Source organism: Triplophysa dalaica, chromosome 3 (genome assembly GCF_015846415.1).
Source record: "Triplophysa dalaica isolate WHDGS20190420 chromosome 3, ASM1584641v1, whole genome shotgun sequence".
Lineage (NCBI taxonomy): Eukaryota > Metazoa > Chordata > Actinopteri > Cypriniformes > Nemacheilidae > Triplophysa > Triplophysa dalaica.
This window is the reverse complement of record NC_079544.1, coordinates 24,147,373-24,208,320: the sequence shown is the minus strand read 5'-3', so window position 1 is coordinate 24,208,320 and position 60,948 is coordinate 24,147,373. Positions and strand designations below refer to the sequence as shown.

At 43.6% G+C, this 60,948-nt stretch overlaps 2 protein-coding genes across 4 annotated transcripts; one reads left to right on the top strand and one right to left on the bottom strand.

The window, feature by feature from the left end:
* The first annotated feature begins 1,699 nt into the window (after positions 1-1,699).
* Positions 1,700-22,013, top strand: LOC130417442 (uncharacterized). Its single transcript, XM_056743005.1, has 7 exons — positions 1,700-1,797; positions 5,189-5,320; positions 5,742-6,013; positions 6,096-6,132; positions 6,226-6,279; positions 6,409-6,506; positions 21,482-22,013. Exons 1-7 carry the CDS (start codon positions 1,700-1,702, stop codon positions 21,550-21,552), a joined length of 762 nt encoding a protein of 253 aa, XP_056598983.1. The 3' UTR covers positions 21,553-22,013.
* On the bottom strand, positions 21,352-51,926 carry lrrc24 (leucine rich repeat containing 24). 3 transcript variants are annotated; one of them, XM_056742474.1, is made up of 7 exons: positions 51,590-51,926; positions 48,386-48,478; positions 35,710-35,881; positions 29,724-30,002; positions 28,874-29,042; positions 25,842-27,049; positions 21,352-21,565 (listed from the first exon to the last, which is right to left on the bottom strand). In XM_056742474.1, the coding sequence occupies exons 2-6, from the start codon at positions 48,460-48,462 to the stop codon at positions 25,866-25,868; spliced, it is 1,881 nt and encodes a 626-aa protein (XP_056598452.1). In that variant the 5' UTR covers positions 48,463-48,478; positions 51,590-51,926; the 3' UTR covers positions 21,352-21,565; positions 25,842-25,865. The 3 variants fall into 3 exon arrangements, with proteins under 3 accessions (XP_056598452.1, XP_056598449.1, XP_056598453.1); XM_056742471.1 differs by lacking the exon at positions 21,352-21,565 and having other exon boundaries at positions 23,679-27,049; XM_056742475.1 differs by lacking the exons at positions 21,352-21,565; positions 48,386-48,478 and having other exon boundaries at positions 23,679-27,049.
* Between the last annotated feature and the right edge of the window lie 9,022 nt (positions 51,927-60,948).

Below are 60,948 nucleotides of genomic sequence, written 5' to 3'. Positions count from 1 at the left end.
TCAGACGGAACAGCCCCCGGAGGGGGTGTACAGATGTCCAGTAGCACTAGGTCCGGTTAGAGCTATCTGTGATAGTTCATATGGTATAAGGGGATACCCCGGCCTAAAGGGGAAGGCTGCTCTGCCCAGCCAACCCCCAGGGGGTGCTAGCTTAGTGATGGATGGAATGCCTGTTCTTAACCAGTGTTTGGGTAAGAAGGAAGACTGGTGAGATACCTGTTCTTAGCCATATGTTTGGGTAAGAAGAGAGGTCGATAGCACACTGACCCAACCTACTGGAGGGTGGAAAGGTGCTTTTGCAGGCATACCCCCCCCCCCCCCGGATGCCAGTCCTACATGTCGCCACGCAGGACGTTGGCTCACACCAGGTTTACGCGAAGGTTTTCGCTACAGATGTCTGCTAGAGAGGCGCTTCTGGCCAGTGCCCAGGAGGTGGCTATACCCCTTGCGGAGTAAGCCCCCACTGCCAATTGGCATGTGGGCCAATGGTTAACGGCATGCACGACCCAGTGCGCCAGCCTCTGCATGGAGACAGCCGTCCCCTTCTGCTGTCCTCCAACACTGACAAGGAGCTGGTCTGAGCTCTGCGTGCGGTCCAGGTAGAGGCGCAGTGCACGTACTGGACACAACACGGATCGGGTTGGGTCTTCCTCCCCGATGGGGAGCACCTGCAAGTTCACCACTTGGCACCGGAAGGGAGTAGTGGGAAATTTTTGGGCACGCATCCGGGCCTGGGTCTCAAGATAACGTGAGAGTTTCCAGGGTCGAATTCAAGGCTATCCGGGGACAAGGAGGATGCTTGGAGGTTCCCTACCCTCTTGAAGGAAGCGAGCACCATCAGGAGGGCCATGTTACTCATTAGGGGAGGAAGATCGGAACCTCCGAGGGGCTCTTGGGACACCAGGACGAGAAGAGGCGCAGTCTAGAGGCGTGTAACCGCCTAGTAGATGGGGCCCTAGCCTGGGTGATGGTCTCCGCCATAAAGGGGGAGTAGCCAACTCAAGATCTTCTCGTCCCGTCTAGAGACCAGACATGGGTGTTCTAGAGGTCTGATCTGGGATGCCAAAACGTGTCCTTGCCCTGAGAGAGCAGGTCCTCTCTCAGGGGAATGGGTCAGGGGGAGAAGCTGTCCAACGCGTCAACTCTTAAGCCAAGTGCGGTTAGACCAGTGCGATGTAACCCATAACACTTGGTGCTCCTCTTCCCTAACCTTGCACAGCGGTATAGTGGTTGCGTAGGGAACGGGTCACCTGTTGACTCCACCGGAGGACGCGTCAAGCAAGTTGTGTTAGCTGCTGTGAGCGAATGCACGTGCTTGTCCTGCACGAGAGGCCGAAGCCTGCTCAGTGCAAGTTGCACAGTCCACAACTCTTGGCAATTGATATGCCAGCGCAGGCGGTGTTCGTCCAACGCCCCGCTAGTGCGTGCCCGTTACACACTGTCCGTCGTCACCACGACTTGCCTCGTAACCTGCCCAGAGGGACCTTGTCGGTGTCTGTGTGCCACGCTCTCCTCGGAACTCGACTCTGAAGCCATTGTTGGAGCGGTCTCATGTGCATCAACCCGAGGGGTATTACCCCCGCGAGGACGCCATCTGTCCCAGGAGTCTGTGAATGGTTTCAGGGGGACCGCGGTCTGCCTGAAGTGTTCCAGGCAGTTCAACACCGACTCAGCATGTACTGCGGACAGTTGCGCCAACATGGTGACAGAGTTGAATTCCATGCCGAGAAAGAGGATGCTCTGTACTGGGGAGAGCTTGCCCTTCTCTCAGTTGACCTGTAGTCCCAATCAATCTAGGTGCTGGAGCACAAGGTCCCTTTGTGTACATAACAGATCTCGCAAATGTGCCAAGGTAAGCCAGTCGTTGAGATAGTTAAGTACCCGCACACCTTCCTCCCCTCAGGGAGATAGGGCGGCTTCCACAATCTTCGTGAAGACAGTGGGGACAGGGACAGACCGAAAGGGAGAACAGGTCGATTGCCATGACACCAATCCTGACAGCTGATAGATGTCTGGATGTGCCTCTGCGTGAGCATCCTGAACGGCAGCTTGTGAAGGTGCTTTGTTCAGGGTACGCAGACCTATGGGGTGCGAACTGCCGTCTTTCTTGGGAAAGATGAAGTGCGAGCTGTAACCCACTGAACATCTTGGTTGAGGGACGAACTTGATCCCTATTTCGCCAGAAGGGTGGTGACCTCTACCCGAAGTACGGAGGTGTCCCGGCCTCTGACAGAGGGAGAGAGGATGCCCCGAAACTTGGGAGAGTCTCTCGCAAACTGGATCGAGTAACCAAGACGGACCGTCCTCATTAACCACCGAGACAGTGTGGGCAGCTCTCGAGCTCCCAGGGACTATGACAGGGGGACCAAGGGGACGGTCTGCTTCACCATTCCCACGGGGGATGGTTCGTCGGCTGGCGGAGCTAACCATATGTAGAGGGGGGTCCCCGGAGGGAAGGTTGGCTCCGCCTTTTTGCCTGCCTGGCGGTCCAGCTGCACGCACTGTCGGTTTGAGAGTGGTGGCAGCTGTCATGTGTGTAAGACCCTACGCCTCGCCAGGGCGTGAGGTCGGGTTGCTGGGCACAGTCCAGAGGAGTGTGCGATCGGCTGCAAGTACACCCGGGGAGAACGGAAAAACTCTGTGAGTAAGTGGGCGCCAGGCCCTGAAAAGGGTCCGGCTTTGGTGATGAGGCAGAACCGTCCCGTACCGACCGATCAGAGCCGTGGCTGTGAAGGCCGGGCCCGATGTTGTTCTCCCTGGGGTCTTCCTGTCACTTCTTGCATGAAGATTGCTTACGGGGTGGAGGTTTCCCCCTCGACCTCCACTTCCGGGGCCACCTGTGGGGGCACAGGAACCGGAGCCGATGTCCAAGTGGTCCTGTGCTGCCGGGAAGCAGACGTCACGCGAGATCTCGGAGACTTCTAGGCGGCCGAGTTGTGGCACGGTAAAGGTGGCTAATTGCCACTGTCTGCTTCTTCACTGTCTAAAACTACTGCACGCAGTCCTCGACAGTGTTACCAACAACCCACCCTGCGAGACGGGTGCATCAAGAAAGCGGACTTTCTCGGTGTCACTTATCTGCGCAAGGTACAGCCGGGGGTGTCTCTCCTGGACCACTACCATGGACATCGCCCGACCCAGGGCCCGTGCCGCCACCTTGGTCGCCTGTAGAGCGCTGTCAGTGGCGGCACGGAGATCCTGCATTATACCCGGGTCGGCCTTACCCTCGTGGAGTTCTCTCAACGCCTTGGCCTGGCAGACCTTCAGGGTGGCCATGGCATAGAGAGAGGAGGCAGCCTGGCCCGCGGCAGCGCAATCTTTCGACACCACTGATGCCGAAGTCCTACACGCTTTGGACGGTAGGCGTTACCGATTCCCCCAGGTAGTAGCCGTCTGCGGCACAGGTGCACCACAGCCGCACGTTCCAGGGGGATCTCGACGTAGCCTTTTGCTGCCCTACCATCGAGGGAAGTAAGGGAGCCGGAGCTGGTTTGACTGGAGTGGGCCGTGAGTGGAGCTTTTAACACAGCTCCTCATGCACCTCCGGGAAAAAAATGGCACCCGGGGTGCCACCGATGTCACCGATGTCACTGCCCGGGTAGCAGACGAAATGTTGGCTGGTTCCCGTAGGAAGACAGCCACCCGTGACCGCAACTTCTGAGTGACAATCTTCCCGCAGTGCGGGCAAGATGTTTCAACGAACGCTGCTTCAGCATGCTGGACGCCCAGACACCTAACGCAGCGATCGTGTCCATCCCCCTCCTCGATGAGGGTGCTGCACCCAAGAGAACAGCGGGACATGCGGCGCTGTAGAAAGCTCAGTCCTGAAAAGGACCTTTTTAGAAAAAATCTCTAACACATCCAGAACCGCGGAGACGCCCAGGGGAAGGACGCTGCTGGTAGGGACGATCCGCTGCTCTACATCGTATATCCGGCAATGTAGAAGAATTTGTTGAATTATTCTTGTTCGTAGTCATGAGCGAAGGCTTTGAAGAACAAAAGGTAAATGAATGCTGCACGCCGGCTTCCTTTTATACCGGACATCAGGGGGCGGAGACCGGCATGCAAATTTCATTCGCCAAATATCATTGGCTTTTTCTATACTAGTCAGAGTTGATTGGTTCTCAAGGGCGAACCCCATCTGTCGTTCTCGACACAACGTTGAGAGACCGACAGAAAGGGAACAGGCTGTTTTGGTGTGTGTCTCTTTAAATGCAAATGAGCTGCTGGTCTCCTCTCCCTTTCAAGCAGAAAGCGCAGGGCGGTGTGAGCTGGTGCTACTAGTAACTACAAAACTGAAGAGAATGGCCACAAAGCAAATGAGAAAGACTGTCTAATCTTTAAGAACCAAACTCATTGTTTTGTAAAAGTACATTACATTTAGTCATTTGGCAGACGCTTTTATCCAAAGCGATTTACAGTGCACTTATTACAGGGACAATCCCCCTGGAGCAACATGGAATAAAGTGTTTTGCTCAAGGACACACTGGTGGTGGATACTGGGATCGAACCAGCAACCTTTTGATTTACCAGTTCAGTGGTTTAACCTACTAGACCACCATCTCCAGAGTACATAAAACAAACACTTTATTTGTTTAAAAACGGAGCTGTTTTCTGAGTGAATGTACAAAACTCACTTTAAATCCAGCACATTGCCCCTATTAGTGAAAGTTAACACGATAAACGCAAAAACTGAAAACATGCTCTCTACGAGTGAATGCACAAACGCGCTTTGTCTTTACAGCTCGCACATAGGCTCACATGATGGGAGTAATTAAATACTTATCTTGCATCCAGCAACAAACACCTTGTTTGTTTACAAAACATTCTCGTAGCTCAAGCAGTCCAGCGTGAAAACAATAGTGGACAGTGTTCAACTTGATGATGGCGGAGACAGCAGTCTATAAGCAGTCATAGGCAGGGCTCAATGTGACGTCAGGTTACTGAGAAAATGGTAACAGCTCATTCAGGAGGACAGTTAAGGGTTTTTTGGGGATTTACAAAAAATTGATAGGTGGATTTTTATCATTCGATGGTTCTGACACACAGATTTGTTCAAACAAAATTTAAAAGTGCATTTTTGGGATTAGGGGGCATTTAAATGTATTCACAGATAATGGTGTCTATCATGTCTGAGTTAAACTGTTGAGCAATGCAATGATTGAGTATTTTGTCTGCTGTGGCTTAGAAATGTCACTAAAAGGGAAGTGTCAGTGACTGAAGTGACAGATAACAACTCACACAGGAAGACAAAGTTGCAAAATGGTCGCATAAGGAACAGCAGCTCTTTACACCCTGATCTGCTTTTGCCTCATTTTAGGTGAGATTCATGTTTATTGATCTACATTCTTTTTTTCATGTGGTTTATTTTAGGGTCTAACCAGTGCCAACCATGATAGTTGATGTGTTGTTTGTTGAATGCTATACTGGTGGATCAAGCAATACATTTACTGTCAAGCGTGGATGATCAGTCACTATCCCGTGTTATTATGACAGTAAATACACACAGCAGAGATAGTTCTGGTTCTAAGATACTGATAAATATTGAATATTCACAAACTTTACGAGTGAAACTGTGTCAGCCATTGATCATCCTGCTCACAGTCTTTTTTTTCACAGAAACCTGAATGACAGTGGAATCTACTCTTGTTATGTGGAGATAGATAAAAAGAATTAATCCATGTTTGAAGCCTACATCAATGTTCTGTGTGTTCAGCTCCTGATGTGTTTGTTGTGTCCAGCAGTGTATCTGGAGATGAAGGTGGTAATGTCAGTGTAAAGTGTTTCTATATCAGCACTAAACTTAAGAATGACAGCAAAAAGCGGAGCAGATATAAATATGAGAGGTATTTCAAAGTGAAAGGAACGCACACATCCCAGAGTTCATCAGTTGAGATCAGTGATGATGAGAGAGGATCTTTCACTGTGTTGATGTCTGGACTGATGCTGAGTGATTCTGGCTACTTCTGTTCTGTCGAGAACCTTCAAGCTCCTGTTTGTCTCACAGTCACTGGTAAAACTCATTCAATCATAAGTACGGTAACAATTTTATTTCTCGATTAGAAATGCTAAGATTGTTTTCTAACTTTTGACAGCAGCAGCCAGCCCAGACCCCAGCAGTGGGACCACCATGTTAGTATTCAGACTATTCTGGTTATATTGTGTATATTGAAATGCTTTGGGTCTTTTCAATCCCACACATGATTTGTTCTGTTTTTGCTAAAGTGAAACAAGAAGTTCTGAAGGTAGTGGAAAATCAACATTAAATAGTCAACAAAAGTATGTAAAATACTAAATCAGTAAATATGATTGTAAATGTTTTTATTACCTATTAATTTCATATGTAAATCTTAATCTGAAATATTTTATTGCTAGTGTTGTTTCTAAATGTTTCCTCCTTTCTGACAGAGAGAAAAATATGTCTCTCTGGCTTCCAGTTTCTGTTGGGCTGTTGATGATAATAATTCTGGTTGCTGTTTGCGCCTGGAAATGGAAAAATAGATCCGGTCAGTTTGCCCTACATATTTGCTACATATTCTTTTTTGTTTAAATCCACATTGTTATCTAGTCTCTTTAAGTGAATGTACATTCTTTAATACATTACATATTTTGGCATATTGACAATCACAGATCCAAGGACTGAATGCACTTATGCAGTTATTTGTTTGCTTGATTTTTACTTGCTAAAAGGTCAAAGTGCACTCTAAAAATGCTGAGATGTTTTCACTCATTGTTGTGTCAGATGAAAAATCATTTTCTTAAATGAATCCAGTGGTTTGTTTTATCCTTTTCAGACCCAACACAGTTTTTTTTTTAACATGTATATGTCCATATTCTTGTGTTAAGTACTTTTAATGTTTAGTTTCTTTGTTTGGAAACTGTCAAGGTTTCTTGTTGAAATCATCCGGTGGATTTTACGCAGTTAAAAGATAAAGGTGCTAATCCATAGCAACACCATTTATGGTCCTCCAAAGAACCTTTTAGTCAAAGATTCTCTAAAGAACCATTTCTTTCTTATTTTTTTGCAGTGCCAAGAGCCTTTTTTCCACAACAAAGAACCTTTTGTGGAACTGAAAAGTGTGTGAAAGGGTCTTGAAATAAAAGCCTAATAATAGAAGCTTTTAGCAACATTTATTTTTAGTATAAGTCCTCAGTCTGTATATATAACAACATTATATTATGTTTGTTTATTATTTTTGTATTATATTTCCGGTATATTTAGATGAATTCTTTTGAATGTGTAGCCTAATTTATACTGCTATTTACACTATCTACATTTATTAAACTCTATTTCTCTGACGTCAAACATGAAAGTCACGTCTAACATGAAAATTATTGTCATTTTAAAACTATTGAAACACATTAACGTCTTGGTTACGTATGTAACATCAGTTCCCTGATGGAGGGAACGAGACGTTGTGTCGAGAACGACAGACGGGGTTCGCCCTTGAGAACCTATCAACTCTGACTACTAAGAAAAGGCCAATGAAATTTGGCGATTGAAATTTGCATGCCGTCCTCCGCCCCCGGATATCCGGTATAAAAGGAAGCCGGCGTGCAGCATTCATTTACCTCTTGTTCTGAAGAGCCTGAGAGCCTCTCAAAACTGCAACAGAAACGATACGGGTTTGTGGCATAAGGGACACAACGTCTCGTTCTCTCCATCAGGGAACTGAGGTTACATACGTAACCAAGACGTTCCCTTTCTGTCGACTCTCGACGTTGTGTCGAGAACGACAGACGGGGTTATCTATGGACAACGCCACAAACGCTGTATCGCGTCACAATCTCAGCGAAGCGACGGTAACAAACCTGGGCGTGTCAGCTCGAAGCTTTCGTGAAACTTGTAACCTTCCAGTGTGGTGGTCGGGGGGTTCCAGAGCTTTCCGAAGAAAGATTGGAACAGCCCTGACCGGTACCTGTCACGGACGGGGCCTTAGCTCTCTAGGCGAGAGGCCGTACGGCTGGATTACACCGGGAAAGCGCAACTCTTAATCAGAGAAGCGCTGCAGAGGCCACCTCCTACCCGTGGGGAGGAAAATGGTGGGGATTTAAGTATGGTCTTGTCCTTGGAGGAGAACACATGGAACGTGCGGACTGGATAGTTAACCGCGAGGTGGAGGTCCACCTGGGGAAGCTCATGGGTTACCAAGTGTGGGAACCATAGTCATCAGGGTATGGCAGACGGAACAGCCCACGTGGGGGTGTTACTGCGTCTGATAGCACAGGTCCGGTTTAGAACTATGTGTGATAGGTTATAAGGTATCCCGGCCTAAGGGGGAAGGCTGCTCTGCCCAGCCAACCCCCCAGGAGGTGCTTGCTTAGTGATGGATGGAATGCCTGTTCTTAACCAGAGTCTGGGAAAGAAGGAAGGTTGGTGAGGTACCAATTTTCTTAGCCATGTGTTTGGGTAAGAAGAAAAGGTGGGAAGGTGCTTTCGCAGGCATACGCCCTCCCGGATGCCAATCCTACATGTCGCAACGTAGGACGTGGGCTGACACCGGGTTTACGCGAAGGTTGTAAAACCTTGCGAAGGTGGTGGGCGTAGCCCAACACGCAGCTCTACAAATGTCTGCTAGAGACGCGCCTCTGGCCAGTGCCCATGAGGTGGCTATACCCCGAGTGGAGTGAGCTGTAACCGACAATGGACATGGTAGATTCTGTGACCGGTATGCCGTGGTAACGGCATCTACGATCCAGTGCGCTAATCTCTGCTTGGAGACAGCCTTCCCCTTCTGCAGTCCTCCAAAACAGACAAAGAGCTGATCAGAACTGCGGAAGCTCTGTATGCGGTCTAAGTAGAGGCGCAGTGCGCGTACTGGACACAACATGGACCGGGTTGGGTCTTCCTCCCCGACGGGGAGCGCCTGCAAGTTCACCACTTGGTCCTGAAAGGGAGTAGTGGGAACTTCGGGCACGTATCCGGGCCTGGGTCTCCGGGAAACGTGAGAGTCGCCAGGGCCGAAATCAAGGCAATCCGCTTCAAGGAAGCTTCAAGGGGCTCGAAGGGGGGACTCGGAAAGGCCCCTCAGGACCACGTTCAGGTCCCAAGAGGGTATGGAGCGGAGACGAGGCGGGTTGCGTCGTCTCGCGCCCTTTAGAAACCTAGTGACCAGGTCGTGCTGCCCTAGAGACCTTCCGTCCACCGAGTCGTGATGAGAGGCAATTGCGGCAACATGCACTTTCAGTGTGGAAGGGGAGATGTTAGTCTCCAATCTCTGTTGTAGAAAGGACAGCACGATCCCGACCGAGCATCTCTGTGGGTCTTCTCTTTGGGAGAGACACCAGGATGAGAAGAGCATCATTGGTAGGCGTATAACCGTCTAGTGGATGGCGCTCTGGCCTGTATGATGGTTTCAGCCACAGCGGGGTGTAACCTACTCAGGATCTCCTCGTCCCGTCCAGAGACCAGACATGGAGGTTCCAGAGGTCTTGCCTGGGATGCCAGGACGTGCCCATCCCCTGAGAGAGCAGGTCCTCTGTCAGGGGAATGGGCCAGGGGGGAGTTGTTGTCAAGAGCATCAGCTCTGAGAACCAAGTGCGGTTGGGCCAGTACGGTGCAACCAGTAACACCTGTTGCTCCTCTTCCCTGACCTTGCACAGCGTCTGTGCAAGGAGGCTCACTGGGGGGGAAGGCGTACTTCTGCTTGTCTCGTGGCCAGCTGTGTGCCAGGGCATCCATGCCGATGGGGGCCGCGGTCAGGGCGTACCAAAGCGGACAATGGGTGGTGTCGCGGGAGGAAAAGAGGTCTATCTGTGCCTGGCCGAACCGCACCCAAATAAGCTGGACTGCACGAGGGTGGAGTCGCCACTCTCCACAGGGTGTGTACTGGCGAGAGAGCACGTCGGCTGTCTCGTTCAGTACGCCTGGGATGTGGGTGGCCCGCAGGGAACGGATCACCTGCTGACTCCACAGGAGGAGGCGTCGGGCAAGTTGTGTTAGTTGCCGTGAGCGCACGCCACCCTTGCGATTGATGTACGCTACGGCTGTGGTACTGTCTAGGCGGACCAGTACGTGCTGATCTTGCACTAGGGGCGGGAGCCTTCTCAGTGCAAGCAGTACAGCCCACAACTCTAGGCAATTGATATGCCAGCGCAGCTGGGGGCCCGTCCAGCGCCCGGCCACTGCGTGCCGTTGCACACTGCACCCCACCCCTGCAGCGAGGCGTCCCTCGTCACCACGACGTGCCTCGTATTCTGTCTGAGGGGCACTCCAGCTTGGAGAAAGGTCATGGAAGACCATGTGGTTAAGGTACGTCGGCAAGCAGGAGTTACCACCATACGCCTGCTGCCGGTGTGCCACGCCGTCCTCGGAACTCGACTCTGTAGCCAGTGTTGAAGCGGTCTCATGTGCATCAATCCGAGGGGTGTTACTGCCGCGGAAGATGCCATGTGTCCCAGGAGCCTCTGAAATTGTTTCAGGGCGACCGCCGACTGCCTGAAATGTTCCAGGCAACCCAATACTGACTGGGCGCGTGCTGTGGACAGCTGCGCCATCATGTAGACAGAGTTGAGTTCCATACCGAGAAAGAGGATTCTCTTCGCTGGGGAGAGTTTGCTCTTTTCTTGGTTGACCTGAAAACCCAATCGATCTAGGTGCCGGAGCACCATGTCCCTCTGTGTACACAATAAATCTCGCGAGTGTGCCAAGATAAGCCAGTCGTCGAGATAGTTGAGTATTCGCACACCTCTCTCCCGGAGAGGAGAGAGGGCGGCCTCCACGATCTTCGTGAAGACATGTGGAGACAGGGACAGACCGAAGGGGAGGACTCTGTACTGATATGCCCGACCCTCGAAAGTGAACCGTAGGAACGGTCGGTGTCGAGGGAGAATCGAGACATGAAAGTAAGCGTCCTTCAGGTCGATTGCCACGAACCAATCCTGACACCTGATAGATGTCAGGATGCGCCTCTGGGTTAGCATCTTGAAAGGCAGCTTGTGAAGGTGCCTGTTCAGGGTACGCAAGTCCAGAATGGGGCGCAACCCTCCGTCTTTTTTTGGAACGATGAAGACCGGGCTGTAAAACCCGCTGTACATCTCGGCTTGTGGGACGGCCTCGATCGCCTGTTTCGCCAGGAGGGTGGAGACCTCTGCCCGAAGCACGGTGGCGTCTCTGCCTCTGAGAGAAGGGGAGATGATGCCCTGAAACTTGGGAGGGGTCCTGGCGAACTGGATCGAGTAGCCGAGACGGACCGTCCACATTAGCCACCGAGACAGTGTGGGCAGCTTCTGCCAAGCTCCCAGGGACTGTGACAGGGGGATCAAGGGGACGGCCTGCTACACCATTCCCACGGAGGGTGGTTCGTTGGCAGGTGGAGCCAACCGAATGTCGCCGAGGTTTCCCCGGAGGGATGGTTGGCTCCGCCTTTTTGCCTGCCTGGCGGCTCAACGGCACCTACTGTTGGTTCGAGAGTGGTGACTGTTGTCGTATGTGTGCGGCCTCACACCTCGCCAGGGTGTGAGGTCGGTTCGCCGAGCACAGTCCGGGGGAGTGTGCGATCGGCTGGAATGAAAGCCCGGGGGAAACAATTCTCTTTGTGAGCAAGTGGGCGCCAGCCCCTGATAAGGGCCCGGCTTTGGAAACGAGGCAGGATTCGTTCCATACCGACCGGTCAGAGATGGTACTGTGATGGTCGGGCCAGATGTTGCTTTCCCCGGCGTCTTCTCGTCAGGGCCGCTTCTTTCTGGAAGGTTGCTGGCGAGGAGGGGGCCTTCCCTTCGGACTCTTGCTCCACTGCTCTTGCTTTGTAATAAATCATTGTTGTGCTTTTATCGCCCTCTGGTGAAGAAGTTTGGCTTTGCAAAGATCTTTTACAAAAGGTGAAAAATCAACAGATACTTTTACTTTTAGTTGGAAAATTACCTTACCTCACTGTAAAATAATGATGCCTGCAAGTATTACCTGGAGGATATATTTTTATCTGACCCACACATTTAGCTACTGATTGTATTTAATTGGTGAATTTAGATAGTATGGGAAAACCCAATAATTTAAAGGTTACCACATTTTTACTGAAGTGTAGTAAAAATAAAAGTATATATATTGTGTGTGTGTGTGTGTGTTTGTGTGTGTGTGCGTGCGTGCATGTGTGCGCGCATAACATTTTGAGAGAGTTTAACCTAAAAATATTGGTCAACTCAACTATAAGAATTTTACTTCCTTCTTCTTAGCTTATTTTAATCACATCAAAAGACAGTGATAATTGAAACAGGAAGAGTTGGTTTCTTTTTCATTGTGAGAAGTGCAATTGCAAGAAGTTAAATGTTCATTTGGAGTTCCTTCTTTGACCAATCCAGACCCTCACATGGCTCATCATCTGTGTTGATGCACATACAAACACATGCACATACAAACACAACTGATGACCCATCGCAGAACATTTTCACAGTGGAACTAAAAAATCTGACAACATCAGACTCTGGAATTTACTGGTGTGCTGTGGACATGAGCAAGAAACTAGATCATGGAGAAAGTCTGTATTTAACAGTTAAAGCAGGTAAGAAAGGATTTCTGTGTTGATCCAAAACATATTTACATTTACATAGTTCATCTGAGGTATGTGGTTTTCTGCTATAAAACATGTAAAGTTGTTGCTCTCTGTGTTCAGTTCCTGATGTGTCTGTGGTGTCCAGCAGTGTATATGGACATGAAGGTGGTAATGTCAGCATTCAGTGTCTCTACAGCTCTAAATTAAAAAAATAAACACAAACAGTGGTGCAGAATTATAGACACAAGGTGTTATCAAGTGGGGAAAAGCGGCACATTGCAGTATTCGGTTCAGATCATTGATGATAAGAGAGAATCTTTCACTGTGTTGATGTCTGGACTGATTAGTGATTCTGGCTGGTACTACTGTTCTGTTGGAGATCTACAGGCTCCTGTTCAACTTTTTAGTCAAAGGACAAACACATCTAAAAATTCAAGTAAGCAAGGATTTCCAAAAGGTTTTTATTCAAATAACTTATTCAGAGGCACCTCAAGGTGAAGTCTGACACAAGCAGCACCAAATAGAAGTGCAATATGCAATTGCACAGTGCCTGTTTAAGAATTCTGCTTTCAACTTTCCTGTAGCTCAGTGGTAAGAGCATGGCATTAACAATGCCATGGTCAGGGGTTGGATAAATATGGATTGCATTATACTGTACATTTGTATATGAGTATGTGCAATGTAAGTCGTTTTGGATAAAAGCGTCTACCAAATGCATACATGTTAATGCAATTCAGAATTTCTCTGAATTTCCAGAAACAGGCTATTGTCATTTTATTTTGTATTTGATGGGAACAACTAGAAACATAAGGTCAATTTGACTGTAAGATGATTGACACACTCTTAAAAATAAAGGTGCTTAAAAGCAGAGCCGATTTTTTTCTGACTAGACAGGTGCGTCGTGGGACCTCTACACCACCAGAGGTCACCCTGAGTACCGAATCAAAAACACTATGATGTTACCAACGACACGTTATTATTCAACTTGCGGATTTAACTTTACAGGAATCATTTGGAAATTTCCTTTTAATTGTTAATTTATTAAATTACTTTACGTGATCTCGGACCACATCATGTAGTGCGCGACAGGTGATGACATGCGCGGTATGTGATGCGTCTTAAAATATATAGGCTACAATCGATGGCCATCAGAAAATGTGTGTGTAACCCTGACCTGAGACATATGTACACTATACAAAACAGCTGCACAACTTAATGGCATTAATTTAATTCTGAATGTATTTGGATTAAATACATTATAAAATATAAATAATGAAAATGTTGAAAAAATAGTTTAACCCTGATAACTTGCTTAATTTAAACAGGAGCAAAGCAGCACCAGAGGTGTCTTTTAAGTGATGTGGATCAGAGCATCTTACATGTTTGATAAAACATATACTCATTCTATGGGACTGCAAGATTATAACAAAATCATTGCTGCGGATTATTGCCCCTTGATGTTTCTTGATCTAGATTATTACTTTCAGATAGTATTATATTGTTCATGATTAGAAGCTACAAAACAAGCTGAGAAGCGTTTATGAATTATTGAATTGCTGTTTTATTGCTGTTTTAATTCTCTAAATCTAAGGAACATAAACATCAGTTATTCAAACGGGAAATATATAGAAAACAAACAAAGAACATTAAGCATCATAAAGCCAACCGCCTTGCTATACATTATCCCGCTTATTACATGGCTACCTACCAAATAAATAAATCATTTGACACAACATATTGATTTAAAAGGGAGTTTATTGATTTAAAAACTATTTATATTGCTTCCGCTAAAGAAAATAGTCCGTTCGGTCTCTACGGTTAGAATCCTGCGTCCATGGCAACGCTCTGTTTTTCATGACAACGGTCTGTTATACTAAGATTAGTGCTGCATTACACGTGCCAATAGGAATAAGCGTGATTGAATGTCTGTGATTGTTGCTGAACATTTGCCAACGACATGTTTTAAGCATATTCACGCAGGCGTGACAGTATTAGTCAGTCAGTTTCACGACTAGTAATGCTCATGAAGTATTAATGCTAAGCACTAAAGTGCAACGTCTCCCTTACCGATAAAACACTACTTCGTTTAATTGAATACCAATAAAAGGCGTACATACCAGCAAAATGCTCTTCATCTATCCCGTGTGCTGTCGGCGTTGTTTTGGAGCCGTTTGGACCCCAATTTGCCACCCCAACTAGCCCTCTGGCTCCGCCACTGCACCCCAGACGAAGTCCTTGTCACCCCTGTTGCCACCCTTCTGAAAACATTAGACTGTTAGATTTTTACGAACATTTCCCAAATCTCCCAGCGGACGTAAATGCATCCTTACGCAGCACGCACAAGCGTGAAGCCGCAGCGTGCTTGTTGCTGCTACACTTTTCATTGGTTAAGCTGACACGCAGCACTTTCGTGACGTGCTCCAAACGGCTCCAAAACAACGCCGACAGCACACGGGATAGATGAAGAGCCGTGGTCTGTGGACCCCCTGAAATTGCCTTGGCCACCCCCTTGCCACCCCATAAATTAAACTCTAGCTCCGCCACTGCTGGGGTGGCATTTGCCACCCCAACTAGACCTCTGGCTCCGCCACTGGTGTGTAGAAGGGAAAAATTAAAACAACGCGAAGCAAAAGAACAAGAATACATTTTTGTACTATTTTCAAAGTCGTATGTAGTTTTACCAAATTATGCATGTACAGATTTACAAATTAAAGGCAAATTCCAAATACAAAAGGTAAATTTGACGTTGGATGTGCGATGGTCTGAATTTAGGGACCATCTCAAAAGTTACATAGGTACACATACACGTTTCTAACTTAAATAGCATTTGAAGGGAATGACTTACAGCAGGGGTTCTCAACCTTTTGCAAGCTGGGCCCCCCAAAGCTGCTTCATTGCAGTTGGGGCCCCAGCGCCCCCCCCCCCACACCACACAACCTTGGATGGATGGAAGGATGGATGGCCGGCCGGCTATTATCTTTAGGCCCACATTATTATTATTATTATCATCAGTAGCTGTAGGTAGGCCTATTATCATTACTAGGCTATTGTTATAATTGGCAGTAGAACCAGACTTCTAATGTGAGCTTGCAGACATTATTATTATTATTATGAGTAGTAGTACGCCTATCATCATTACTAGGCTATTGCTATATAATTATATGAGGTTAAATGCTTTATTGTTGTTGTTGTTGTTATTATTATTATTATCATCAGTATAGGCCTATTATCATTACTAGGCTATTGCTATAATTGGGAATTTGCACCAGACCTCTGATATTAATGTATGCTTTATTATGGTTATTATTACTAGGCCTAATAGTAGGTATCATCTGCATTTTGTAACAGAAGCTTGCAGGTACGTGATGTTAATGCGAGACCTGAGCCTGCTTTGCCTTGCAAAGATCCCCAATTCTTGGCTCAATGTTTGATAGAATTCATACTTGTATTAAATGTGTCTCATGTACAGCTGCTTTGTAACAATGAAAATTGTAAAAAGCGCTATATAAATAAAGTTGAGTTGAGTTGAGTTGAGTTGATAAACATAGTCTCAGATCATCCTCGATTTGTGCACGATTGCGGTATTTCGTTTTGAGTGCAGTCATTTTTGAGAATCCTGCCTCACACAGATATGTCGACGCGAAAGGAAGGAGAATCTTCATGGCGACGTCACAGAGTTCAGGATATTCCTGCATCAATGCTGCCCAGAATGACGAAAGAGGGCAGGAGTTAAAGAGTTCCTTCAGTCTACTGTCACTCTTCAGCTCAATAAGCTGTTCCTGCATATCAATTGATAGCTCGTTTGCTGTGCACACAAACGGATCTCGAACCCACGCAAAAGAGCGATAATCCTCTTTAAAGTACGTCGCAAATTGTTTTCTCATTGCTGACAGGTGCTCAGACGCTGATTGAAATAGGGATGAGAAATCGTGTGACGTGCCTGCATCAGTGATAAAGTCTGCAAGGCTGGGAAACATGTCGCAGTTCCCTTGACTGATGCGGCCATGCCAGAGGTCTAGTTTTTGTGTGAAGGCGTGCACTTTGTCTGCAAGGATCAAAATATGAGTTCCGCGGCCTTGCAAAGACAGGTTGAGGCCATTCAAGCGGTCAAATATATCGACCAAATAGGACAGAGACGCAAGCCACATAGTGTCATCCAGATGCTTCGCCAGATCTCAACTCAACTCAACTCAACTTTATTTATATAGCGCTTTTTACAATTTTCATTGTTACAAAGCAGCTCTACATGAGACACATTTAATACAAGTATGAATTCTAAAGCAGCCCCCCCGGCCAGGCAGATAGTGCAAAACAATATGCAAACGGTGGTGAGGAACCCAAAACTCCCATCGAGAAAAAAAACCTCAGGGGAACCCAGGCCCAACCAGGGGATTCCAGTTCCCCTCTGGCAAAAGCTGCTGCCTCTGCACAAGCTCAACAGTGCTTGCACAACAAGGCTTAGTAAAAATATAAAAATTAAGGATTAAAGATTATCATTAACAATCTAATAGCATTTGAAATGTTGTAGGAAAAACAAAGTTGTCGCGTCCTTTATCCAGCTCTATCCTCTTAGCACTTGTCAGGTCACCGCTTTCCATTCTCAGCTCTGCCATCAGGTCTGGGCATGAACTGCATCCTGCGGTAACCTTGGAACAAAGAGACAAGACTGGCTGAGAGTAGAGTACTGTTCTGCACTCTTTGATGCAACAAGTGCATCATTTGTTGTTGGATGTGTTCCTGGTTCCGGTTGATCTAGATAATGCAGCCTAAATCCTCTGAGGATTAATATTATGGAGGTGTAGTGTATGCAAGATTAAAAAGATGAGTCTTTAGTCTAGATTTAAACTGACAGAGTGTGTCTGCCTCCCGGACCGTGCAGGGAAGAATATTCCAAAGTTTAGGCGCTAGATAAGAAAACGATCTACCACCTGCACTTGATTTTGAAATTCTAGGTATTACCAACTGACAGGACCCCTTAGAGCGTAATGTACGTGGAGGTCTGTAATACAATAGAAGTTCATCTGATCTGCTTTGATTTCTGTCAAAAACCACTTCACCTCCTCTCGAAGCTCATACAACCGCTGTAGCACCCGCCCCTGGAGAGCCAGCGAACTTCAGTGTGCAGAAGCAGCTGTTCGTGCCCTGACCCCATCTCCTGGCAGAGGACCCCAAACAAGCGAGAGTTTAACGGCCGTGATTTGATAAGATTTATCATTTTCACGGATTGGTTCAGCACGGAGTCAAAAAGAACCGGCATTTTTTTAGCAGCTAGTGCTTCGCGATGGACCATGCAATGTGTCCATTTCACAAGTGGAGCTACTTGCTGAACTCGAGCAGCTAGGCCACGCTCACGCCCCGTCATTGCTTGCGCACCATCCGTGCATAGGCCAACGCATCGGTCCCAAGCCAAACCATTTTCAAGGATAAAAATATTAAGGACATTGAAAATGGCTTCTCCTGTAGTGTGCAACTGAAGAGGCCGGCAAAACAGTACATCCTCCTCAATCGCCTTGTCCCGTAGATACCTGACATAGGTGAGGAGCTGTGCCTGCCCAGCAATATCAGTGGATTCGTCCAGCTGCAGCGCGTAGTAAGGACTCTTTTTTACAAACTCGATCAGTTGCTCTCTGATATCATTGGACATGTCTACAATTCTCCTAGCGACTGTGTCATTGGACAGTGGTACTGCACCGAGTTTGGCTGCTGCACTATCGCCTATCATTATTCTGCACATGTCTTGCGCTGCCGGCAAAATGAGAGTCTCTGCGATTGTATGCGGTTTACCCAGTTTACCGATTCTTTTGGCCACTACATACGATGCCTCCAAACACTGTTTAGACACAGTGCTGTGCACTGAAATGGTTGCCTGTTGCTGATGGAGGCCATCAAGCTTTCTTTTAAAATATTCAGCTGGCTTATTTTTAATGCCAGGATGCTTTGTTTCGAGGTGCCTTTTTAATTTGCAGGGCTTCATACTGTCGTTTGCCAGCACCTCGGCACACACGACACACTGAGGTCTCAGATCAGCCGTAACTGTAAACCCAAACTGCAGGTATGCTTCATCGTACCTTCTAAGCTTTTTTGCAGCTGGTGGTGCGTCGGTTGGCTTGTTGGTCCGCACAAGAAATTTCTCCATTTTTGTTATGTGTTTTAAATAAAGTTTAGGCAATATGTAACTGTGTGTGTGGCTGTGTTGAGAGACGTATCAGGGGCTAATCAATCGGGACTTAGGGACGATCTTTAATTAAACGAACAAAATAATTATTTTGCAGACAATTCAGATTTTATTTGAATACTTAAAGATTGTAGTGTGTGTGTGTGTGTCTTAGTCGTGTGGGTTGTTTTAGCTAAGTGTAGCTACTGCCTAGCAGTTAAAAAAAAATACTGGCAAGGGCTGAGATTTGATCTAATCTTTAACAAAAATGTTTGTGGGTTTAGTCTTTAAAAAGACTGTTGGGGTTTTGTAGTAAAGGCCTATGTAAATCGAGATTGATAACAGACTAGCGAGAGCTGGCACAAGTGAACTTGGCAAGAGACTAGACTAGAGTGAATGGAGAGCTATGTCTTGAGTCAATTTAAATCGCAGTTATTTATTTTTGTATTTTGAGTGAGTGAACATTTACATTTACAACCCGCTCTGCAAGCTAGGGCGGGAACGGCGGCGGCCATGCGCATGCGCGATTCATTTGCAGCCTGGACGCGGAGGGGTGTGTGTCTCCTCTCTGCTCTGAGTGCTGCGTGAGGCTACTGAGAGTCTGACCGCCTTGAAGTGCTTTTGGACGGGAGAGGGGCTAACGGCAGCACCCGCTGCTCGTTGTGAACAGTAGGCCTAACTGCAGAGTGACTCGTGCTTTCGAGTCTCCAAACACCACAAAAGTCTCCAAAAACAACAGTAAAATTCGCTGGATTTGTCACATTGACAAAAACATCCTCGCCAGGAGGATGATTTGTTTGTGTTATAAGCAGTGCTTGAAGTGGGGGAAAAGGTGGCGGTACTCTCTTTGCATTGGCAAATCATTACATTTTTACAGTGAAAAACAAAACTTGGAGATATTGCTGTTACAACAATTTAGTGTTTTTTATTTATTAACAACATAAATGTATTTAAAAATGTTTTTTTGTGTGCGTGGCTGCGTGTATTTCACAAAAACTAAAGGAAAGCTTTAGCTGTAGCCTATATTCTGACTAGTTTATTCGTTTTATATATATATATATAGGCTATATATATATATAACTAAATAGGACCTCAGGTTTTATATGTTTGCAATCTCTGAAACTTCCGCCCGTCATAAAAATTAATTCTGATGGTTCAATTTTCTGCATTTTTCGCATCCGTAGCAATTATTTTGAGGGTTGTTTTTGACAATTGAGAGCCACCAAATGACGAATATGAAAAAACGAATAAGACAGTTTCGGACTTTTGAGGCTTGCGCAGCTTCTCGAGGAGAAATCAAACAAATGAGCGCCGTTTTCTAAAGTCTATGAGCGCAGCACACACAAATAAACTAAATTGACATAGTGCAGTTAAATGTGGTGATTTTATATTTATAACTTTTGAATGCAGTTCAGCAACATGCATCACACGACCTGACGACCAAGAGAGCTGACAATTGACCGTCACTTAATTTACCATCACCTCACGATTGAAAATGTGACATTGATTTCATATGACAGTTCAACAAACAAGTTATTAATAGTAAGTCACTTACATTTTTGACGAAATAATGACTGTTTTGGTCTATTTTAGCAGCGAAAATAGATCCGATGAATCCAAACAAAGATCACAGCATAGCGCATCTCACAGCAACAATCAATCTTGTTTTGAATGATTCAGTGTTTTGAACGAATCGATTGAGTCATGGATTCAATGACCCATGCACAAACATCTGTCTCATTCTTGATGAATCGGCCGTTTGAACGAATCGTTTGAATGAACGACTCAATGACTCGCTTAATAAAACCGCTTTTCACCTGCATTTGCGCTCACTATCCACAAACCAATCAAATTTGTTCAAAACTCTTTTTTTTAAATCATTCCAAACACATTTTAATTTTTATTCAGGAGTTATGTATATACACAACTATAACTTTTTATGAAAGTAGTTTAGTGATAAAAAAATGTTAAAAAAAATATTTTTTCAGTTTTTTTTTCTCTCCCATCCTGTAGTCTACTCGCGCCCCCCCGGGAGAGTGTCCGCGCCCCCCCGGGGGGGCGCGCCCCACCGGTTGAGAACCAGTGACTTACAGTCACAAAACCAGCAGTACTCATGTGGGTGTCAGCTATAATGCACACCTTTTAGATTTTTGATATTTATTACAATAAACTGTCAAATAATTTTTGTATAGTAAAGCTGTTTGGTGCTGCTAGAGTTGTAAGAATTGCAAATCTTTAAAGTTACATATATTGTATTTGAGCATCAGAAAATATAGTTTTTTCAAACATACCATTTTATCTCACTTTTTTTGTCTTCAAATTCCTCTAAAGAGGATCAAAGCTTGGATATTGCTACATCACCTTTGTAAGTATTTATTTTAAAACTCTATTAATCCAACAAACAGCTAATCAGTTCTCTAGATAATCATTAAACCTCAGAAAATTATCGTATCATCGTCCCTTCGAAACCTTGTATGTCCAAATTCGCTGTTTTTCAGGAAATGGAAAAATGACTGTACTTTTTAAGTGATTGCATACTGTATTTTCAGAGTTACCAAGCATTTTTAAAGTCTTTTTATTGGTTAGATATCTGCTAAACCCAGTGACAAACACAAAGGGTGACTAATAATAATAATTTATGACAAAAATACCAAAATATGTAGATATGAGGTTTCAGAAATACAGCATTGATTCTAAATTATTAGGCAATTGTTTTTGTTTAACAACATACTTACACTGTAAATTTTAACTATGTCAACATAGCATAGTAACATCTCTGAAAACCACCTAATCATTTTCATAATAAAGAAGACAATAAACCTCCCTCAACTAATGACAGGAATGAGATTGTGGTGCTGCTCTGGATTACTGGCCCATTACTGCTGCTGCTGCTGCTGCTGCTGCTGCTGATGGCTTTCTTCACCTGGAGGATTAAACGAAAACACAGTCAGTTTTCACACTTTTAAATATTGTTTTACTTAATTGTGAGTAGTACTACACTGTTCATACTTTAAATTTGCTTCTATTTGTAAATGCGAGAATTTACAATGCATGTATTATCTGCATTGCATGCTATATTTTAGTTCCCACATGATGTGATATTTCTCAAGATTGGCTATAGTATTGTTATACATTGAACAGGACCACACTTTTTTTTCTCCATCAAGATGGCGGTTTGTTTACACCAGGACCAGATCCCAGTTCTATGGTATGTGTACTTTCTGAATTGTCCATGAAATTGCATTTCAAAATAATAGTTTCCATTTACAATCCTTTAAGTTTTCTCTCTTCTTATACAGGCAGATGACTCTATGTCTCTCCAGTATTGCACAGTCGCCTTTAAGAAAGCAAAGGATGACAAAGAAGATGACCACGTCTCTATTGTAAGCATTACATTGTTGATAAGACTTTTAAAAGTATGTTAGCCAAGACAGTCTCATTAGGAGAGATGTTAGTGGATTTAACTCACAAAATAAATTTAAATCGACAAGTAGGTTTAGTAAGAAAGTTACAACAAACAACTTATAATGTCTGTAGAATATTATGCTGACTTTAGCAGTAGGGTGATGAAAAAACACTGAGGTTACTTATACTGTGGTACTATAAGAGATGCTATACAGTTTTTAACTTTTAATTGAGGTTTATGTTTTAGTGGGGTTTAAAGGGGTCATATGACACGGCTAAAACAAATATTAATCGTTTGATTTAGATGTAACTCAATGTGTAAACAAGATTTAAGGTTAAAAAACGAAGTATTTTTCACATCCTGTGGATGTTTGTATCTCCTCTTTGCCCCGCCTCTCTGAAACGCGCAGATTTTTTACAAAGCTCATCGTTCTGAAAAGCGAGGTGTGCTATGATTGGCCAGTTAACCTGTGCATAGTGATTGGTCGAACACGTGTGACCGAAATGTAACGCCTCTTACCATATTTGGAACATCAGGTTCCAAAGCAATTGTACCGACATATACACACACCTTACTTGCATTTACATTTGGGCGGAACTGGGGTAGATTTGTGTGGGTGTGGTTACAGGAGGTGTTTTAGTCAGGTCTGGGTGAGCATTCAGTTTTAAATTATGCAATTTTACATGTCTAATACATACATGGTGGGCAACCTATAACATACCAAATACACAGAAAAACACGTATTCACGCCATATTACCCCTTAATATGTTTTTGGAGTTTTCCAAGTGTCTCTTCAGTTAAACTATATACAGTAGTTCTCATTTCAACGTTTCCTATCACATTCTAAATTATGTATCTTTACATGAGAAACGTATATTTTGCTTTGGATTAAGTAATGTCGGTTAAGTAAATATTTTATCACCCTCATTCTGTCCAAAACTCCTGGTACAGTACTTGCACTATAATGATTTTTTAAACATCGAGCCCAGACTTGTCCAAAGCCCTTTTTTTAAACAGCTGTAATGTAAGATTTAAGTTTGATCATACTGAATTATTTTCAGCGCTGTGCTCCTGAAAGAGATGACGACGTGGTCTACAGTTCCATGAAACATCTTTGATAACAGGTGAGCCTTGCCAAAGTGTTCACAATTTGAATAGAGTACACTCTGTTTTTCTGATAATGTTCTTGTGGTATGAAATAGATTTCTTAGTTTTGTTATCTTCAAGATCTGAGAGTAAAACATAAGCTTGAGCATGTGTCCATAATTACAGTACAGTAGATGCAATGTTAGAAGATCAAAATGTCTGATTATTTTTATCCACAACAGCAACTAGTAGTCAGTAAATCCAAGTGTGTCATGTATAATAAGTGTCACGTATAATACAGTTTTTAGATGTGTAGAGCGTAAAAAGTAATTGCGAAACAAGGAGATTGACATGTTTCCTGTTTAACATGAACTTAAGAAATAATGTTGCTCTTCTTTTCTACTCTTTTTATTAATAATTAAGAGAACTAAAACTGGAACACTAAAGCACATCAGAAAGATGCATCTCACACAGTCATAAGCCATGCAAATGTCTTTTTTCTCAATTTTCTTATGAAATTAATTTTTCTTTGATTCACTGATACAAACACCTTCTGAATGATCAGTTCTTGTGTTTTAAATCTTTTGAGTGTTGGGCAAAGTTTCATTATCTTCACACACACATCTCAAATGAAGGCATCATTTATTTGGATAAAATAGGTTGCTGATATTTGATAGACATTTGACAGAAATACACAAACTATTGTATTGTTCAGCAGAAGCTTCACATCTGTAATGTAATGGATGCCATAGTTGTATACCCTGGTGTATTCACTACTCAGTTTCTGTATAACGCTGCTGGAAAAAGCAAATCGAAAACGTATATAGACACTGTCCAATATGAAAAACAATAGGCCTGTTGTTATACCAAATAAACGGTCATATCTAATAACTTACAAAAGCTTAGCTGTGAATCGAAACTCCAGTGTGTTTGTTCACAGTGTTTTTCCGACAGAGGTCAAGAAAATCAGGGCACACATCCTTCAAAGAGATGACAGAAGTAACTACTTCACTGGCCTGGCTGTCCAAAACATACTCCTACCCGCTTTTGGTTCTAGTTTACGCGCAGTTTCTGTCTTGCACTTATAAATAAATTCACACAGGAATGCATGTAAAAGGGAAACTTGACATATGAAGACGGCATCTGCAAGAGAGACATCAAAGCTCTTCTGACACAAGCAGAGAAAATGAAATGTTTGATACAGGGATGTCTGGACACCTCCAACTCGTATCCTTTGCTTTACGGTCCTTGCCCAAACGCACGTCAAACATTCAGATGGGCTTTAGTTGGATCTCTTAGTAAAAAGAAAAATACTCCATGTCTTTTTGGAAGTTTTGTTTGACCTCTTGGTTTGAAAGTAGGTAACAGTCAGAGAATGTAAAAAAGGTAAATATTTGATCTTTTCAAGAAGTTGTTCATCCGAAACATTTAAAATTCCAGTTTTTTTTCCGAAAACGTGTTGTTTTTTGAAGGAGATTTATGTAGTTCTTTCCCAAACAATGACTGCTTATCATCACAAAAGTTAAGGTCCTAACGGAACTATTAAAGTCATCGTTATGAGTAAAGTCATTCTGATTCTTAAAACAAATCCTTTGGAAAATGTATATCCCGGTATATTTGAACAACAAAATAATGAGTAAAGAGTAAATTATGACAAGATTTTCAGTTATCCTGTTCTTTAAGAAAACTGCAAAAAAAAACTAAAATCTAAGAAAGGTCTTTATCTGTATTTTTGTGTTGTTCTTCGGCGCAAAAGTTTAAAAGTTCAAAAAATAAAGATCGAGCAAAATAACTTAAGATATTAAGATAATTAAGTTTTGTTTTTTTATACAAATATGTAGGTTTATGCCTAAAACAAGCTAAAATTTCTGCAAATGATGTTAGCAAAATAAACTTAATTCAAGTTTATTTTGTGTACCCCAATGAGAGATATTTTGATTGTTATTTTGATTATTATTTTGATTATTATCAAGACAGAAAATGAATAGCTACTATGTGTGATTCCTACTTAATCTCCCGAGACCTGTAAATAATTAATTTAAAGGTTGAGTATAATCAATGTGGATCAGTAATGCTTTTAACATTTTGTTCTTTGTTTTGTAATTGCACTATTGTACCAATTGTGTGGGAAGGCTGTCGGTACACTGCAAAATTGAATTTTAACTAAGCATTTCGTCTTGTTTTTGGCTTGTTTTTGCCTGAGTCTTGTTTTATGAAAGAAATTTAAGAATGAAGACAGTTTATGTTTAAAACAAGTGTAACATATCTGGGTATAAAGACTTGAATTTAGGTTTATGTTATATTATGTTAATATTATGTAAATACAAAGTTTAATTCTGGATGCGATTAATCGCTTTGACAGCCCTTCTTGAATTGAATTTCAACTATCTCTTAAGTACCTAATTTAGGTTGATTTTTTTATACCCCACTGGCATCAACGTATCTTGATTTAAGACGTTTTAGATACCAGAAAACAAGACAGAAATGCTTAGTAAGAAATTCATTTTGTTGCCGTGTATTATTGTTGCTGGCACTATCAGTATTTATATTGCACATTTTAGCTTTAAAGTATGTGTGATGTGATATATATATAGTTATAAAACATCACAAAAAAGCATTTTTGCTCTCTGAACATAAAATAAAGATCAGCAGGACTATGTGAGATGGTAAGAACCTCACTGATCTGGGTCAAGTCTTTTCTTGTACCGAGCAGAAGCACAGTGATTTCCCTCAGCAGTGGATTTCATAAGCGATTTGTGTGTCGAACAGCAAGCTTTGGTTCATAAAAAGCCCCTCGGGATCGGGTGGAGGACCTTCTCCTCCCTCTGCCGGAGCCCTGCAGGGACCCATGCCGATCGACCTGCCCGGTGTTAGCACACCCTGACCCTGAAGCATCTCTGTGGTTTTGAGCGCCACCGGCTGTTGGTTAGGAACCGGAGGAGGAGGCAGCACCGGTTTGGCACGGTTCAGCACGTACATCTCGTGGCCACGTTCGTCTCTGTACTCCTCCAGCTGAGCGAATGTGGTGGGACCGTCAGAATAGTCGTTGACGTAGAGGATGCTCTCCTCCTTGCTGACTTCGTAACCACCGTCTTCCTTTAGTCGTTGTTGGTGACGGCTGTAAATCATGCAGAGAAGCAACAGTGCCGTGAGGGCCAGAAGAGAAATGCCCACAGCTATGGCGGTCTGTATGGCCGTGCCCAAAGCGTTGAAGTCCATGCTTTCCAGTTCATACAGTGGCTCTTGGCTCACGTCAACTGAGGACGGATGATAGTACGACGACGATGAAGAAGAGTGCAACCGAGGCCAAATCAAAGAGGGGGATGAAGACGACGACATGTTCACTGAAAGGTGAAAAGTCACGCGAGCCACCCCTCCAGGGTTCCAGGCCTCGCATTCGTAGCGTCCGGCGTGGGCCACCGTGACGTTACTGAGAAACAGCATCCCGCTTCCAGTGTCCGGATTGAAGCTTTCTCGGTCGCCTCCACCTTCCGCTCCAAGCACCGGACCTCGACTCGACGCCCCTTTTCCAACGGGTCTGGCGGTCACCACCCTACCTCTTGTTCTCGTATCTCCTTCCATGCCAACTTCCTGCACCAGACCCCTCGGGGACAGCTGGGCTTTACCATGAGAGGCTTTTCTCCAGGTGACCTGGGGTTGCGGGTATCCGGACGCTTGACAGGACACGCGCAGACTCTCCCCCAGACGTACGGTCAGGTGGCTGGGCTCCAGCTGGACGATGGGAGGGATGCAAATCAGACTGTTTGCAGGAACCTCCACCAGACTGAGGTGGGAAAGCCGGGGTGGTTCCGCGCACAACATCCGGCGCTCCGCCGAGCTCAACAGCCTCTGGCCCTCTTCATTTATCCAGCCGCGAAGCCAATGCAAAGCGCAGTCACAACGCCACGGGTTATCTGTGAGAGTAAGACAGGTTAGCAATAAAAATCAATGCCTTTTAAACCTCTTACAACTGATCTGCTTTGACTTCAACATGACTCCCCTTTCTACTTTCATCTTCTCTGATATCTTTCTTTAATCTCTCTTTCTTTCATCCTTCATCTGTTTAGCAATTTTCAATTTCCTACATGTTGACCTTGCTTTTAGTTACTCTCTATCTCCACCCTCTCTCTCTCTCTCTCTCTCTCCTTTAGTAATGTTTTATATCCTTTTTTTCATATCTTATGAGTTTAATTACTGCTGCTTGTATGTAGGACAAATCCCCTACGCTGAAATTAATACAATTTGGGGTGTAACACCCTAGCAACCTCACAGCAATGCCTTGGCAACCACCCACAAAACTGCATAGTGTCAGCTAATTGATTTACACTATATGAGCAGGCACCACTTGCATTTCATTTTTCACAGAAAATGTAAAAGTGTATTTTTACTTTGTCTAATATGGTGCTCATTCTTAAGTAATTAAAACATAAATCAAACAAAAAAATTTTTTGACGTTGTAAGAATAGAATAATTACATTAAAGCTCATCAGAAAAAAGTAGCATAGTTACTTTTGTCTTAATTTGGGTTTGAATTTGATCTTAAAAGACATTTATAAAACAAGTTCATATGTATCTCTAAAACTCTAGACGACACTCAAAAATAATATACATATCCCTTCAACAAATGTTCATTTAGATTTAAGCATAATTTATCCATATCATTGTACTAGTAGTATACTTGTTAGTGTGTACTATTTCTATTCTTTGCAACTATATTCTTAATTTGTACATCAAAGTTTATAAAAGTACACTTTGAAGTGCACTCTCTTGTACAAGTAAAAACTGTGAAAAAAGTATTTAAACGACTACTTGAACAAAGGAGTGAACAAGACTGACTGGCGTGATGCGAGACGAAAAAAGACATTAGAAACGCATTAGAAACCATTATAATTTTTTATTTTGTCCACACCGGATGCGGCACGAATGGACAAACCCATTAAGAACAAGCGGGTTGCCACGTCGCGTCTGTCTCGTCCGGTGTTAGAATACTTTCTCTTTTGATTTTAAAGCTTAGTACAAGTAGCAATATACTTTATAGTTATATACAGCTGCTAAACAAAATGAAGATACCATTTCTCTTATTTTCGGATTATCAGAATGTACTATTTATAGGTACAGCACGTGTTTAGGTAAAATTATTATTTTTATTTTGTTCAGTGAAATACTAACAATACTTCTCCCAAATGTCAAATAAAAAGATTGTATTTATTGCAGAAAATGAAAACTGGAGAAACAAGTTAAAATAACAAAAGATGATCTGCATTTCTCAAACCTCAAATACTGCAAAGAAACCAAGTTCAGATTCACTTTTAAGTAATACAAACATAAATATTTGTAATTTTGTCTTTTCATGCTGTCAGTCTTTCACATTGCTTTAGATGACTTTATGTCACTTCTGAGGTTTGATTTCGTTGAAATTCAACAGACATTGGACTGGAATGAACACAATACATCTAAAAATGCTGAACAAATGAAAACTTGGAATGCTACCTTCATTTTTCCACGGCTGTTTTTTTTTATATATTTGTAAATATATATATATATATATTTAAGAGTATTTTTGAGAAGTACATAAAACTTGACTGAAAGTATACTTCCTTAGTTTTAATTTAAAAGTATACTAATAGCGCACTTAAATGACCACATTTTTTTTGTAAGGCAGGACTCCATTGATTCTATTTGATCTCATTCCTGTTCAAGAGAAACAAGTGAGAAACAGTCTCATGTCAAGTACTCACCTGTGACTCTCAGCACCTGCAGGCTCACGAGAGGTTTGAGTGAAGCAGGACTCAGAGTTCTCAGGTTATTTCTGCTGAGGTCCAGAAGAGCCAGAGAGGACAGACCCACCAACGCTTCATCTCCAAGAACCTCCAACACGTTTTCCTGCAGATGAAGCTCCTGCAGACGCTGGGAATAATCCATCAACCTTTAAATATTTTCATCATTATAACCATCATCATTCCTAGCTGATTCATGAATATAAAGATGCAATGTAAAGCTGTCTAGAATACTGCGGCATCATATTTTTCATTGCAGTCCCTGCATCCAATTATCATGTTGTTCAGAATAAAGTGCCTATTAAATTTGCTTTTTGTTATTCACACAAAACAGAGTTCAAATAAGGTCACTGAAGGTTAAGTTGTTCATACAAATTATGTATGAGAAGAAGTATTAATTAAGTGGTCAGTTTATATTATTTTTGTCATCGAATTTTAGTCCGATTTTTTCTGCAAAACAAGTTTTTATTTTCTCTTTCTCTGACCTTCAATAATCGTCGCATTTCATCATTTGGGCCTAGTCCAAAATTAAAAAAAATATATTATAAAGAAAGAAATTAAAATATTGGCACAGTAATATTTTTATCTACAGAACTAATGTTAAGGTTGTTAAGATCATGAGAAAAGTTTCAGAAAACTGACCCTAAACCGTTATTCCAAGTTGATAATTAATTTTCTCTTTCATAATATGACACAAACAACTTTCTATTCACAATGATACCTATCAAAGGAAAGTTAATTAATTGTTTTTATTATAATATTGTTTGTAGGTATGCAGGCAGATATACAATATACCCACATGGTCCTTTACCTGTAGTCCACGGAAAGTGTAGTCCTCCAATCGCGTGATCTGGTTTCCCGCGAGATAGAGAATCCGCAGGTGATCCAAGCCACGAAACACGTCAGCTGTGACCGTGTGGATGCGGTTTCCGTTAAGAGCGAGCTCTAGAAGCAGGCCCAGGTTTCTGAACGCTCCGATTTCGAGGGTGGAGATGCTGTTGTTCTGTAGGTAGAGGTGGTGAAGTTGGCCGAGGTCTGATAGATCTCGTTGACGGATCTGTGCGATGGCGTTGTCCTGTAGAAATATAGTCTGAGCAGAACACATATTCCATCAACAACACAAGTTAAAAGAGAAAAGAAAAACATTATCTTAAAGAGGAAGGATGAAGGATGTTTGTTCTGATTTAAAAAAAAAAATGCTTTGAATAAGTGCTGTCAAATTTTTATCCCTCAAAATGTTCTCTTCTCCTGTCATCAAAACTACCAAATCCTTCTTTCTCTGGGTTTTCTGAGTTGAGCCTGCACATCATCCAAGCCCTAACAACTCACATGAATTGGATCAAAGTTTTGGGTGCGTCAAACAAACCTTGGTCTGTTATCTTGGAGAAAACACGTAAACAAATCAATTCACCAGCACCAGCATTAGCCTGCTTTTACAAGAGCGGCAGAACTGTCTTCACTCATTTAACTATAATAATACTACATTTCACACTTCATTTATTTTCAGATTGATAATACTATCAAATTTCTGTCTGTGATCAAACACGCTGCAAATTTCTGCTAAAGCGTAGGTTTGCATCGGTCAATTGAGCAATTTATGCAAGTCAGCTCGTGAATATTAACAAGTGTGAACGGGTAAATATATTGAGATGAGTAACTTCTCTGTTTTGATTATTTAGTATTTTGTAATATGTTGTAATGTCTGGTTTACTTTTAATTTTGGTTTGAGGATATATTTTAGGCGGTATCTTATAGGGGTGACTATAATTTAAAAATGATAGAGCAGGAACACTCTAAAAAATGGACTTAAGCAACAGTTTGCATCAATATTTTTGAGTTGTGACAACTTCTAACAAAATTAAGCTCATCCAACAAACCACATTAGGTCAGACAGATTATATTTCTCTCTTAGATGAAATGTTTTTTTTAAGGAACAACAATTTAAAAATTATTGCTCGTTATTGAAATTATTAAATTGTTCCAACGTTTTTTAATACTGATATACATTACATTTACATTAACATTTATGCATTTGGCAGACGCTTAAAAGCGACTTATATTGTATTATTCTATACATTTGTTTATAGGTATGTGCAATCCCCTGGGATCGTGCCCACGACCTTGCATTGATAAAGCAATGTTCTTACGACTGAGCTACAGGAAAGCTAATGATTTAATCAAAGACACTGGTTGCAAATACACTTTATTATTCTATATATCAATTTATAAAATTCTCAATAACAATTAAAAGCAAGAGCTGATTGGGCCTGTAGCATCTCCAATATTATGCCTTATAATATAATATGCTGCTTGTAAGCACGGCCAGGAATGCAGTACTCGTTCCCGTATCTCTGGGAACCGAGGTTACGTTAGTAACCGAGTACGTTCCCTATCAATACTTCTCTCGTACTGTGTAGCAGGACGCTATGGGGAACCAGTATAATCCCGCCGTGCTACAAGTGGAACGAAAAACACCATATAATCCCAGAGCCGTGGCTCGAGGATAGTTATAAGGCAGGGAAGCCCTGCAGAAGACGGAAAAGCCAGGCTAATAGGTGGCTTAATCCGGTTAATCCCAAAATGTGCCAGGTGCCTGTGTGGTTGAGGGCAACCACGGTCCAGCAGTCTTGTTTTAAGCAGAAAGGACCCGGGCCTGTAAAGCCGGAAGGTCCAGACTGTAGAATCTGGTAAATGTGGATGGCGAAGCCCAGCAGGCCGCCGCACAAATATCCACTATGGAGACTCTGCTAGACCATGCCCATGAAGAGGCGACACCTCTAGTAGAATGGGCCCTTACTCCCGTGGGGCATTGAAGGCCCAATGAAGAACATGCCAGCGCGAAAGCCTCTACTATCCATTTAGATAGTCTATGCTTCGTGACCGGGGACCCTTTGGTGCGGTCACCGAAGCAGACAAAAAGCTGTTTCGACCACCTGAAGGTGGCGGAATGCTCAATGTAAATTTTAAGCGCTCTGACTGGACAGAGCAGATTAAGCTCCGGGTCCTGCTCAGAGGAGGGGAGCGCAGATAATGTCACTACCTGTGCTCTAAACGGAGTAGAGAGCACATTAGGTACGTAACCATATCTTGGTTTGAGGACTACCCTAGAGTCATCAGGCCCAAATTCAAGACACGAGGGGCTCACAGAGAGTGCCCGCAGATCACCCACACGTTTTTCCGATGCTAATGCTAGAAGCAGTGCGGTTTTAAGTGTTAGGGGACGGAGGTCCACGGACTGCAGAGGCTCGAAGGAAGAACCCTTCAGAGTTCTCAACACAGTAGGTAGATCCCATATGGGAATGGTGAGGGGGAAGGAAGGCGTAGCCTCCTGGAACCCCTCAAGAAACGAACAATCAAGTCGTTCTTTCCCACTCCTTGGTCCACTATGGGGGCATGGGAGGCTGCGATTGCTGCCACATAAAACTTGAGTGTGGAAGGGGAGCGGCCCTTATCCAACAGATCTTGCAGGAAGGACAGAATTAGTAATATGTCACAGGATTCTGGGTCTGTGCTGCGAGTTGCGCACCAGGCGGAGAAGACAGACCACTTAAGGGTATAGAGTCGTCTCGTAGACGGAGCTCTAGCCTGTGATATCGTGTTCATGACACTCTCGTGGAGGATCGTAGGCTCCCGTCGAGAGGCCAAAGGTGTAGAGCCCACAGCTCTGGCTGGGGGTGCTAAATGGTGTTGCCTGCCTGAGAGAGGCGGTCCCGTCTCAGGGGAATAGGCCACTGGCTGCTACAAGCAGCTGAGACAGTTCCGAAACCGAAGGCTGGTTGGGTGTGTGCACCTGTTCTTTGATTCTCCTGATCTTCTGTGGTATAAGAGCGATCGGGGGGAAAGGCATAGAGGAGCCGGTTGGGCCAGCTGTGGGCCAAGGCGTCCTTGTCCTTCGAAAAATAGGTTGGGCAATGAGTGTTGTCTTCTGAGGCAAAAAGGTTGACTTCTGGCTTGCCGAAGACTTCCCAGATTTTCTGAACCGACCTGGGGTGGAGCGTCCATTCCTCTGAAGGGACGTTGCTCCGAGATAGCATATCTGCTTCCTGGTTCAGTCTGCCTGGCACATGAGTTGCCCTCAGTGAGCGCAGATTGCACTGCACTGGGCCCATTCCAAGAGGCGTAGTACCAGGGAAAAAAGGCGTCTTGAGGAGAGGCCTCCCTAGTGATTTATGTAGGACACCACTGTCATGGTGGCCCGTATGGCAAGGGGTTGAATGCACTGGGGAGGTAAATTGCCTATTGGGGGCTTGACTTCCGCCGAGAGTGGAAGAGGAAGGTTGCTCTTTTTCTGAAAAAGTTTGTGTTTTATTAAAGTGCCCGCTATAACAGCGGTGGGTTGTGCGGGTGTTAGAACAGACCCGGTATTCACATTGTGGAACAAAAACACATTTCCGCCGGCATCTGGAACAGAACGGGATGCTTGGGCGCACACAAGAGCCCTCTTTGAGGGAGGTCCAGCCAGAGCGAGTCACGATCCCTTCCTCTTCCTCACCTTGGTCTCAGTGATCTTTGGCCGGGATCCCTGACGCTGAGGGAGAGCGTTGATGCATCTCAGCACCTACTGCCTTCTGTGCAGCTGGGGGCGTGGCTCTGTTTTGGTCTGGATCCGGGTCTCTTGGGCAGCAAGTGCTTCATGGCCTGCGAAGATTTCTGCGCCGCCATGAAACGTTCTGCAAAGGAAGGGGGACCTTGTCAGCCTCCTTAATCTCCGTGAGCGTCAGCCACAGATGGCGCTCGAGACCCACGTCACTGGCCATCGATCTGCCTATCGCCTGCGCCGTGGCCTTGGTGGCGCGTAGAGCCAGATCCGTCGCGCTCCTCAGCTCTTTAAAGGCCGTACTGTCAGTACCGGACTCATCCATTCCCTGGAGGACTTTGGCCTGGTATACCTGGAGTACTGCCATGGAATGCAGAGCGGAAGCCGCTTGACCGGCGGACGAGAATGTCCGTCCAGCGAGGGCCGAGGTGGTCTTACACGGTTTGGAGGGATGAGACGCTTTTGCCTTCCAACCGATAGCCGAGGGCGGACACAGATGTGCGGCCACTAACTCATCAAGGGGAGGCAGCTTCTCATATGCTTTTTCCTCTGCGCCATCAACGGAGGTGAGAGCTGAGGAAGAAGAGGGTCGTAAACGGGCCGAATAGAGGGGGCACCATGACTTTGTGAGTTCATCATGAACTTCCGGGAAGAACGGCGAAGTCAGCTGCCGAGGGGCTAGGCGGCGCCCCGGCAGAAACCATTCATCTGGGCGGCTGCGAGTAGGTTTCCCTGGACAGGACCACTCTAAGCCCAGCTCTAAGCCCAGCTCGGACCCCACACAAGTGACAGGGACGGCGCGGCATTTGCAACAATGCCGCAGGAACATTTGCTCTGAAAATAGCCTTTTAGAGCTTTGCCGGATAGCGGCAGGGAAAAGGATACAGGGCTGCTGAAGCCAGCGGAATCGCTGAGCAGAGAGGTCCAGTCCGCTGCAAGGCTCTTTCGACGGCGAAGCTATCAGTCCGGGTAGCGAAGTAGAAGTCGTCGCTGACGGAGAAGAGATCTGAGGACCCTACGGCGATGTGTCTGCTTGTATAGCCATTAGCCCCACCCCTTTTGGCGGGCGCCATCGCCATGGGTCCGTTCAGCTTCACTGCCATTGGCGTAAAGTTTTACTTTACACGCACCAATGGCCGTGCAGTATTCACTGCGTTATTGTAAAGCTTCAGTCATCGGAGAAAAAGGAGTTTTCCCCATAGCGTCCTGCTACGCAGTACGAGTGAAGTATCGATAGGGAACTCTGTATTTCTACATTAACTCTCATTATCCAGTACCATGCAAAGCATGATGGGAAATGGAGATCCTCACCAATGCTATTTGATGCATCAGTCATGTACCCTCAATTGTAATAGATTAAGTTTAATGATTAAACATGAACAATTCTTTTTACGCCTTTCAAACACTTGACACATATAGTTTGAACTTGTTTACGTTTGTTACATGGCTTGGGAGGAGTCTTGAACCGGAACTCAGTTGGTGTTGAAAGGTTAAGTTATCTAGCCAATTACTTTGAGTTCCTGCAACTCACATATTGCTGTAAACACATAAACACCGATTTTTAGGTTCAAATATTATAATATACAATATTAAGCTTAAGTAATTATCAACAATATTAAGTAAGTAAGAGTTGTTCGATTTTTGACTTGCACCAATTCATTGAATTTAGTTGTGCCAACAGAGGCCATTAATCATTTTTTAGAGTAAAGAAGACATAATTTGGACATGAGGTATGACTAGGATTGTAATTCACAATATTATACAAGAGTTTGTAGAGAAGAAAGGAAATTACAAAAACATTGTTTATGGTAAATGGCGTTGATGGATACGATCTGTTTAGACACACTGCATTGAAGAAACAAAAACTATTTAAAGCTATTTGTAATAGTAATGTTGATTACATCATCAATGTGAAGTAATAAAATACCAGCATATGTTTATATGGAAATATGGAAACAAATGAAAGTAAAAAAAAACATTTGTGCAACCTTTTTAAAGATCCCTTCATTAGTTTACAGTCTTTATTTTGTTAAAATGTTCTTATTGAAACAGGAATGTTATGCCAAACATTTAGATTAATAGAAATTAACCTTCGTAAATGTGTAATCTGCCAAAAGTGCATTAATGTTTAGCATTACAATAGCACATTCGAAAAGCTAACAGACTTGAAACAAAAACTTTAAAACAGACCTTTTCATTTCATGATTTACAAAAAACCCATCACCAAAGCCAGAAATAAAGTTAACCAACAGCCACTTACCCGTGTGCCGTGACCAATGCCCTGTGGGATCTCCTTCAGTCCAATTGATCCACATTCAACTGTCAAACTATAGCAGCGACATCCCGTAGGACAAGCCTGAGAAAACACGCACAGCTGGGCTAACGTCAGCGCCCACACCACAGAGAGCTGAAGAGGATTCATGTCAGGATAACTGAGTAAAAGAGAATACGACAGGAAAGAGAAGGGAAGAAAGATGGATTACAGTTAAATAAGAACCGTCTGAGCGAGAAGTGAGAGACAGAATGAGACGTTTTGTCATCGGGGTGCACACATGCACGTGTGAGCTAATAGGATCTGTAACGCACGAGTTTCACGCTTAAGTGGATCGGAAAATTGAATCCTGCGGTGCAGAAGAGGGAAATAAGTGGAAGGTTGAAATAAGGAGAATAAAATGGATGGATGGCACTCGCTCCATCCTGTCTGGTCTGTACAGAAGAGTCTCTTAGGAGGAGTTTTTGGTGGGCTCCCAATAATTAAACATGAGCCGAGACTCAAACCCTCAGGCTTCCTGTGTCTGTTTTTAGAGAATACACAATGAAGAATCACATCACACACCAACCGACGCACTACAGTTCTTCCCAGGAGAGAAGATCAAAACCTGGACTTGCTTTTTTGCCCCTCATTCAACATCTCTAGATTTTCATCAAGACATGGATTAGGTTGAACATGAACAAAGATACGATGTGTCTTGGACCTCTGGCTTTTCATTTATGAGTATGTAGACCTGTCTTAAAAAACCTGCTGGGGTGCATTTTAGAATATAGAATGGTTAACTGAGATTGTTAAATTCATGTGCTTCCATACCTATATGGCTATCTCTGAATTGTTATGTCCATATTTTTGGAATATGGACATTTTGTACTCATTTATGTGCCTCGAATACAACATGCAATAAAATAAGATTAGATATATTCCCTTGAAAAGCAAAAGCATTCATGCCTTGATTTGTCTTGAAATCTAGTACAAGTTTTTCAAAGTTAATGCTTAAATCAAGAAAAAAGTTGCCAGTGGTGCATAAATAATAATCTTGCTTTTCATTTTTTAATTAGATAATTTTTCTCACCCCAAGTTTTAAATTTGGTTTAAGCAAAAAATCTCTGAGGATAGGAAATGAGGGGCTATAACATTTGCTAAGTTATTTTTTTGCTTTTGTGCAAAAATAATTAGCTTTATATGCACTTTTTTATTGCTGCACGTTTCACAATCTTAAGTAAAAAACTAAATTCTCTATAGATCCTGGACATTGCAACTATATACAGATCCCCTTTGTCACGGATTGTATCTATATGTACTACATCTACATATCCAGGTAAGGCACAATAAGACACTATTTGGTACAAAACCTTCCCTCATATTAAGCAAAAAGCAAAATGTGTTTATATGAAAACAAGATATTTAATCTTCATCAATATCATTATAATATGTGCAATTTGCTTCTTGTTTTAATTGTACTCGAAAACAAGACTAGTAAAATGTTTATGTGTGTGTGTGTTGTGCGTGTGTGGGTTGTAATTTTTTTCACAATCTCATGCCTGGCAAGGCATCTCACTAGCATTTTAAACCGAGTGTGTGAACAAGATTAGCTCCGAGAACACAGAAAAGGCTCCAAACCACAGAGATCAAAACAGAGAGCATGAGAACATATGATTTGTATATCTGAGGTCTGAGTTCAGGAATAAAAATATCCGAAGGGGTCATGAAAAAGGTGTGAAGAATTTACAGCTCCACTGATGAGATTTCTCCACATGAATAGCCTTCAGAACTTTATATAACAAATGGCATCTCATCGCTCACTGCAAAAGGCGGAGCTACACAATAGAAAAATGATCATCTTGACAATGCGCCTTTGTGAGGGCAGATAAAAACGAATTCATTTCAGCTTGCCGCAGCTCTCACTTAAACATGTCATCAAGTAGCGAATGTGAATATTTTATGCCCGTTGCTTAATTTAGAGAGCATTTGAGTGGACACCGTGCTCGATTAATGCAACATGACCCACATAAGCCTTTTAATCCGAGGCCATGGAAAGAGAAAAGACTTGATAAACATCAGCCGAGAAATGGCAGCCCATTCACGAACCCACGGTCTTGCATTCAGACGCCATTCTGCTCGCCGTTGGGAGAAAGAGAATGGAAATCAAAATGGACCAGAATATGAGAGGGGGAATGGAACATTTTGAATGAGTTTTGCTTTTTTTGTGCTACGTGTGTTGCCTCATAATCATTTGGTAGTGGAAAAGAAAAACGCGTAGAAAAGCTGATGTTCTCTCAGGTATGGCACTCTCTTACATGAACGCTTGGGTTCTGGGGTTATTTCAACAGAATGAGATCCTTAAAGCTTACGAGAACATCCACAGAATTGAATATTTAACTTCTTCTCAGTGTGATATCATTGTGGGGCCTCCTGCTTTGAATTCACAGCAGTTTCTCGACAAGAACTGCACAGATGAAATTACACTGAGATAGATAGAAGACATACAGAAAGAGAGAGAGATATGGATTTGCACTGTAGGTTAGATGTTTATCTTTAGTTTAGTGTCTTTACTTAATTGTCTGTTACTTGAACAGAAATTGTTCAGTAGTTACTTTGACACTGGTAAAACATACAGTAAAACAACATATCAAATCATAAAAACACATAACACACATGTTCCTACCCAACACATAACTGACCTTCACAACACATTCAAACACTTTAAAACAATTGGTTTAAAATGGTTACCACTTTGGTGGGATAAATGATCTTTTGTATGCATTCCTTTTAGCTATCCGCATGTGCAGTCTACGGCCTGAAGGAGAATGGTGGAGTGGGTGGGTTCGATCTGAGTAGACTGTGATTTCCTTTGCCTCCATAACATCTAAAACTCTTGCTTTGTACTCTGTCTCTGGCCAATTATCTTATTTACTTCATCCTAAATATACATTCCAAGCTATAATGTTCCATGTTAAAATGCTTTCTATCATCGAACTATATAATAGTGAGAATCCTCTTATCAATAAACTTCTTAATTGTCTGAGTAGACCTATAGTCTTTGCCTGGCTTCCTTGTGTATGTAGTCCACATTTCCCTGGAATGAGAATTTTTCATCAATTGCTTGCTGTGCCTAAATACTTTAAGTCCCAAGGAAATTAAAAATAGCATGCCTATTTTTTCATGAAATATTGCAGCGTTTATTGTAAATATTTTATCAATGTGGGTCATTCTCTTTTTTAAATTCTTGTGTCCTTATAAAAAAATGTACTTCCGTCCAGTAATTGCAATCCCTCTTAAATGACGCATGTTATACGGCTTGGGTGGAGCATCCGTAAACTCCTCCCCTTCAACTGTCAGTCTGCTGCCAGTTCTATTTCAGAATGCAACGCCTGTTTTCATACATCCAATCAAATCCCAGAGAAAGACGAAAGCCACTCCCACTATTTTTCTAATTGGGAATTCCATTCCACCAAAATACAGAATTGAAAACGATCGCAACTTCCGGTTTACAGGAACTTTAAATTAAATTTTGAGACTTGCTCCACCTTTACTCCTTTTATGATAACTTGTTCAGATAAAGTGCCTGCTGTTCCTTTCCTTCTTTGCTTCTCACAACACAATTCCTTTGACTTCTCGATATTCAATTATAAGTGACAACACTATCAAAGACTACAAAAAATATGGGGGCCTTGGCTTTTGATATGTTTTAAGGGCCCTTAATTTTCTGAACTTTGGAAGCTCTGAGATGATGGTTGGCATATTTCTGTCATTTTTGTGTTATTATCAGAATAAATAATTCTTCTCAACCTGTTCACTGTCGGAGACCTTTTTGAGCCTACACATGAAAACGCATGTTGGGACTAAAATATCGGTAACTCATGAATTCTTTGGAATACAGACTCACGGTTGGTCTCGTTTGAAAAATGAAAAATAGCTAATTATTGCTAAAAAAAAATCACACATTCAAGTATGTTGTTAGCTTTATTGTAAAAAGTTAATTTAAAAAGTTTATGTTTATAATGTATTTAAAAAATACATTATAAACATACGGGTTGCAAAAGGATAACAAAAATCTAAAAACACTCTTTGTATAAAAGAATCAATTACTCTCCCTACATAAATTATAAAAAAACACCAAAGTAATCTGTATTCTAGAGTTTTAGCCCTTTCCAATAATATATAGTTTGTCATGATTTGATTAGAAATGACATGCACAATATTGATGCAAACGTAAGGGTCCCGTATACGGTACGGGCGACAGTTAACAGCTACAAGTTGCAACATATAAAAAAACAAATCACAGTCTTAGACCTTTCTTAGACTGACAACATGACATAAATGACACTATAAATGTCATATCGCTTCAGTGGCATTTCTGCTGTCTGCTTTGAATGAGCTATACACAGTCTACACTACATTCCATTCGCGAGCTGATCCGCTCTTTTTTTATTGGTTGTAGAAGTTGTGAATGCGCTGCAGGATGAATACATGGACAGGCAGGGCTTTGTGTGCTCTGCCGAAAAGAAGCTTGCAGGATTTAATGTCAACCGTGCGATATGTAACTCAGAGATTCTTCTTCATTCACTATTATGCCCCCAGGCAAGATTGTATAGACGGCAGTTTGCTTTGTAGGAAAGGTACTTAAAACGCATTACGTGTTGCATTGGATAAGAAAGGTTCTGCTTAACGGTGGATTTTGTAATATAAACTGTGGATATAACATCTGTTTACATTCTCATCTGGCTCCCAAATGGTGAAGCTTTCTGCTTAGAGCCCTGTCATAAATTTAGCAGCTAATGAGACTAAATCTGTAGCCTGAAAGGAAAGAAATGTTAATAGGCATGCAAAATCAATAAGTGACCATATCCGCAGCGGCGGATATACGTTTTTTAATCAGATCAGTCTCATTAGGCTTTTATTGATGAGAAATAACATTGAGAGTGTATATTTATTGTGTTTAAAAAGTATAGTCTTCTAAAACAGGCAGAATATTATTGGTTATTACATGTGACTGGTTGCATTTTGTAGTGAGACACCATGATTTAAAGTTATTGACCTGCAAAATATTTGAATTTAGTGCCCTGATGTTTGTTTACATGGATCTATTACATACAGAATGCTAAATAAGCTGAAAAGACGTATAGTAGTTTTTATATATATATATATATATATATATATATATATATATATATATATATATATATATATATAAACAAATTGAATATATAACAATATTTTGCCTTTTGCCGTGAGGGTCTGTTGGGAACGTTTGGCCGAATCGCCTGTCAGAGAGATCTTTAACTTCCACCTCCGGCAGAGCTTCGACCAGATCCCGAGGGAGTCTGGAGATATTGAGTCCGAGTGGACCATGTTCTCCACCTCCATTGTCAACGCAGCCACTCGGAGCTGTGGCCGTAAGGTCTCCGGTACCTGTCGAGGCGGCAATCCCCGAACCCGGTGGTGGACACCGGAAGTAAGGGATGCCGTAAAGCTGAAGAAGGAGTGCTATCGGGCCTGGCTGGCTTGTGGGACTCCCGAGGCAGCTGACAGGTACCGACATGCCAAGCGGACTGCAGCGCGGATGGTTGGGGAGGCAAAAACTCGGGCCTGGGAGGAGTTCGGTGAGGCCATGGAGAAAGACTATCGGTCGGCCTCGAAGAGATTCTGGCAAACCGTCGGGCGCCTCAGGAGGGGGAAGCAGTGCCCTACCAACGCTGTTTACAGTGGAGGGGGGCAGCTGTTGACCTCGACCGGGGATTTCACCGGGCGTTGGAAGGAATACTTCGAGGATCTCCTCAATCCCGCCGTCACGTCTTCCATTGAGGAAGCAGAGGCTGAGGGCTCGGAGGCGGACTCGCCCATCACCCGGGCTGGAGTCACCGAGGTTGTCAAGAAACTCCTCGGTGGCAGGGCACCGGGGGTGGATGAGATCCGCCCTGAGTACCTCAAGTCCATGGATGTTGTGGGGCTGTCTTGGCTGACACGCCTCTGCAGCATCGCGTGGCGGTCGGGGACAGTGCCCTTGGACTGGCAGACCGGGGTGGTGGTCCCTCTTTTTAAGAAGGGGGACCGGAGGGTGTGCTCCAACTATCGGGGATCACACTTCTCAGCCTCCCCGGGAAAGTCTATGCCAGGGTACTGGAGAGGAGAATCCGGCCGATGGTAGAACCTCGGATTCAGGAGGAACAGTGTGGTTTCCGTCCCGGTCGTGGAACACTTGACCAGCTCTATACCCTCTCCAGGGTGCTGGAGGGTTCATGGGAGTTTGCCCAACCAATCCACATGTGTTTTGTGGATTTGAAGAAGGCATTCGACTGTGTCCCACGCGACATCTTGTGGAGGGTGCTCCGGGAGTATGGGATTCGGGACCCTTTGCTAAGGGCTATCCGGTCCCTGTATGACAAGCAGGAGCTTGGTTCGCATTGCCGGCAGTAAGTCAGACTTGTTCCCGGTGCATGTTGGACTCCGGCAGGGCTGCCCTTTGTCGCCGGTTCTGTTCATAATTTTTATGGACAGAATTTCTAGGCGCAGCCAGGGGCCGGAGGGCGTCAGGTTTGGGGACCACACGATTTCATCTCTGCTCTTTGCGGATGATGTCATCGTGCTGGCCCCATCAGACCAGGACCTTCAGCATGCACTGGGACGGTTTGCAGCCGAGTGTGAATCAGCAGGTTCTCAGTCGGAAGAGGGTGGCTTGCTCACTTCAGGTAGGTGGAGAGTTCCTGCCTCAAGTGGAGGAGTTCAAGTATCTGGGGGTCTTGTTCACGAGTGAGGGAAGGATGGAACGGGAGATTGACAGACGGATCGGTGCAGCTTCTGCAGTAATGCAGTCGCTGTACCGGTCTGTCGTGGTGAAGAAGGAGCTGAGCCGCAAGGCGAAGCTCTCGATTTACCGGTCAATCTACGTTCCTACTCTCACCTATGGTCATGAGCTGTGGGTCATGACCGAAAGGACAAGATCCCGGATACAGGCGGCCGAAATGAGCTTTCTCCGCAGGGTGGCCGGGCGATCCCTTAGAGATAGGGTGAGAAGCTCGGTCACTCGGGAGGAGCTCAGAGTAGATCCGCTGCTCCTCCACATCGAGAGGGGCCAGCTGAGGTGGCTCGGGCATCTTTTCCGGATGCCCCCTGGACACCTTCCCGGGAAGGTGTTCCGGGCATGTCCCACCGGGAGAAGACCCCGGGGAAGACCTAGGACACGCTGGAGGGACTATGTCTCCCGGCTGGCCTGGGAACGCCTCGGTGTCCCCCCGGAAGAGCTGGAGGAAGTTTCTAGGGAGAGGGAAGTCTGGGCATCCCTGCTTAGACTGCTGCCCCCGCGACCCGGCCCCGGATAAGCGGAAGAAAATGGATGGATGGATGGATTTTGCCTTTTTTACCTGAATTTAAAAGAGGACCCAACCAACATACATTGTAGTAAATCAATTAAAATTGTTTAGTTTTACTTTCTTCACTTTTTGTTTTAACATAGTGCATTCCAATTAATATCAATCAAACTGGAATTGATTTAAGCCATAATAGCTAAAAAATACAGTTAAATAACACAATAAAACACAGTAAAAACATGATAACAATATTAAAACATGATTTTAGAAAACTTTTATAAATGGAGTTATCTCATTTTCATTTACATATATGAATAATAATAATAATAATAATAATTGAAGAAATAAATAAACTCAATTTTCCTTCTGATGACTACCTAAAAATAATTGAAAGTTATGGATTGTTACCAGATGGAGCAAGGTAAACCTGTAATGTAATTTAAGAAGGGATCCCAAGTCTTGCAAAATGATAGGTTACCCTGAGAGCGAACATTTCTATTTCTCAAGGCTAACATAATGGAAAATGTCCTGTATCCACCTGTAATGAGGGGCTGGAGAGGATACTTTGTTTCCAGTTGAGAATAGCCCATCTAGCCAGGATTATAGCTAAAGCAATAATTGTACGATCATAGGCCGTCAAATCGGGTCTAGGAGAAACCCCAAACAGGGCTAGAAATGGGTCAGGGTCAATATTGATGTTAAGACCTTTTTTAAGCGTCTCAAATGGATTGGACCAAAATGTTAGCCGCTGTAGTCATGTCGAAAACATGTAAACGACTGGCAGGTGAATGTTTGCAACAACCGCATGCAGCACTCCTGTCAGGGAGATTTTTTGCCATTTGGGCATAAGTTAAGTGAGCTCTGAATGATATTTTACATTGTATGAACCCATGCCTGGCACTTAAGGAAGAGGTGTTAGGCCATAAGTCCTCTGTAATAGAAACTCTCAAGTCTTGCTGTCAAGTGTCAGTACACTCTAAAAAAATGCTGGTTATTTGTTTAACCCAACAGCGGGGTTGAGCCTGTTGGGTCATTTTCTTAGTGTTGGGTCATTTTTTGAGTTACCCAAATGCTGGGTTACCAGACGGTTCCAATTGAGTGACAGTTGAAAGAGTAAACCCCTCCCACTCCTCGATGCCTCAGAAAAACTCATCTCGGATAGCTGTTATTCTGAGAATAAAAGGTTAGTTTTTTGAGTTTTTAATGTATAAAACTATTACTGTACATCAAAAAATGCAAAAGTATGCTAAATTCGGCTGTTCAGATTAGGTTTGAAAAGTAACGTTACAATCTAGCTTCGTTAGCTTTGGATAGCTAGTCTGTAACGTTATGCCCACGTTGTTCTAATTTACAGCTTTTTAATAATTTAAAATTCCTTTTGGCCATCATTCCCTATTGAAATTTCTGACCCGTGTGAGTCATTAAATTCAGTAACTTACGCATCTTGATATTAGTTTAAGGTCGACACGAGAGAGCGTCGTGTCAAAAAGCAAACATCCAGCAATTTCTTTTTATAAATACCACTAATGTTCGGTGACGGAACGTAGTTTTAAGAGTCTTTTAGACGATAATGTAGTTGTTAAGAACTCAAATACGTGATTTATATATAAACATAACGCCTCTTTGAGATTTTGTTAAGACGCTGTTGGATGTGTGAGCTTCAGGCTGTCAGCGGTCGTGATTCCGCTGAGAGCAGCTCTACCTCGGCCATTGCTTCGGGAATAGCCGCTGGCTCTTATAACGTTAGTGGTTAACTGTGCGATTTAATTAATTCTTGGAACATGAAACGAACAATTGTTGGTCTTTTAATTCTTATACGTATTCCTGAATGTGTCGAATAAGTTAAGAGTTGTGTAAACGTTTATAATATAATTTTTTTTAAAACTGTATTTCACTTTCTGTACTAGATCCCACTCTTCTTCTTTTCCCCCACTGACAGGGTGCAGAATAACAGCTAATATTAATGGATCATTCTATTCAGGAGAAAGTAGACTGGAACTTGGATGTCCTGATAACACGCTTGAAGGTAATCTTTATTTAGGTAAAATGTTAATGTACTTCTTTATATATTTTTTTTTTTCACTTTTCATATGTTTATTATAATCCATTGTGCTCTGGGAAGGCCAGTTTCCTTACATTCTTCTCTTGTCTCTTTTATTGTCCCTTTTTCTCTTTATAGATGAACAAATTGATAAAGAAACCCTCCTGCTGGACATCCACTTCCAAAAGTGCACGCAACACTGTTGTCTACAAACTCCCAGGAAAAGAATCCTCTTCAGTAAAACCCTGGATATGTCAGGTTAAGCAGTACTGGAACCGAAAGAACTTTTAGTTTATATGAAGAGGAACGTTCACAGACTAAAAAAATCAACCAATACTGTTTTTTCCAAAGGTTTTACTGTACTAACTGCACCTTATCAACATTTGGTTGTTCAATTACCTGTGTGAGGTCTCTCTTCAAGTCAAGGTATTATTGCTTCAGGTTTGTACATTTTAGTTCACAGAAATCCTACAAAGTTTGTTGCCTCCCGAATACGGTGTACCTTTTTCACATTCATAACGCTTGTTTATTTCCTTTCTTTAAAATAGAAAACTTGTGCATATACTGATATTTTTCGTTCAGTAACATAAAAATATATGGTTCAGTATTCCATTCCATTCCATTTTCTACCGCTTATCCGAACTACCTCGGGTCACGGGGAGCCTGTGCCTATCACAGGAGTCATCGGGCATCAAGGCAGGATACACCCTGGATGGAGTGCCAACCAATTGCAGGGCACACACACTCACTCACTCATTCACTCATTCACTCATTCACTCATTCACTCATTCACTCATCATTCACTCATTCACTCACGCACTCACACCCTACGGACAATTTTTTCCAGAGATGCCAACCTACCATGCATGTCTTTGGACCAGGGGAGGAAACCGGAAACCCCCGAGGCACGGGGAGAACATGCAAACTCCACACACACAAGTCGGAAGTGAGAATCGAACCCCCAACCCTGGAGGTGTGAGGCGAACGTGCTCACCACTAAGGCACCGTGTCCCCCTGCATGGTTCAGTATATTGGTAACAAATACCTTCTCTGAGTGTTTTTGTCACATCAATAATGCTGGAATTGTCCTAAAGCATTTTACTCGTTACACTTTGTTAATTGTATTTTGTAAACAGTTATGAGGTTTGACGTGGAAAGTTGTCGAACTATTTATATTTTCTTGTGCGACTATGTATATGTTAAAATCTAAACTTATGTAATTAATGTTTTTTTATATGTATAAACATAAATTGCATGGAACTGTTTTATATGCCGTTTTATTGTTCATTGAGCATCAAAATATTGTAAGTTTTTATGAATTCCTTTTGTCTTGCATTTCGACCCTTAATAAAACTTCAACTTTTGATTCTTACTAGTGCCTCAAGTAATTCTGTGATTGTATTATTATCATTTTCAAACATTTTGGGTTTGTTTTAAACCAGCAATGGTATAGTTGATGTAAATAAAACAACCCAGCATGTTGGGTACAAGATTTAACCCAAATGGTTGGGTTAAAAAAACCCAACGCTGGGTTTGTCCATATTTGACCCAACATATTTAACCCAGAGTGTAGGGTCTACAGCAATAGAATTTATTAAATTATAAACGACAAAAAATTTGGTGCCCATGACTGACATTTAAAGCGAAAAAGTGAACAATTTGTGATTCTATTTTTGTGTTTTTTGTGAAGTAAGGAGTTCATATACTGTATATCTGTGATGGCGTGTGGATAAGTAAATTATGGACGTTTTCATATTTGTGTAAATGCTTTTGTTTAAAACAGTACCCATTAAGTATCGTATTGACTTTAAAGTTATTTTAATTACTTATAAAGCCTTAAACACTTCAGCTCCTACCTATAACAGAGCTTCTTTCACATTAAAACCCATCGCGCTATCTAAGATCTCAAAACTCCGGACTTTTAATAACACCTAGAATAACTAAATCCACCAAAGGGGGTCAAGCTTTCTCATTCGTATCACCTAAACTCTGGAATAGCCATCCCGAAACTATTCAAGGGTCAGACACGCTCTCCCAATTTAAATCTAGATTAAAGACACATCTTTCAGCCAAGCATTCACTTAATGCAAAAAATGCCATGAACCACCTGGGAGACTGCATTTATTAGATATTATTTACTAGAGTAATCTTGGCCGTTCTATAAACACCATCAGTTTTTCGTTTTTTTCTCCTGTAAAGCTGCTTTGGAACAATGCACATTGTGAAAATCGTTACATAAATAAAATTGAATTGAATTGAATTATAGTATTCATCATAAAATTATCGTCTTTGGCTAAATATCTTTCTGACTTTATTTCTTGACTTTTTAAAAGCAATCACAATGGCAGGGGTTTCTGCTGATTGTTAGGGCATTTGTGGTTGCTAAGGTTATTGGATTTGTGTTGTCTTGTGGGTGGTTGCTATGTGTTTGTTTCATCATCTGTCCTATTCCTTAGAACAGCACATCTCTTTTCAACAAGCCACATTACCGGATGTTAAAGGGGTTTTGATAGAACCCTTAATATGTGCCGCATTAGTCAGGACCAATAATGAGTAGCCAGCTTGACTCGTGGAAACGTGCCCGATGAAAATTGGGCCATAACAAGCATGACATTATATTAATGAATGTAATTCATTCTCCCTCAGAGCTGTCTTTGAACATTTTCCTCTCTGTTAATCTCTCCCTTTGTTTCAGCGGGTCCATCTCCTTTAGTCTCCGCTCAGAGCCGAACGCTGTTCTTGGTCATAATACTGCCTGCAGGCCTTGCCTTCAGAATCCCAACTCGCAGCTATTGTTTCCATGACAACGTGGGAGGCATGGCCAGAGGGCATCACTGTATATTCGCGCTTGTGCTCGTATTTTTCTCTCTTATCTTCCCCAGACGTCGTGAGTTTGACAGCCTTCAAGTGTTCTTATTGAGAGTCTGATCCAGCTTGAGGTTTCCTCTCTAAAAATAAGAGATCGTTGTGACTCAAATGTTGATGTCAAATCAGATCACGCGATAGGTGTATTAATTGTATGAGTTACTCCCAAAACTCAAAGCTATTAGCGCTGACTGTTTACGTTCTGTAGGGATTAAATTATGATGTTTTGAGAGGGTGGCGGGTGCATGTAAAGTTTATTCACTGAAAACGCTACGCATCCGGCATGCCAGATGTAGGATTATCATTATTATTCACACCTTGTGTGCTCTTAAAAACAAACAGAGTGATGTAATACCCAAGCGCTCAGACCTCCTTGTTAACATTTACACATGATAGCAAACAATTAGTGGTGTTTGCTGAGGCAAAGTCACTATTTCTGGCTCATACTTACTCATTCCTTTTATGCTTAAGTACTGAATTAAACATCCTCCAATGTGATATCTGTGCATTAGCAAACACCCACAGCATCCACCACTCATGGTACCTTAAGAAAATGTAAAAAAGGGTAATTTAATGCAAATCTCTTTTGGATAAAACTATTGCTTAAAATAAATGTTTTGTGCAGCATCTTAATCTCAGATGTTTCTCCTAAAATTCCTACAATTGTCTAAAAACAAAGATACAATCGTTGAACCTCCATGAAGAGTATGGAGGTGAAAATGACTGTAGATTGTAGAGGTAAAATAATCTAGATTTGGTAAAATTTGACGAGAAATGTTCATAATGAGATCTTCAATAATATGGACTTTTGATTGTAGACTCAGTTTGTGACATTGGTGAGACCTCTTTTAAAACTTTAAGGGAAACATTTCAGGAGAAATATCTGAGAAGCAGAAGACTCAAGCAAAAAAAAATTGACGTCTATTTAATGTCACTGGTGTCATGAGAAATAACCGAAATTTAAAAGAGATTCCTGTTTTTTCCCTTTCTATGGGCTTGAATCTTTTTGGTGGAAAATAAACAAGAATCAGCAAGTACATAAAAATAGGTGCTACAATAAAAATGGTCTTCTTACAGTTATAGTTACAACTTCAGGCTCATGATTATTATTTATAATTTAATTATAGTTAGTCAGGTAGAATTTAATTGGAATTGTCATTTGTCTTTAACTGACATAAAGATGTAAGACTTTCTTTCTTCTACAAAAGACAACACAGGATAGTTTGAAGAACGTTGGTAACACCCTTGGTCCCCATTGATTTCTTAGTATGCATATCTTAAAATGTCTTCTTTTGTGTTGCACAGAAAGAAAGTCATACTGGTTTTGAACGACATGAGGGAATAAATGAGGACAGAACTTACACTTTCGTGCGAATCATTCCTATAAGCTGGCTGTGGAGAGCCTTTTGAGATTTAAAAGGTTTGTGATGTTATTATACTGTATGTTCTTATAGTCCATTCTTTAAAAGGTTTCCTGAGGCCGGTAAAAGCTTTGTTGTATACTTTTATTTTAAAAGTCCAGGTAGACGTTTTCTCTAAAGGTGTGAACCGTGTGTGCGAAAGGCAAGAAAGCAGTGAGTGGAGCCTATGTGGGTTGTGACACTTGGCTATATCCACTTTAACACAGTGGAGATAACATACAATCGAGTGTTCTCTCCACTGCGTTTTCCATTCTGTTCACAGCAATCACGCAACATGAAGGCTATATTCAAAAACAGTTTACACTCCCCAAACCTTGAGAGAGACAGAGCCATCAAAGACTTACAAACACATACGCACCGCAATCTTTCATCATTGCTCATCAATAGTGCAAACAAACTCACACACACCATACAAACCTCTTAAAATACACCCACTGTCCTCAAATCAATACAAGGTCTATGAATGTGTCTTTTGTGTGCCGCTGTGTCACCGTCTGCGTAGAGAGCCTGAATTTAGGCAGGTCCAAATGAATAGACATATCTGCTTGTTATTTAATCCTAGAGTAGTGTTCAACTTTAGTTTACGTTTATCGATTTTGTTTTCTTCTAACTGCAGATCAATTTGGGCGTGTGTTTTACAGAAAAGCAACACTATGCGCTGATTTTAAAACCGGGGATTGGAGATGCAAATTAGTGGTTTGTGGAAATTGGAGGATGAATGCCAGAAAAATAGTTAAATCTATCCCTTTAAATCCTTACTTTTGCAAAAATGTTGTTTAGAGATGGAGGACTTTGCTTAGATTTCTCATTAGTGTAAAACTGTAATTGTTTTCTGTCACACTTCTGTTTCATGCTTCGAAATGGAAAATAATAATTTAGCTTTTTTTCACGTTTACCTACAATCTACTGTAACGCTGGAATGCTACACATGTGCTGTATCATGCTGGTTAATTTTATTGATTGTTTCTTTGTTATCCATGCACTCGTCTGTCTGTGTTAATGTGCTTTTGTGCTTCCACACTTTCAGTCAATACAGTCAGATAAGCCTGAAAGAAATCAGCACCATCATTAAATAACCTTTAGCATCCAACTACTGTTTATTGTTAAGATTATGTGAGATCATGGTTTTCAAACCCTGAAACGTTGTACTGTTCTATACAACATTTTTTTAAACAACCTGTATAAAAAGAGATGAGAGATGGAGGTCAAATGGAAACTTTTGCTTAAGTCTCCAGCATCTCAGGTATGTCTCCTGAGAAAGAGAATGACAAATCTCACATTTGGTTGGCTAGGGTTATTGGATGCAACATGAGTGATGGCAGATATATGTAAAACAATGACATGATAGTAATTGTGTTAAAGAACACAAAATTGCTTCCGTCAAACATTATTTGAAATAGGGGTGCAACAACCAGATTTTCCTTTGGTGTGTGTTGGTGAAGTTGGGGGGTGGTTATATCAGCGGATGCACAAAACAATAAGCCTGGTCGGTTTATTCAATTCTATCAGTATTTTTGCACGTGACTGGTTTTTAAATGAAAACAGTCTGACACATTTTCATGACTCAATGCAAATTTCCACCACATGTTTTTTTTCGCTCCACGGTCTGCATCTTTCTAACCTGTTGCAACAAATTGGATGCGCTGTTCATTTTACTCTGTAGCATTGTCTCTCTGCTGTTCCTACATTTTCACATTTTCAATTATTTGCAAAACGTCCTCAGGTTAGATGCAAAATCACACTGAAAACCAGCAGCTCTCATCCATTTATTGTATCACTCAACAGCCGAAAACAAATCCATATCTGCTTCAATCACAGTGAAAACTGCACATAACGCAAATACAGGCTTTTACTGATGGTCCGTGTGGACTCTGGCTCTTTTTTCTGGCCTGCTGCTGTCAAGTGCTGAATGACCATTGCCTTGATAGCCTAATAACTTTAACTGTTGCTCTATTGCACAATGTAAAATGTGATAGAAAAATTGAACGTGTTTCATTCATTAACGCATAGCACTACTCAGAAATATCAAAGACAGATCAATAAAAAAATATGAATGTGTGTTACTACATACAAGTGCAGTTTGTTATTGAACGAAATAAAATGAACTTCACGAGAGACGACCAGTGCGCGTGTAGTGAATCGAATTAGGAAAAGTGTTGGCAAAGTCACATGATGCATTGAGATCTATTAGAATAAATCGGATCGTGTAAGAATAATGCGTGCAGAGATCTTACCTGTTAATGCTCGCTAATAGATGGGCTGTTGGATTTAAAAATGTGTCTGGTGAATTCAGATGCACTTATGCACAAAGTCGAACCACCAATCCACGCTGGGACGTTAAACAAAGCGGCATTTGAGCGATCCCGACAGGCCACCGCTATGTCCTGCCATTCTCCAAAGGCGATGTGAGAATATTCCTCTTTCAGATTTATCGCTCATAGGGATCACATCAATATGAGTCTGCGTCAATCCTTCACCAGTACAGCCTTACAAACCAAAAGAGCGTTTCATATCCCTGTGAAATAGATTATGAATCCTACTTCCCCATTCCGTGCTTACGAGCTCAGCTGATCCGACTACATCTCTCTCTCTCTCTCTCTCTCTCGCGCGCGCGCGCGCGCTCTCTCGCTCTATCTATTGTTCACTCTGATTGGTATAAAGCTCGCATCAGTCCTTGAATCTTCAAACAGAATGATGTTCAAGGCAACCTGTTTTGTTTCCTTTACTTTTTTCATGTCTTTTGGTGTTCTGTTTCTGTTGTTTGGCTTTGTACCCTAAGATATTACAATTTAAAGAAAATGGTGGTTAAAAGGCAAAATTATTAACTTGAAAAGCGAAATATGTTTTTTTCACCAGCTGTCATTTCCTTTTTTCTCGGAGGAATGAAAGTCATAATATGTTGGTCGTCTTGTTGGTTGTCATGTTATTGAGGCACTTCGTGTGAATTCAATTGAATATTTACTTTGTTTTTATATTTTGACAATTTCACAACGATTTAATTGACATTGACGTTGAGACTTTTTTGTTCTCACTTTTGTGCTTTCAGGACCACGGATAGCGACACGTGCTCAAAACACCAATCGCTGTTTAAACACGGCTAAAGTTGAGTGACTACATATCTATATATATGTATTATCAAAATAACTTAATTAGATTAATACAAATTTAATTATGTTGAAATATGTAAACATTAACTGTGATAGGCTACTATTTGTTTGTTTTTTTGAGTGAAGACAAACAACCCCGAATATTTTTTTAGCATTTTAACACATTTCAATTTAAATGTTCTCACTGGAGGCTTCATACTTTGTGACGTTTTTTATGTTTGATGAGTCCATTACCGTCTATTTGCATTTATGCATTTGGAAGATGCTTTTATCGAAAAGCGCATTATAATAATTGCATTATTCTATACATGTAGATGTTGACTATGTGCAATCCCTGGGATCGAACCTACCACTGGTGTTATTAGTGCCATCCTCTAACCATGGAGCTACAGGAATGCCTAATTACAGTCGAATTACAGGAAAAACAACACTTACATGCAGTGTTAACAGAGTGACGCCCTTTCTATGTATCTATGTTTATATTCTATGTATCTATGTTTATATTCTATGTTCATTTCTATGTCTTTCATCCCTGTGTTTGTGTGGTTTCCAGAGAAATAAAGAGAGTATGTGACAGAAAGTGTTTCTGCTGTCTGTCCATGTGTCTAAAAGCGGAATGAATGATTTGCTCTTTGGTCCTGGGTGACTCTCATCCCCACAGCAGAGATGAATTGAGTGTCACCGACTTTAATAATGCACAGCCCCCAGACTGATAATAATGCAATTTATTTCCAGAACACCCATGCCGCTAATGAATGTTTCAACAGATGCAAACTCTTCATAAAACACAGCCACCCAGGTGATACCTGTATAACCCAGGACACAATAATGTTTCTCCTCAGCTGATCCACTCCGTCATAAAAATAAGGGCTGCATGGGCAATGTTGTTTTCCCCTTCTCCTAAATCAATAAAACAAGGTGTATGGCACACAAAGGAAGGTTGAGTTTGCAGCAAACAGGATTGACACTGAGAATCTGTCACCATGGTGACGTGATCCTGGGATGACATTAGTATTGGTTTACGAGATAGCTTTTACTTTCTGGGTGGAGAAGGCAGTCTTCTCAAATCCGTGATAGATTTTTGTTGATGTCTGTATTATTGTTTATATATGAGGAGCGTTGCCTTCTGTAAGGGAGCGGGGAGTGGGATCAGGGCAGGCTGACCCACATTCAAAAGCATTTGTATCTTTGTGAATCTAGGATGGGGTATGCGTTCAGACATTATATGCGTGCTGAGGTTTGTGTGAGTACTTTCACCCATTGTGTAGTGTTTCTGTGTATTTATTGTTTGCAGAAATACCCCCGGGGCTTAGCTGGTCTACTTCGACCCAGATCAAAGTAATTAGACAAACGTCTGGATTAGATGAAAAATTCAGCTCACCAACACACAAAAACAAACACATGTCAGTTCATATAGTTTCTGTCTTGTGCATGTGTAGGCCCAAACAGATAGTACTGTGTGAGGAGCTTAGATGTGTGTAGGTGATTTTTTAACATGGCTTTAAATGTAAATGTTTGTGGTTTCACAACAAGTAGGTGGGTCACGACTGAAGCTTTAAAGGATTAAAGCCTTTAAAGTGCCACAGTTTAACAAAGAAAATATAAGCAGTGTGTACAAAACAGATGTTGTCTTTTTAGTAATCTTTGCATAGAGGATTAGCATAGATGGCAGATTGAAATACTCTCTCTCTCACACACATAAACACGAACACATATGGACATCTATCTTCATGTCACTATCTGTTTAAGGTCAAAGAATAAACAGATTTGACTGAACGCTGTTGTGCACATTGTGTGTGTCTATCAAATGAATGTCCTTAACCAACCAACACACTCATCAACCATCAACACAGCCTAGTTTCTTGTGGCTTTTCACCAGTGACCATTCAATTCATTACTGTTTCAGATTCACGTCTCACCACAATCGATACGTTTCCATTAACATGATGAACGACTGTTTTTGAACGATTGCATCTCAACAGATTCACAACATGGTATGATACATTGAAGTGTCATGAGTAATACTTATTTCTAAATTATGTCTGTCCATCTGGAATTTCAGACAGTTTAATTTGAGCCGATTACCCACATTGAGACACATCACAGAAGCATTCATTTGATGTTACAACTTTGATTAATTCATAGACAATGTTTGTAAAAGGAGGCTAGGTTTTCAGTCTTTTTGAGACAGAGCGTTTTTTGTGCCAAAAGCCTTTTCATTCCTCTCCATCACATTGACAATGCTAGAGTCAATCTGCTATAATTCATCATTCATATTGATTTAGAGCATTTCTCAGTGGACACGAACTGCAAGTGAAGTGGAGACAAATCCACCAGATATAAATGAAACCTGCATCCATAAAACGATAGGGGAGCATTAAGAAATGTAAATCTTAAGCAACCCATGTATTTTAAGTATGAATTCACAAGTTCACCCTCGCAGATAAGCAGCTATGTTGTAGGATGAATTGGTAAAGCATGGATATGAAGGTTATGCGTATTTGGCGTGCTGTGCTAGGAGTGGGCTCCGAGCTCACCAGGTCTATCCGAACCCGAAGCACTCTACCCTGGTTAGGGCAAGTGAGCCGGGCTCCGAACTGGCTCGAGCCCAGAACACCCCCCCCCAAATGCAGATAAAGCTGAGCAGCCGCCGGAGTACTCATAATCCCCAGAAAATTCCCTGCTAGGCGTTACGGAGGTGCCTGCCCAAGTGTTTAATGCGAAAGGATGAAGGCCCCTCTGGGCTATCGCTGCTGCGATGCTGGTTTCAGGGTGATTTGTGTCTGCTTTTGAGGGACACGAGTTGGAAGCACAGGCCCCTGCGGGGGCGGTTGCTGCTGTGATACTTGCTTCATGGCGAGTGGTGTCTGCTGCTGCAGTGCATGAGTTGGAAGCACGTGCCCCTGTGGGGGTGGTCGCTGCTGCGATACTTGTTTCATAGCTGATGGTGTTTGCTGATTCAGAGCCCTGGTTGGAAGCTTGGGACCCTGCGGGGGCGATCACTGCTGTGATACCAGCTTCGTGATGAGATGTGACTGTGCTGCAGATCACGAGTTGGAAGATCGGAACCCTGCGAGGGCGGTTGCTGCTGCGATACTGGCTTCATGATGAGAGGTGACTGCGCTGAAGATCACGAGTTGGAAGCTCGGGCCCCTGCGGGGGCGGTCGCTGCTGTGAAACTGGCTTCATGACGAGAGGTGTCTGCACTTCAGATCATGAGTTGGAAGCTCGGGACCCTGCGGTGGGTGGTCACTGCTGCGATACTGGCTTGTACGTTTGAGTTGGCACCATGAGCCTCTGTAGAGGCGGTTGCTGTATTGATGCTGGCTTCATGTTGAGAAGTGTCTACTGCAGCAGATCACTGGAGGAAGCACGGGCCCCTGCGGGGGCTGTCGCTGCGGCAATGCTGGCATGGGGAAGGTGATTGAGAGGGATTGGATAGTGGTTGTGACTGCTGCGGCAGAGCACGGGAGGAGGCACGGGCCCCTGCGGGGGCGATCGCTGCTGCGATGCAAGCTTCGTGATGGTGATTTCTTCGTCGAGGTGGAATCGCTGGCCTCTTTGGAGTAATTATTGTGGCGATGCTGACTTCAGTTATGGAGTCTGCCACTGCCTTGCGCAAGATGCGAGTGTTAGCCCGTGTGGATGTGGTCTGGAGCAACATGTCTTCACGTTGAAGCACTGGTGATTGCTGAGGTGATTGCTGCGATGGTTGGGTGTCCTTCTGGGAAATATACTGCTGAAATGGTTTAGGTTTGATCTTGTGCTGGGTGACTGAGGAGTTGTTTAGACGATACAGGAAATGAGGGTTTGATTGGCTTTCCTGATGAGTGAGAGGTCTGTTCGGATGTAGCTTCTGAATGCTTCCGATGACCAGGGACCGAGTGCTTGGATTTACGGCTAAGAGAGGCCCTTTTGGGCCGCTGTGGTGGCTATGTGGAAGGAGTGACTGGAAAAGTTGTCTGCTGGGATGCCGGATTGTAGGAGGACGGCTTTGAGGTCCTTTTGAAACCAGAAGCGTGTGGCCGGGCAAATAGAGTTGTCGACAAAGAGGGGGTCCGATGCAGCTGCGGTCCGAGATTTCCTGAAGTGAAGGAAGGTTAAGAGGGTTTGGTTCGGTTGAATCGGTGACTGGAGGTTGAAGATGTAGATGAAATGGCCTCTCCTGGTTTGGTCCGTCATGCTTTGCTTGATCAAGTATGATATCGTCTCAGAATCCATTACTAGTAGATCCGACATGGTTGGGTGAATAGCGGGGTTGAATTTGGTTGTGGCGGAGATTTCCGAGCATCTTAGAAAAAGTCTTGGTTACGTATGTAACCTCAGTTCCCTGATGGAGGGAACGAGACGTTGTGTCGAGAACGACAGATGGGGTTCGCCCTTGAGAACCAATCAACTCTGACTACTATAGAAAAGGCCAATGAAATTTGGCGAATGAAATTTGCATGCCGGTCTCTGCCCCCGGATGTCCGGTATAAAAGGAAGCCGGCGTGCAGCATTCATTTACCTCTTGTTCTGAAGAGCCTGAGAGCCTCTCACGACTGCAGCAGCATACGATACGTGTTTGTGGCATAAGGGACACAACGTCTCGTTCCCTCCATCAGGGAACTGAGGTTACATACATAACCAAGACGTTCCCTTTCTGTCGGACTCTCGACGTTGTGTCGAGAACGACAGATGGGGTTGCCTATGGAAAACGCAACAACGCTGTATCACGTCACAATCTCAGCGAAGCGACGGTAACAAGCATGGGCGTGTCAGCTCGAAGCTTTCGTGAAACTGTAACCTTCCAGTGTGGTGGTCGGGTGGTCCCAGAGCTTTCTTGGAGAAAGATGGGTACAGCCCTGACTGGTAACCTTTCACGGACGGGGCCTTAGCTCTCTACTGGCGAGTGGCCGTCCGGCTCGGGTTTACACCGGGTAAGCCCAACTTCCTTAATTAGGGATACGCTGCAGAGGCCACCTCCTACCCGTGGGGAGGAATATGGTGGATATAGGTATGGTCCCGTCCTTGGAGGAGAACGCATGGAACGTGCAGACTGAGTAGTTAACCGCAAGGTGGAGGTCCACCTTGGGAAGCTCATGGGTTACCAGGAGTGGGAACCATTCTCATGAGGATACATCAGACGGAACAGCCCACGGAGGGGGTGTTACAGATGTCCGGTAGCACTAGGTCCGGTTAGAGCTATCTGTTCATATGGTATCCCGGCCTAAGGCTGCTTTGCCCAGCCAGCCCCCAGGGTGTACTTATTTAGTGATGGATGGAATACCTGTTCTTAACCAGTATTCGGGTAAGAAGGGAGGTTGGTGATATACCTGTTCTTAGCCATATGTTTGGGTAAGAAGAGAGGTAGATAGCACACTGACCCAACCAAGTGGAGGGTGGAAAGGTGCTTTCGCAGGCATACGCCCCTCCCCGGATGCCAGTCCTACATGTCGCCACGTAGGACGTGGGCTGACACCGGGTTAACGCACAGGTTGTTGACCCTTGCGAAGGTGTTTGGGAATAGCCCAACCCGCAGCTCAACAGATGTCTGCTAGGGAGGCGCTTCTGGCCAGTGCCCAGGAGGTGGCTATACCCCATGCGGAATGAGCCTGTGCGCCATGACCCAGTGCGCCAGCCTCGGCTTGGAGACAGCCTTCCCCTTCTGCTGTCCTCCATTACAGACACGGAGCTGGTCAGAGCTTTTGAGCTCTGCGTGCGGTCCGGGTAGAGGGGCAATGCATGCGCTGGACACAACACGAATCGGGTTGGGTCTTCCTCCCCGATGGGGAGCGCCTGCAAGTTCACCACCTTGCCCCGGAAGGGAGTAGTGGGAACTTTTTGGGCACGCATCCGGGCCTGAAGCCAAGTGCGGTTAGACCAGTGAGGTGTAACCCATAACACTTGGTGCTCCTCTTCCATGAACTTGCACATTGCCTGTGCAAGGGGGCTCCTGGGGGGAAGGTGTGCTTCCGCCCGTACCGTGATCAGCTGTGCGCAAGGATATCCGTGCCGAGGGCTCTGCCTCGGACAGGGAATACCAAAGTGGCAAATGGTGGTGTTGCAGGGGCGAACATGTTACCTGGGCCTGCCCGAACAGCATACAAATGAGCTAGGTAGAGTCGCCACTCCACATGAGGCGTAAACTGATGAGAGAGCGCGTTGGTTGTCCAGTTCAGTTTGCCCGGTGTGTGGCCCGCAGGGAACGGGTCCTCTGTTGACTCTACCAGAGGAGGCGTTGAGCAAGTTGTGTTAGCTGCTGTGAGCGAACGCCACCCTGACGATCTGATGTATGCTACAGCTATAGTGCTGTCCTCGGACTAGCAGGTGCTTGTCCTACACGAGAGGCCGGAGCCTGCTCAGTGAGAGTAGCACAGCCCACAACTCTTGGCAATTGATATGCCAGCACAGGCGGGAGTTGGTCCAACGCCCCGCCTGCGTGCCCGTTACACACTGCACCGCACCCCTGCAGGGAGGCGTCCGTCGTCACCACGACTTGCCTTGTAACCTGCCCAAAGGGACCTTAGTCCGTCGAAAAGTCATGCAAGACCAGGGGTTATGGTGCGTATGGTGCGCCTGCTGCCGGTGTGCCTAGCACTCCTCGGAACTCGACTCTGAAGCCAGTGTTGTAGCGGTCTCATGTGCATCAACCCGAGGGGTATTACCCGGCGAGGACGCCATGTACCCAGTAGCCACTGAAAAGTTTCAGGGGGACCTCTGTCTGCCCGGAATGTTCCAGGCAGTTCAACACCGGCTGGGCGCGAACTGCGGACAGTTGTGCCGACATGGTGACAGAGTTGAGTTCCATACCGAGAAAGAGGATGCTCTGCACTGGGGAGAGCTTGCTCTTCTCTCGGTTGACCTGGAGTCCCAATCAGTCTAGGTGCCGGAGCAACAGGTACCCTTGTGTACATAACAGATCTCGCGAGTGTGCCAAGATAGGCCAGTTGTTGGGATAGTTTGGTACCCGCACACCTTCCTCCTCTCAGGGGTCTTTCCTGGACATGCACGTGCCGAAAGGGAGGATCCTTCAGGTCGATTGCCATGAACCAATCCTGACACCTGATAGATGTCAGGACGCGCCTCTGTGTGAGCATCTTGAACGGCAGCTTGTGAAGGTGCTTTGTTCAAGGTACGCAGACCTATGGCGCAACCCACCGTCTTGGGAACGATGAAGTGCGGGTTGTAACCCACTGAACATCTTGGTTTTGAGGTACGAACTCGATGCCTGTTTTACCAGAAGGGTAGTGACATCTATGTAGGCGTCCCTGCCTCTGATAGAGTGAGAGATGATGCCCGAAACTTGGGAGAGTCTCTGGAAAACTGGATCGAGTATCCAAGACAGACCGTCCTCATTAGCCACCGAGACAGTGTGGGGAGCTCTGGAGCTCCCAGTGACTGTCACAGGGGGACCATGGGGATGGTCTGCTTCACCATTCCCACGGAGGGTGGATCGATGGCTGGCAGAGCTAACAATGTCGCGGGGGGGACCCCGGAGGGAAGGTTGGCTCTGCTTACTTACCTGCCTGGCGGGACAGCTGCACGCACTGTCGATTTGAGAGTGGTAGCATCTGTCGTGTGTACAACCCTACGCCTCGCCAGGGCGTGAGGTTGGGTTTGCCGGGCACAGTCCAGTGGAGTGTGCGATCGGCTGCAAGTACACCCGGGGAGAACAGAAAAACTCTGCGAGTAAGTGGGCGCCAGGCCCTGAAAAGGAGTCGTCCCATACCAACCGATCAGAGCCGTGGCTGTGAAGGTTCAGGCCCGATGTTGTTCTCCCTGGGGTCTTCCCGTCAGTGTCCGTTCCCGAGAGAAGGTTGCTGACAGGGTGGAGGTTTCCCCCTCGACCTCTGCTACCGGGGTGCCGCCTGTGGGGGCACAGGAACCGGAGAGGATGTCGAAGGGGTCCTGGGTTGCAGGGAAGCAGACGTCAAGCGGGATCTCGGAGTCCTCTAGGCGGCCGAGTTGCGGCGTGAAACAAATGAGGCTAATTGCCACTGTCTGCTTCACCGTCAAAAACTGCTGAGCGCAGTCCTCGACAGTGTTACCAACAACCCACCCTGCGAGATGGGTGCATCAAGAAATCGGACTTCCTTGGTGTCACTCTTCTGCACAAGGCATAGCCGGGGGTGTCTCTCCTGGACCACTACCGTGGAAATCGTCCGACCCAGGGCCCGTGCGGCAGCGGCACGGAGATCCTGCATTATACCCGGGTCGGCCATACCCTCGTGGAGCTCTCTCAATGCCTTGGCCTGGTGGACCTGCAGGATGGCCATGGCGTAGAGAGAGGAGGCAGCCTGGCCCGCGGCAGTTTTAGGACCCTTGATTTTCTCCATATACATGCTGCCCCTCGGCAACATTATTAGAAAACATGGAATTAGCTTCCACTGTTATGCAGATGATACTCAGCTATATATCTCATCAAGACCAGATGATTCCTTTAAGCTATCCAAACTGGCAGAGTGCATCGAGGACATAAAACATCGGATGACTAGTAATTTCCT

Bases quoted from the DNA above. Each gene is read 5' to 3' on its own strand.
- LOC130417442 (XM_056743005.1), top strand. From the start codon at position 1,700: ATGGTGACAGAGTTGAATTCCATGCCGAGAAAGAGGATGCTCTGTACT. The intron at 1,798-5,188 runs GTGCTGGAGCAC...GCTGTGGCTTAG, and splicing joins TGTAGTCCCAATCAATCTAG to AAATGTCACTAAAAGGGAAG. The intron at 6,014-6,095 runs GTAAAACTCATT...AACTTTTGACAG, and splicing joins TGTTTGTCTCACAGTCACTG to CAGCAGCCAGCCCAGACCCC.
- lrrc24 (XM_056742474.1), bottom strand. From the start codon at position 48,462: ATGCTGTGGGTGTTTGCTAATGCACAGATATCACATTGGAGGATGTTT. The intron at 35,882-48,385 runs GTAAGTATGAGC...TCTTTTACTCAG, and splicing joins CTTAAGCATAAAAGGAATGA to TTATCCTGACATGAATCCTC. The intron at 30,003-35,709 runs GTAAGTGGCTGT...TGTTCTGCTCAG, and splicing joins GCATTGGTCACGGCACACGG to ACTATATTTCTACAGGACAA.